General features: G+C 40.8%; 1 protein-coding gene across 4 annotated transcripts; it reads left to right on the forward strand.

The window, feature by feature from the left end:
- Positions 1–27,587: 27,587 nt before the first annotated feature.
- Positions 27,588–57,656, forward strand: Map9 (microtubule associated protein 9). 4 transcript variants are annotated; one of them, XM_016003811.3, is made up of 14 exons: positions 27,588–27,812; positions 28,544–28,693; positions 29,468–29,552; positions 32,969–33,292; positions 36,285–36,505; positions 39,481–39,574; positions 41,943–42,193; positions 43,950–44,020; positions 45,349–45,517; positions 46,233–46,322; positions 47,539–47,700; positions 47,831–47,976; positions 48,143–48,275; positions 53,533–57,656. In XM_016003811.3, the coding sequence occupies exons 2-14, from the start codon at positions 28,619–28,621 to the stop codon at positions 53,653–53,655; spliced, it is 1,944 nt and encodes a 647-aa protein (XP_015859297.1). In that variant the 5' UTR covers positions 27,588–27,812; positions 28,544–28,618; the 3' UTR covers positions 53,656–57,656. The 4 variants fall into 4 exon arrangements, with proteins under 4 accessions (XP_015859297.1, XP_076430410.1, XP_076430411.1 ...); XM_076574295.1 differs by lacking the exon at positions 53,533–57,656 and adding an exon at positions 50,475–51,035; XM_076574296.1 differs by lacking the exons at positions 27,588–27,812; positions 53,533–57,656 and adding exons at positions 27,942–28,280; positions 50,475–51,129.
- The last annotated feature ends 3,307 nt before the right edge of the window (positions 57,657–60,963 follow it).

Consider the following 60,963-nt stretch of genomic DNA (forward strand, 5'->3'; position numbering starts at 1 on the left):
AACTGTGTGCCTCAACCACACACACACACACACACACACACACACACACACACACACAAATGTCTTACAATGGAGCTGGTGGGATGGTTTTATTGGGGAGGGGATTGTCACACAAACCTGAGGACCTGTGTTTCATCACCAATGGCGACATGAAAAAAAAAGTCTGGTCACCATGGTGTGCACCATTAATCTCAGTGCTGTGGAGATAAAGAAGGGCCTGCAGCATGCTCGCCAACCAGTGTAGCTGAACTGACAAGCTCCAGGTTCTGTGAGAGACTCTGTCTCAAAAAAAAAAAAAAGTGATAGAGGTAGACATCTGACTTTGGCCAGCATGCTTGCATGCGCGCCCACACATGCACACGTGTGGGCGCGTACACACACACACACACACACACACACACACACACTCATTCATTCAAACAAATTTTTGTTACAGAATGTCACCCTAAATCTGTCTTTTCCTCTCCTTCCAGCTGCATGCCCTTTCCCTGTCTCCTGCCTTAGTAACAGACGTGGGACTGACCCAGCGGATTGTGAGGACTAATCAGGCACCCTTCCCAGGCTGGCATGCACAGCCTCTCCTAAAAGTTCCTCTTCTCCTGTGCACTGACCATAGTGCTGATGCTCCCAGGGCCATCTCAGAAGCCATACTAAGGATTTCGAGTTTTCCCAACACCCTGAGTTTTAAGACTGTGTGAAGATGAACTGCCCACCCGTCTGTTCCCCATCTTACCATGGGTACTGCATAAGTAAGAAAATATGCTCCATTCCGGCTTTCAATAGTCTTGCATATTTGCTTGTTAAAGCCAGGAAGGGATGTAGATTTTATTAATCTTAAGATTAACAAAAAAAGCTTACGCTTAGACAATTTTAGAGCCCATTTTCATGAAACATAATACAAATCACACACATCACAACAGTGTATTTATCATTAAATAAAAAATTTTTAATTCATATCTATTATAGATACTTTAGAAAGTAAACTCTTTTCCCTGAGAATTCTGAAGGAAGTTACCAGATTCTTTACATGAAAAGTGTTTCCAGTCTGCAATTTGCCTCTCCAAACACCTTAAAACCCCTAACAACTCACAGAGCCTGGACAAGGGATGGATCCTGGAGCCTAAGCTGGCTTCATTGGCTGCATTATAAATTTGTGCTTGATTTGCATCCATTCGCTTACGCTAATATGAAGATCCAAGTATTTCTTGGGTCTTATACTCAGTGCAAATGACATGCACAATAACTAGAAAGCTTAAAGCCTGATGCTTTTCCAAACCAGCAACATCCTCTTGAGATACAGGGAGACAGCAATTTGGTCATATTTGCTGTATGTTACAGACAAGTTACTTCAAATCTTTCTCAAAATTTAGCACCTGACGCTTCTCTCAGAGGGCACTGTATCTCCCGCTATCTCACTTCCTTCAAAGACTGTCATACTTCAAGCCTTTTCTTTGAAATCTGTGAAAATTCATTTGATCTGTCTCATAACTTGTACTAGAATATAACATAGAAAGTATATTTAATAAGCACATATGCAAATGTAACTGTCTACAAACCTTCTGCGTTTAATATTCTTATGGTTTTAGAAATGTTCAAGAAATGTTAGTAATAATGATGGTGATGATGATGATGGTGATGATGACAATGATAAGGACATGGCATTGGGAGGGAAGGAGTAAATAGTCAAACGTTTTGGGGAGAATTGGAGAGAGATCGTGGGCCATACGATCAAAAGATATTATGTAAAAGTAAGAAATTTTCAAAAAATAAATAACTATATAATCAAAAAGAACTCATGGCATGAAAACTCCGTTGTAAGAAACCATGTCCTCATTAAATTGTCTATACATTAAGGCTACACATTTCTAAATCCTCTTTTAAAATAACAGTTTCAAACAAAATTACGCGATCTCAGTGTCTACATGACAGCTCAGCCATGCCCCACGGGTTTGAGAATGTCTGGACTCTACTGAAGGGGTCAGAGCTCTCCATGCTGTCCGCTGTGAGACAGCCGGGACTTTGCTCTGAACCCGGAAGAGTTCTTGATCCTTAGTGGGCTCATGATGTCTGCACAGCAAATACTCCTCCTACATTTAAGGACCTTTCCGAGTCATGCAAACCTCTAAACTAGAATTTAGAGGACAAAGTCCACCATTCTCTGGGCAAATGTCAGGATCCCATGCTTCGTTCTGCTTCACCAGAGTTCTGGCAACAAAAAATGCCATCTATGCAAAGCAATCCTTGTGAATCCAGAATCCTCTGTTCTCAATCCTAAATGTGATCTCCCAAACCTCAGCAGTATGCGCTGTTTCCATTTGTGCATGGCAGAAAAAAAAAAGAAGAAGAAGAAGACGAAAAATATCATCTAAGGACAAATTCTGTTTTCCTTTAGTGACCTTTTGCCTAGAAATGGCTCATTAGCCGGAAAGAAAACCAGGCAGAAAAATGATCCCCAGGTTTGTTCCTCGCACTTCGATGCTGCAACGTTGCGCCATACTGCCCCCTTGAGGTCATTTTCAGGCATTGCGTAAGTTCTCACTGTCGCCAAAATAAAAGGCTGTGTGGCACAGAAAACGTGCTAAGACACATCGCTTTGCCCGGGGAAACTCGTTTTCAAGTCTTCTTAGAGTTGTAGGAGAACTCATAGGAATTCCTGAATCTTGCTGAGACAGTGAGAGACCTCCTCCTTTTAGAATGCAGATTGTATTTAAATTTTGGATGACAGAAAATGCAAACACCAGTATTGTTTAAACTGGGGTACATAGGCTTCTGGAAGCACATTGTCTGGCGTATTAATGTTGGAGATACATTGGAAGAAATGAAAGAAGTGGGGGAGATGGAATAGGAAAAGGAAACAGAACAGGAAGAGTGAAAGAGAGAATTTACAGTGTAAAGCATCCAGTCTTCTGTGTAAGGCTTTGATAGCATGAATTTATTTACATCAGGCAAAGTACTAGACCACAGCAGTCCAGCCTCACAGCACACTGTCCAGCCCATTTCCCCAGAGCCCCTGTCCCACTCCAGCACCTCATTGCTGATCTGCTCTTCAGGTCTGGATGCTCCCGGAAAAAGATATCCATGTTATAAAGGGCAGAGTGCTGCTTCCCTGATCCAGCGGAGGGAAAGGTGTGATTACAGGTGCAGTGGTCCCCAACAGTTAGGGCCAGCACTGAGTCAAGAGGAGACTCTGAAAAGAAATTACTAAACTGTGTAAAATCACACAGTGGCACACAGTTTCTTCATATGGGCTTCGGCTAGAACACATTTACTTGTAGGCATTTAGTTTATCTGAACATATGAAAAGAAAGTATAGGTATTTGTGGAATTCCATGGGGCTTCAACACATCTCTACATTTTGTTATGTTTAATCCAATGAAATATCAATTGGATTTTTATATTAAGACATTCAAAAATCAAGCCCAACGTGGTGATGCACACCTTTAATTCCAGCACTCGGGAAGCAGAGGCAGGCAGATCTCTGTGAGTTCGAGGCCAGCCTGGTCTGAAGAGTGAGTTCCAGGACAGCCAGGGCTGCATAGAGAGACTCTGTCCAAAACAAACAAAACCAGCAGCAACAACAACAACAAAAAAAAGACATTCAAAATCTTTTCTTCTAGTTTTGAAATTACTGGCAGTTGCCCTGTTCTGGAGGAACACATCAGAAATACTTGATAATATCAAACTATATCATATTGCCCCATCTCTGCCTCTCTCCTGGAAGGCTTTACTAGCTGAATAAATGTTTTGGTCCAACCAGAAAACAGTTGAACATATATTAGATCAGTGGTTCTCAACCTTCCTAATGCTGCATCCCTTTAATACAGCTCTTCACCTTGTGGTGATCCCCAACCATAAAATTATTTTCATTGCTACTTCATAACTGTAATTTTGCTACTGTTATGAATCATAACGTGAATATCTGATTTGCAGATGGTCTTAGGAGACCCCTGTGAAAGGGTATACTGACCCCAGGTTGAGAACCACTGTATTAGAACCATTTGTTTCCAATGATGTTCTCAATCTACAAATATCTGTGGACAAGGTATGTTTCTACTATCAATCTTGGTAGTGAGCTATATTTTCATAGGCAAATTGTAGAAAGAGAGAAAATATATCAGTAAAAATGGGGGAGAAGGTTATATAAAATGTATTCATATATTTACCAGCAAACAGAGGCAAATCTTCCTTTACACTTTTCTAAAGTGACTTTATGAAATTTAACTTGGCTAAAAAAAAATTATTAAATTGGAAAGTCACTTAGAATCCTTCTCCATGCAAAGGAAGGGACTAACACTTTTTTCTAAATTATGCTTTATGAGCCAATCAACATTTTTTATTCATAATATCTAGAAAACACATTTATCCCCCAAACATAGCTTTGTTATCAGCTCATCTGACTTGGAAAAATTGAACACCAAGATTTGAGAAAATGGAGTCCTGGGAATATATTAAATGATGCGCTAAGCATATTTCCTACATCTGCATCTGCATATTTCTCCGCACTAAGGACAAGAGAAGATGATAAGCAGCTGGACAGCCAGTGATTACTGCTGACAGCGAAGTCATTAGTTAGATGCCTAATAACAAAAAAGAAAGAACTAAACAAATAAACAGTCCAGTGCATTTACATTTGCTTAAGTTCTTCTTATAGTCTAAAGAATTGCCCTATCCTCTACAGTTGCTTTTTCGTTATTTTTTAATCTTTCCTTGTCTTTTTAAATTTTTGTTTGTTTGTTTATTTGTTTGTTTGTTACGAGACAAGGTCTCTTTATGTAGCCCTGGCTGTCCCGGAACTTGCTATGCAGACCAGGCTGGCCTCGAACTCACAGAGATCCTCCACTTGTTCTACCTCCCAAGTTCTGGGATTAAAGGCCTGTGCCACCACACCTGGCTACCTTTTTAAATTTTAATTTAAACTATTTTTATACTGAATTCTGAGCATGCTTTTCCCCTCTCCCAACTCTTCCCATATCCTCCTACCTCCCCACCTACTCAACTCCACAATATAAACAATATATATACAAGCAAAAGACTAATAAGACAGAAATTTTTAAAAAATGCCCAAACAGAGCAAATGAAGCAAAAAGTCTATGAAAATACTATTGAGTTTGTTAGGTGTTTGCCAACTACTCCTGGGCATAGGGCCTACCCTAAAGTGTGGTTAAAATAGCTAGTGAGATTCCACTGGAGAAAATAAACTTATCCTTGGTCAGTAGTATCAGTTATAGATAGTTTGTTGTTAAGTGTGGGAGCCTATGTTCACTTCCCCTATTCAACCCTGGGACCCCATCTGGCTTGAACCTGTGCAGTTAATTTTTTAACTTGAGGATTTTATGTTTCAGGCTATCCAGATGTATACAAACTATACAATTATGCCTGGGAAAAATAACTCTGAATTTACAGCTTGTTTTGAACTACAATATTGTTCAAATATGAGGTGTATATGATGTTTCTAATGGCCTCATGGGTTGGAAAATAAAATTCTTTCCACTTGAATATCTTCATCTGCCCAATGGACTACATAATAAAACTGCATTAGGAAACAGATTAATTTTTGACATAGTCCCATTATCCAAGTGCCTATGTATTCAAGAAAGCTATTGTAATATTATCTAACACCATAAAATCTTGTTCTTCTTATGAATCCCTTATCGCTTAATCTTTTCAAGAATATTGAGTAAACACTCAGAATTTGAGAAGATAAAGACAAATGGAATTGGTGATTTTTTTTAAATCATGTCTCAACTTAAGGAGACTATCACAAACTAATGAAATGTCAAACTTATTCCTTAGTTTTTCTGTGACTTCCTGTTAACTTTGAAACTTTTGCAAGGGTGAAGTGCTCTCATCTTAAAAGAGGGTGGATGAAAATTAGTCTCCATGATGAAACTTGAGTGGCAATGTTTCCACAAAGTGAGATTAAAAACTTGACTCCTAGCTGGGTGGTGGTGGCACACACCTCTAATTCCAGGGAAAGCACAAAGCTACACAGAGAAACCCTGTCTTGAAAAACAAAAAACAAAACAAAAAAAAATCTTGACTCCTTCATCCTTTGTAGTAACCTAGACAGGCTGACATTCAGCTAGAACTTATTTTTCTTTGAATATTTAATGATCTGTTTTAAATTTTAAATTGATGAATAATTAGCATGAGTTTTTATGGAAAGGAAAAAACAAAAGTGCTCAGGCCATTTCAGACTTCCCCTCTGCATTCTATAAGCAGAGGTATTTTCTTAATGGAACATGAACTCTGATCCTTACTTACACAACCCTCCCCAGACTTTTACTATAAAAGATTGCCAAACCCGTCTTTCCTAGATGGAACAAAGGTTGTCACTTGGCAACTACGAAAAGGTATTGGCCTACAAGGCAGGTATATCCCAGCTTCTTTGATAACCAAGTCAATTCTTTTCCAAGCTCACCCACACACATATTATTAATTATTGCACAATTTTTACCAAATGGTTTCTCTCCTGTCAGACTTAGGCTTATTTGGAAATGTTTTTTCTCCTATTCAATCTTTCCCATAATGAAGATGTCTGTTATCTAAAATTATTTTATATATAACAAAGAAATATGAGCTGTAGTATAAATCAAATGTGCATAAAATAGAATTTCTATGATTAAAGAAAACAGTGTGATTCTTCTGGAACCCCAAAAAGACTAGCTAGTAATCAGAATTACATTCTGTTATTTTGCCTTTTTATATCATTCTTCAGTCAATTTTCACTACTCTTTGTACTTACAAAGAAATGCGTCAACTTTATCAGGCCATCTCATTGGGTATCTGAATGAGATGAATAGGCTTGATCATAGCCTATGTGTAGAATTAGTTTAAACCCGAGCGAAGGGTATAGTTGAGGCAGGATGCCAAACTAGATAGAGTGTTAGGATCCTGCCGCCACTCCAGCTGCATGACCACACGCGCAGTTCAGGAACTAAGTAAGGGGTCTTGTGTCTTATGTCATCCTGTGCTGCGTGATTGTGCATATACATGCAGACTGGTCACGCAATCACCGCAAGCATTCTTCTCTCTCTCTCTCTCTCTCTCTCTCTCTCTCTCTCTCTCTGTCTCTGTCTCTGTCTCTCTCTCTCTCTCTCTCTCTCTCTCTCTCTCTCTCTCTCTCCCTCTCTCTCTCTCTCTTTGCTCTCTGCACATGCTTCTCCTAATAAAGCTGATACTGGGTTTTGTCATGGCTTATGCCTCATGAACTTTCCGTACAGGACCCAGCGCCACTTATCATTTTTAAAACAACAGAGAGATGTTACAATTCTGAGTACAGCCACCACATTATAGCACATAATTCAGCTCCAGGAGAGAATTAAACAAAGTGATAAAATCCATTTGCATATCTTAAAATTCCCCCTCTATATCTTCTTGCTCTATAGAAGATGCCCATCTGTCTTCTTTTCTGTCTGCACTGACTCGGAGCTGATTATGGCCCAGACAATATTCTAGGCATTGCTGTCAATCAAAGGCATGGAGAACAGTGACTTAAAAATCTATCCTTGAGTGGGAGAAAAGAGGCAATTAGCATAACTCGAGCAAAGAAACAAGGCACTATTGTAACTTTTGGGGAAATGCAGAACACCGTAAGAAAAAGAAGCAGCAGAAGCAGTGTGTATCCCCTAGGAATCTGAAATTAGAAAACAGGGTGCAATCTGCTGGGGAAGTAATGATGACTAAGGACATGGGAGATGTGATGAGCAAGCCTAGTACAAAGAGCTCAAGGAACTGAGGTCTATGTGGGAATTCCAGTAGGCCAGCATGTTGAGAGCCAGAGCTGCTGCAAGAATCTAGTGACATGATGACTGCATAGACCACATGGTGCCATGAAAAGAATAAGGAATGGTCATATTCTGAAGGTGTATTAAAAAGGAAAGTCTATAGAACATTATAACAAAAACTAACTCAACAGTCGCCATCAATCAATCACTGTTGAGACAGGAAATGAAAGCAAGTTCAGGCTTCCACTTAATGAATGCCTGCTGCAGGCCAGGAGCGGTGCTGGGCTCTGGTTTGAGTCACACGACAGCAAGCTCATAGGAAGATACAACAGCAGCTCACCGGGTTTCTGAGTCGGCAGTCTTCTCTCCAGTGTTCTGCTAGCTTATACTCTGTTTTAATAACAGGGCTGGACTGCATAAATGGCGAAGAAGAAAAGAAAGAGGATTAGGATGTAGCCAGATTTTTCACTCTGAGTCCTTAGACAATCCTAAAGTGAGTTATTAAAATCTATACACTAGAGTTTGTGGAAAAACACATTCCCCAAAGACACAGAGTGGACAGGATCCCACCCCCACCTCTAGGGAAGGAAACCCCAAAATAGAAAATTCCTAGGAAAAGTGGAGCTGCCAAGGAAAATCTTTATTTGTAACAATGAAGAAGGCGCAATGTAATAGTGTTTGTAACAAGCCTCAGCATTTTTCAGAGAATGCATCCATCTCTAGTCACGGGAAAGATCGGTTCTCATGACACACTGTAGTTTGTTCAAAGCGTAGAAAGAAAGCCCAGTATTCTCAACACTATCACCTGTATTCTTACAGCAAATCGTAAACGTCCAAAGAGTTCCTATTAAGCAAAATAAACGTTTTTCTCAAGAACAAAGGGCTGCCTTCAGAGGATTATGAAGGACTATCCAGGAATCTTATTAAAGTTCAAATAAAATACTAAATATAGTGCCTATACTGAAGATAGAGGAAACAATCCCATATTAGGAAAATAGATATAGCTACCCTTTAAGCAAGAAGCTTTGGAATAAATTAAAATTTTTTTTTACTTAGGATGTTAAATCTTTAGACACTCTACTGAGTCTATATGTGTTTAAAAGAAAAGATAATAAAATCTTCCAAATTAGGCAAATTATCTGGGAAGCATAGCAAAGAATCATCCAAAAATACACATGTCATTTTTTTATCTTTTTAAGGAAGCCAGAGAGATCAATGAAAGGAAACATAAATTGAATATGTGAAATGCAAATATGGGAATGCAAATTGGATGTATTCAAACAACTCAGTATAATAAGGAAATTTGTGTTCTCTTATGAATAGATTCAGGCAAATTGCAGATGCTGGAAAAAAGTTTCATAGCTGTAAAAATCTCATTTCAAAATTTCAAAACTACAGTGTTTTTAGAGAAATTATGAAATATTGTCAGGTAAATTTTAAAAGCCTTTATTGTACAACATTCATGAGCTTTACAGCACAAAGACTTGCTTGACTATGCAATGTACAAAATGTGCAGTAATTATTGAAATGCTATTTTTCAAAAGTTTTTCCCTGTCTGAAATCTTAGAATATTTTCTCTAATGGCAAAAAAAAAGAATGTGTTTTTTCTTTCAGCATTTACTGTGAGGATAGTTCAGTGGAGAGGTTCATTACCTAACACCACAAAACATTGTTTTGTTTTGTTTTTTCATTAAAAATAAAAAACCTCAGTGGTGAAAGAAAATATAAACACCTGGAATATTTCCTATATCTGTAAGCTATTAAGAATTCCACTATTATAAGTTATAGCAGAAGTATTCTGAATGTCATTGGAAGCTTCACTAATTGAGTAGACCATTTTTATATGTACTATATTGGCTTAAAAGTTAAAAGAATATTATGCTGACAGTTCTACTTCAAAATCCCTATTCTCAATCCTCTTGGTCATGATTAATAAAGCAAGTCTTGTGAACTAAAGAGTACACAATCTGCACGCTGATGGGCTGTCCTTGAATTTGATATCTAAATTTACTCCAACAGCAGCATGCACCTGATGAGACCAGCCTAGTCATCATCATCTCTATGGAATTGAGGTCAGCCTTCAGGACACCTGTAATTAGTATCAAGGATGGGAGCTCAACTGTCATAGGAGCTGAATCACAATGGAAAAAAAGGCATATGAAGAAGATAAATAACCTCCAGTTAAGTGAGTGCTCTTTGGTTCATTTCCTCCAAAGTAGACACTAGGATAGCATCATGTGTAAGACTTAAGTTAAAGTATTACTCTAGGGCCTAGGGTATGGTTCAATGGAGGAAAGTACTTGCTTCATAGGCATGAAGACCTCAGTTCAAATCCCCAGAACCCAGGAAAATGCAACAAATATACAATGTCAAATGTGCTGACATCCTAATAGCCAAAACAAGTCAGGTGGCAGAAACCAAAATCAAGAAGCAATGAATTGGAACTTATCTTGTAAGAAAGAGCGGAGCGTGCAGCGAAGGGCATGGATATAGGAATGTGTTAAAGTCAGGGCTATTCCCACAGTTAAATAAATAATATGGAAGAACTGGCCACGAGGCTTTGTTTTTGTCTCCCATTTTTCACTATTCTACATTGTCTCTATCCTCTGGGTTAGAAAATGTAGTAGCAAGATTGAGCCATTCTGATAACAGCTAAGAGAAGAAGATTAATTCAATGTAGCATTTTAAAAATGTAACAGGGCAGGTCAGTGCAGCCATTCCTCCATCTCATATTCTTGCTGAGGACATTTTGTGTTTAAGAAGAACTTGATCTCCTTGAAGGGAAGCCCCATGGAAAATTACCCAACTCTCTTCTAGGAACCCGAGGTCAAGATGTCCCAGCTTCTGTTAAACTGCCTGCTTGCATTAAACCTCCTTCTGCATCTGCTGAATTAGATACCAGGATGTGGTTTTCATTTTTAAAAAACCCTTACTCTAAACACTCGGTACTACACTTGGGTCCCAAATACCTGTGCATAGTATCAAGCGGATTGGAATTGGAGTGATCATTTCTGGTGGGATCCCTGTAACAAAAAATAGGTGCCTTCATATAAACAGGATGCCTAGGTAAAATATTTCTGAATAAGGATGAAAAGTAGTTTTTAAAGTGAAGAAATAGACTGAATCTGCCAGGTCCCAGCTTTGTCTAGGGGTCAGATTGTTCTCAGCAGTATAAAGAGTCTCTTGTTTAATTTGTTTCCCTATTCTCTCATATTCCTTTCATTATAAAAGAGTTCAACAAAGAAGAGGACTCGAGGGGAGAGTAGGAAAAGAGAAAGAAAAGGCAAGACTACATGGCCTGGAGAATAGGTGTAGAGGAGGAGATTCATGTACACAAGGAAGAAAAGACAGACATACTTCTTCCTGTACTCACACAATTTCAGTTTCTAGGAGAATATTCTTGCTGTCTACATGAGTAATGGGGAAACAACAGGGACAAGTCATCCATGAGGAGCAAGAACAGGCTTGCTCATTCACATTCCATTGGAGAGAGAGTTTTAGCCCCTGCTCTATACACAGGTATTTGTTATCTACAATCTACGAGGTCATTTGGGTCATCCTACTCAGGAAACATGCTTAGGGTTGGTGTTGGTGTTAACTGCAAGGTTTTTCGGAGCCTGGGAGCTCAACTTCGACCTCATACCTTCTGTGTTAGCATCTGCATTTTAACCTGCCCCCTGGTATCATTTACAATGCACTGAAGATTGAGATTCCTGGGCCTAGTGTCCAAGGATTTGCTTTTGCATATCTATTCCCAGAAGCTAAATGGTTTTATAAAGATTGACCCCTTAAAATTTAATACTTGTCACAACATCTTGCTTATTATACCTCAGTAAGCACATGCACCTTTGCCTAAGGCCTGTGGACCATGAACAGGTTGCATAGTGCTCTGGAAATCCTCAAAAAGAAACTCCATAGAATACTAGTATTACTTACTTGTAAAAATAGCTAACCCACTTACAAATGCATCCATGGTGTGCCACTCTCTACCTGTGGAAGCTGCCAAGCAGTTAAACTGGGTAGACAAAACAGTACTCTATTATCAAAGTGTTTTTTTGTGCAATGCTAGGTTCAAATAAATCCTGAAAAATGCAGAGTTACACAATTAGGTGTCTCAGATTTCCATGGCAGTCATTCCAAATGCTGTGAACTCCATCAACCTCAGCAATGACTTCACTGGACATTTCATTTAAACTGTTAAGGAAAATAAGAAAAGAAAGAAAGAAACAGGGGAAAAAGGCAGCTACCAGGCAGTTCATCTGCTTCTTCATTCCTGGTTGAATAACAGAGATGGTGATCTGTCTATCCCAACTCACCAGCTAAAGCTTTGTCCAATAGTACACCAAAATAAAAAGATGAAAGAATTGATGATGATGAGAAATTTGAATAGATTATTTGGAATAGGCATAAAGTTTGAGCATACTGGGTTATAAATGAATGTTTCATCTGAGTGCTAGAAGAATTGAGAAGATCACTTGATTTTCCATGAGGGGTAAAAAGCTTTTTTTTTTTTGTTTTGTTTTTGTTTTGTTTTTTTTTGTTTTGCGGGGCAGAGGGAGGTTATGTAACCTCAACAAATTACATTTCTTCTCACCAAGTCAGGTTTGGCTAATGTTGCTATTGTATATCTAATGTTCCCACAAGATATATTAATACAAACCATTTGCTAGAATACAATATGCAAAAAGAGGCAACCAGTCACCTTTAGACAGTGTCTGTTACTAGATGGTAGCCTCAGACAGTGTTGAGTTTCACCATCACTGGTATGTGCACACTTTGTCACCATCATCACGGAACATGTTTGCAGTATGACACTTTTACCAACAGTGTCCTCACAGGACTGTATTTAATTGCTTTTACAAATCACTTGGTTGACACCATGAGATTCGATGACTGCATCTGTACTCCCTTACCCAGAAGCAAGTGTCTAAGCATTCTGGTTGAATGACTAATTCAAAAGTCTCTTCCTGTAATCATGAAAGCTGAGTGGCTCTCCCACAAGATACAGAGTACACAATGGAGCAGCGCCAATAATTGTAGCTGGTTTTCCAGAGGGATGTCAGTTCCACAAAGGATCAAAGGAGAAAAGGCTTCTCTCACTGTTATTCTTGATGAATTACTTAACACATGTGTTTCTTGACCCTGAAATATTATATTCCCCTTTCTGTGCAGGTCTTGTTTGTTAAGGGATAATACTTTCCCATGGTGATAAAACAAGGTTTCCATCAGGCAAGAGGAAGGAATCAACTCTTCTTTCTCCTGGACAAGCACTGGAGTAATTAATCCCAATTTCATGGCAATAGTGAATTGGTTTTATCCACTAGGCACAGGATGGGTGGGTTATCTGGAACATAGGGTATGTGCAATGTTGATACAGAGGAAATGGAGTCCCCTCTTAGGGGACTTAGTCTCATTAATAAGGGAACTTAAGAATGAATTCAACCAAATGCTCAAGGAGAATTTTATCAGAATTTAAAAGAAAACATTCCCTGGGCAGGCCAGAGGGAAGACAATGGAGGACAGAAGGAAAAGAGCCATGCCATTTCATTAGACATGGAGGTGAGACATATGGTGGGCAAACAGCCATTTGACAGGACAGAAAGCTTTAGAGAAAGAGGAAGGAAGCCCAAGATTTGGGGGAAAGCCAATGCGTTCAGGAGAAGTCGCTTTTCTGAAGTGACTTTTGCACTCACAAAAGGGTTCAAACTGACAGAACTGCTTTGCTGTGGGCAAGAAACTGCTGCTGGGGACAGAGACCCTGGGAAGGCAAGTACAGTATCTCATTAAAGGAATGATTATTCCACCTAACTCTTTAGAATGGTTTACCGTGAACCCGCCTTCCTAAAGGTAGTTTCATTGCCAGTTGGTTGGACCAGCCCAACTGGAATGTCAGGTCTCTACACAGGCCAGAAATTAGATTTGATAGATCAGATGGATTTTTTTCTATTCTAACAATATAGCATGTAATATTGTTATATTGCTATAATAAAATGCAGAGCATTAAACGTAAGGTATATCACACACAACATAATGTTCCTGGCCCTCTAATGGCTACTGACTTTATGTTAAGCATTTCAGTATACGTATTTAGTGTTTACTTTCATTAACCTCCTCAATAGTTATCAGATAGTGATCTTATCATTTTTTTTTGTTTCTGTTTTATAGAGGAAGATGTGGAGACACATCAAGGTTGTGAAACTTATGCAAAGTCAATGGTTAAGTAAATGAGCAAGAATTTGCAGATAGAGATCTAATCTAAAATTGGATAAATAAGAGCAAAACAATCTATGGTATGATTAGATGCCAACACAAAACAAACATTCAGATTTTTACTTTGAAATTGAAGGAGTAAGGCCAGTAACTGACTCAGCAGGTAAAGGTGCTTATATCTGAGTCTATTCCACACTTGTCCTCTGACCTCTGTGTACGGCCTGGACCAACAAATAATAAAGGATAAGTGACAGATGCAATAACACATTTTAAATTGAAGATATAAAGCAGAAATATGAAACAAGTATTACATTAGAGAAATTTGTAAAAACAAATCACAAAGACGAGAGACACGGGTTTAAACTGATTAAAGTATTAGCATCAGTAAAGCAGTTACAGCACAAACATGGCAGTGAAACCTCAGAACCTGTTCTTTAAATGAACAGACAGCACTTGTCAGATTTTAGGTCACTTCGAGAAAAATTCTGACACCTGCCTATTAATCTAAAAATAAAACACTGAGTGAGCTGAGCCTCCTCGGGTGTGATTGAAATCTTGGTGATGCTATTGTTAATTGGTTATAATTCATCTTCTGATAATGGTTTCTAGCCTTATTCTTCCTAATATTTTCTTTCTAGCATGTTTAAAGACACTTTCCTTGCTGTAATCCGGTCCTTCGATTACCTGTGGTTTGTAACAGTCCATGCCATGTGGCCCCTCTTTCATCTGTCACTCTTCAGTGAGGATGCTCCCCACTCATCATTCAGCCATAGGGTGTATATTTTTAAAAGCATACATGTTTATTTAATTATTGACTAATTTATTTAACGTTTGAGGCAATTATGAATTTTTGTGTATTCTTTTCTTATAATCCTACTGTGAGTTTCTAGAAATTAGTAGTCTTCAAACTTTGGGTCTTGTTGTATATAATATTCATACTGAACACTTTACTAACATATATCTGTTAAATTGGAAGATAATACCAAACTGAAAAAAATATGTGTTTACAGCACTTAAAAAATTGGATGCAGATGGAAAGATTTGAAATGAATGCCCCAAATCAAATTAAAGCACAAAATCTTACATTTAATCCCAAAGGGTCTATTGAATCATATGGTAGTTGGATAATCTATAAATTTACAGCTCAAGCTATTAGCAAAACCTGTCAGACAGAAAAGGAAATGTCGTTTGAGCTCAGGGCTATGTTAGGGGCAGAGTGTATATCACAAGGAGATGACACTCTGTGCAGGGCGGACTTTCTCTGCTATGCTGTTCACCATTAGAAACAACTCTGGTGAGAAAATCTGCTTAGATTGTCCACAAAAAAAAGCATAACCAGGATGTTGACAGGTTTTAAAATGGAAGTTTGGTTAAGCAACAGGAGGCTTAACCTTATTTCCTGGGATGGTAGAAGGGAGTTAGTATCAGTATACAAAAGATGGAAAAGCATTTTAGCTGAATGTGGAGAATTCAACTATGCAGAGCTTCTCAGCAATGAGGTTCTTGTACTGTGTGATGAAGGCATGCTATGTACTCAGATTCTTTCTCATGCTACTTCCGACGGGATCCCTCTGTCAAATCACATCGCAGCCATGGTGTGCTAGTTCAACTGCATAGTGAAAGTGCAGTAAACTTAGTTGTTCAGCCCACTAAGATAACTCTACATATGGAGCCGAATGCTCTTGATTTTGACTAAAAGTTGTTTAAAACACACCAACTGTGAACCCTCAGACTGTTGCTGGACGGCGGTTGCAGAACATCATCTCATTAACTTATTGCCTAGCTTCAGGTAAAAGAGGGACATTTCCTGTTTCCAAACTGAGTCCAAACTTCCCAGAGACTTAGATATCGAAATCAAGCCCTCCAAAATTATTTTGAATTGTCTACACATTTTCAAATATAGCCACTTTGGGTTCAGTCCCTACAAATTCAAGATCCATTGTTCCAATATTCAAAACAAAACAAAATCCTCCATAGTTACAAGAAACATAAAATACTCTCTCCATTTTGTGCAGTGTGGCTGACAATTAGCAGAGGAAAGATCTTGGTTAACATAAAATGCTGACATTCATGGAGGGAACTCACTATTGCAGAAAGGTAGACCCTGCAGTGTCCAGTGGAGTGGAAAGTCTACACACAATTTTATAGGGAACATCCTTTTCACTCGTCTGTAACAGAAAAACCTAGCTAGCTGTGAAGTGCTTACATGCCATGAGATGAAAAGTGTGGTCGACATCTGGAGCAAATCCAAAGATTAAAAGCCTCACCTTAAAATATTTACTGAAGGACCAGAAAAGTTCATTCTGAGGCTAAGTAGCTCACATAATAGAAAACTTTTATCAAAGTTTACTCTACGGTTGGCTACATCGCACATGTGTATAAAATATCTAAAGTTGAATGCATGATGAGGCAGCTCACATCTTTGAAGTCACATAAACTATTTGGTGGCTCCTTCACATTCATCAAGGCTTGTTCTAAACATGAAGCACTTTAATTTATGTTATTTTCAGTTCCCATGACCTAGTGATTTCCTCAACAAAACTGCGTTCAGTGGTTCCTGTGAGTAATTGTTATAGAAGAAAGTAAATTCAAAATACTTTCTTTTTACCTACAGACGAGGCATTTCCTGTCAAATTTGAATGATTTTCCTTCCCTTCATCCTTTAATGTTTAATTTTAGAAATTGAAGGAAACAGTATTACATTTAAGTTTCTATTGGATATCTAGCTTTTAATTTATGGATATCTGTGGCATTATTTCTGAAGGAGAAAATAAACTGAGTTGCATAAAAAGTGAGAAGAAAGTTTAGGAAAGAAATTTCACCTTCTAGAGTATGATAAGGGTACCTATCTGATTGATAAATTTAGGTAAACACTACTCTCATGGTATTCATGAATCGTGGATAGGATTACAAATGTTTGGAAAGCATTTGTGCTGATAAGTAATTACTGGTAATGGATATATACTTTGCTCCACTGATTCTGTGTATAGGGTTTTAGTCTAAACTAGGTTAAAAATTTATATTTATTCAAAAATTCTCATGAAAGCTCAAAACTATCCAATGGGTAACCAATAATGATCCAAAAATGCATGTAATTATATAACTATTGAAGGAATCACAATGCTGCTTTTAATTAACATGCAAGGCTATTTGAATGGCAGAACCAGGCTAGAGAAGAGTATGCCTTATGTCAATATATTTATGCTTTAAAAAAGTTATGGAAAATAATTGTAACTATTAACAATGATTATAATTTTGTTTGGGGATAGTAAGGAGTCAACTTAGGTAAGCTGCTGATGCAAAACTTGTAAAAAGAATTTTAAATGTTTTCTTGCCACATAAGTAATAAGCAAATACAAAGAAAAAATTGATTGTGTGAAAAACATCACGAAGTTATTTAAAATACATGAGGTTTTAACTTTGTTTTTAAAAGTTTAAGTCATTTTACTCCCAAGTAACCCTAATTTTTTGCCATCTACATGGGTGCAAATCCTTTGCTGCCATCTCCTGGAGCTTGGTAAGAGTGCATGCCAACAGGTTTCTTTCCCATTGTCCATAAGGCTTCCCAGAGGAGACAAGGCAGAGATAATCACATTCACAAATCAGAGCAACATGAAATGGAGATAGGCTTCTACTAATGAACTGTGTGAGTCACTTTATCTCATGAACCTACATTTGGCCTTGGACATTCCTTGAACGTCCTGAAGATATTGATCTTTCACAAAGTTCCCATTTCACATTGTCTCGGGCTTTCTTCAAAACTGGATTTTATTTCCACAGAAACTTACACACTTTAAAATGCAGAAAAATTAAAAAAGAATAAACAGAGATACAATGAATAGGCACTACTTTTTATCTTACAACCAAATCTGACTTCAAGGGAAGGCGCACAGGGCAGAAAGGCACTAAGCAACAAGCAAACGGCCTTGGGGAGCTAGCTACACACAGGAGAAGGCTGTGTATACACACGCTATGTGCACTAGGTGATCAGCAAAGAAACAAAACACTGGATCAGCATCTTACACAACAATAATGTGTGCTTGTAAACATGAGAATTTATTAAAATGAAGATCCCTTAAAACTTCACAATGTTGACTTGCTGTGGGATGTTCTGTATGCTCGCAATGTGTTGCTCTGATTGATTGATAAATAAAGCTGATTGGCCAGTAGCCAGGCAGGAAGTATAGTATAGGTGGGATAAGGAGAGAGGAGAGTGCTGGGAAGTGGAAGACTGAGTCAGGAGACACTGCCAGCCACCGCTGCCATGAGAAGCAAGACATGAAGACAGAACTGGGAAAAGGTACCAAGCCATGTGGCTAAACATAAAATAAAAATTATGGGTTAATTTAAGTGTAAGAGCTAGTCAATAGTTAGCCTGAGCTAATGGCCAAACAGTTTTAATTAATATAAGCCTCTGTGTGTTTATTTGGTTCTGAGGGGCTGTGGGCTGGGCAGGACTGGAGAAAACTCCAGCTTCATTGACTGAAACATTTCCTGGGACAATTTGTTGAACCTGTGTCTCTAAATGTTGGGATACCTTATTCTTTCTGTCACCATTAACCCCAGGAACAAATATCAGGGATCTCTGTCCCTCCTGCCTCCTCATCCCCCATTCACCTGTAACCTCACCTTATTCCTTACCAAGTTAAGTTCATCTTCTTCCTTACCAAGTAAATGTTTGACTCTTGGATGGAAGTGAGTAGGGAAAGCCTTGATGTATAGCATTGTGGTATTTGCCAACTTAAAGATCCTTCCACCATAGCTGATTTAAAGCTGCTGCCTTGATGTCACTGAAAGCAGAACTAACTGAATGTGTCTAAGAGAATTTCCAGGGCAGGTACAGCTCCACCGTTCCTCCTTCTGAAGCAGCAGTGCTCACCTGGGCATGATGCAGACCTTCTAAAACATTCAGTTTCTCTACCGCTGACCAGTGGGCAGCATTGGCCACTCCCTTATTGGAGAGCCATTCTCCTCTTCCGGTTCTCTCTCTATTTCTGCAGCAGATACTTGTCTTTTTGTGCCACATGCCACCTGCCCAGTTGATGTTTCCCAGGGGTTCCATTTCGGGCCCCATTCTGTGTTCTGTCTTCACTATCTGGGTTTCATGCCCCTCCCTCCCCTCATAAGCTCCAGTCATCTGACTCAGCAAGTGTGCACACAGTGTACTGCTGTTTCTCTTTGGCTTAGCACACGTGCTTTTAGCAGAATTTTCAGTCCTGACGCCTTAGACTCTTTTTATTCTTTCTCATTTTCCCTGCCACTGTCTGATATTTTGATCATGTTACATCTACCTTGAGGTAATGCCACAGCTTTCCTAGATGATGTCACTCTTCCAACTTCTTTACTGGTTCTTCTCTTCTACACCAGCTTATGATAGTTAAAATTACCCTTATTTAGAACAATCCAGTCATAACTTCTCCCATTTTCACTATAGAATAAAATTTTAAGTGTGTGGTTCGTAATTTCTCTTGCCTTCCCACAATGCATAACACATAACATAGGAATCCAGACATATTAATATTAAATAATCTACCTTCTACTTAATTTTCCCATTATAAGCACAGGATCTTGACTTAAAAAATCAGGTATATGAAAGAAAAAAATACCTCGTGAATTTCATGATTCCTTATGCTCCCGTGGCATGTTAAAACACAGTTATTTACAAACAACACACATTTATGCTCTTACAGTTCACAAAATGAGAAGTTGTGCAACTCTTCCCTCTAGAGTGAAACATTCCCAACTGGAGGATGGGGGAAGGCTACAGACTCACAAGAAAATCACAACCCATGAGACCTCTCTTCAATGTCATACAAGTGGTAGACAGTTGCTGGGAGAGAAGAAACCCTCTGATGTAGCTACTTGCAAATGATGTGGGGAACCGTGTTGATGCAGCTTTTGTGTGCCACTGTTCATGCTGGGGTGGACTTTTTAATGTTATGTTTGCTGGAGTCACACATGTTCCTGCAAGAAAATCTAAGAAACCCATTGGCTCCACAGATAGGTATGGGGTGGGTAATGTCTTTGGTCTGCTATTGGTTTTGTCCAACATTGGTTGACAGGGCCACAAGTCTGGAGGATAAAAGGAGAATCCACAGAAGCTGATCAAATCCCCTGGCTAAGGCCCTGGATCACTCCAACCCCTGTCTTCACTGTCCTCACACAGGTCACCCTCCCACTGTTCTCTTAGGAAGACTCATGTGACTACATTGGTTCCTCCAGAATCATAGAGGATAGTTCCTGCTATGATTTTGAAAGCATTAAGCTAATTAATTTAAAAAATAAGGTAATGTATTTCCCAAATGCTAGGGATTCGGCTATGGACTTCTCCCCCTGCCACCTTCCCAGGAGAAGGCACACACTACCTGCTTAAACTGTTAGTTAAGAGCACCAGTTCTAGGTTAGCCTAACTGGATCCAATTTTATTTGTAGTCATTAATCACTAAAATAAATATTCTGGGAAAAATAATTAAGTTTTCTAGACCTTCATTTTCTCACCTATAAAATGTGACCATACAAAATGTTGGTATTTTATAAGGACAGATAAAGGTTAAAATAAACAACATTAGCAAAGCATAAAGAATTATACCAGACCCAGCATAGTTAGCAACAGTCCTAGTATCCACCCAGACCATGTGTCTAACTAGAACATCTGTAGTGACACATTACCCAGGACATTAACCTAACAACAAAGACAGTTTGTTCAAGATGATGAGTTCTTGTAGTGATATATTTATAATCTAAGAAATAAAACTTGCTTGAAGATTAGAGGACAGAGTCAGCCACAGAGTTAGCTGCAGAGATTAGGCAGTGGTGGCACACACCTTTAATCCTAGCACTCGGGAGGCAGAGATCTGTCTGGATCTCTGTGAGTTCGAGGCCACCCTGGAATACACTAGATTAATCCAGTTGAAAAGGGAAACAGGCAGGCAATGGTGGCTCACACCTTTAATTCTAGCACTTGGGATCACACACCTTTAATCCCAGTACTTGAGAGTCACACGCCTTTAATCCTAGCACTAGGAAGATTGAGACAGGAAGCGATATGGCTGGGCAGAGAAAGGAATGTAAGGCAGGAGGAGACAGGAATTAGGCCCTTTCGGCTGAGGACTCAGAGGCATTCAGTCTGAGAATTCGTGGAGACAGGATCTTCTCTTTTTTGGCTGAGGAGTTGGTAAGGAGAGAAGTGACTGTGGATTGCTTCCTCTGATCTTTCAGTATTTATCCCAATCTCTCACTCCAGGTTTTATTATAAGACCATTTATTTTTGCATTTCCCTGATGATTAGGGATGTTGAGCAATTCCTTAAATATTTTTCAGCCATTTGAGCTTCCTCTGTTGAGAATTCTCTGTTTAGCTCCATAGCCCATTTCTTAATTGGACTGTTGGGCATTTTGATGTCTAATTTCTTGAGTTCTTTATATATTCTGGATATCAGCCCTCTGTCAGATGTGGGGTTGGTAAAGAGACCCCATGGGAATAGGAAGAAGCAAAGTGCTAGAGAGGTCCCCAGAAATCCACAAAGATACCTCCACAATAGACTACTGACTACTGGCAATGGTTGAGAGAAAGCCCGAACTGACCTACTCTGGTGATCTTTCACGATAGAACTCTCATCCAATGACTGATGGAAGCAGATGCAGAGATCTACAGCCAGGCCCCAGGTGGAGCTCCAGGAGTCCAATTGGCAAGAAAGAGGAGGAATTGTATAAGCGAGAGATATTGAGACCATGATTGGAAAAAGCACAGGGACAAATAGCCAAACTAGTAAAAACATGAACTATGAACCAATAGCTGAGAAGCCCCCAACTAGATCAGGCCCTCTGGATAAGTGAGACAGTCGATTAGCTTGTACTGTTTGGGAGGCCCCCAGGCAGTGGGACCGGGACCTGTCCTTAGTGCATGAGCTGGCTTTTTGGAGCCTGGGGCCTATACTGGGACACTTTGCTCAGCCTGGGTGAAGGGAGGAGGAGACTGGACCTGCCTCAACTGAATGAATCTACCAGGCTGAGCTGAATCCCCAGGAGTTGGGAATGGTGGGTGGATTGGGGGCAGGTGGGGGGGGCAGGTGGAGGGAGGACAAGGGAATCCGTGGCTGATATGTAAAATTAAATTAAATTATAAAATTAAAAAATATATAAAAAAGAGTTGCCATGGTCATGGTATCTCTTCACAGCAATAAAATCCCAAGACCAAAAAAAAAAAAAAAAGACCATTTAGGATTCGTGCAATAAGTCCTGTTTTAGAATAAATGACCACGTTTCTCTTTCTGTATAGTAATTCAAAAGTCCCTAAATAAAATGCAACGGTGCATAGTTATATTTGGCAACTTGAATTTTTAAACCAGTGAGATTCTCCAAAAACAAAAATGAAATTGTTTGGCAATAGCAGAACATTGTCATGGGAACATGTACATTTTAGCAAATTATGGACATATGCAAGGACATTGGAACAAAAGATCAAAATGGGATATTTTGAAACAATAACATTAAGTCTCTGGTTAATAAAAAGAGTGGGGTCATTTCCAGTCTGAACAGGTAGGTGCTGGCTAGATGTCCTGCAGAAGTGTTCTTTGAATGAGGTAGTTTCTGTGAGACAGTTCCGGCAGTCTTTAGTGATATCAGTCAACCATGCAGAAGCCTATTTTCACACCAATAAGGTATTACTTACTTTCTTTTGATTCTGATAACGTTAACATTTTTTTCAAAGTGGTGATGTTAAGTCTTCCCACATATATGAAAAATTACACTTAAACCACTGCAGTTTACTATAGGGCGATGGCTTTACTTGAGATTCTGATGTCCCCGTTTGTGAGTCCCTTCCTTACAGCAGTGCACTCCCCCATAATTCCCCAACTGTCAGTGTGCTTGCATCTGAGCTCAGCCTTCATCCATCAACAGCCATGGTGATTCAGGTATAGCACACTATCCAGTGCCCAAGGGCAGCTGGATTTATCATCCCATGAGCACAGATCCCTGTTCCTTTTCTATTTTATTTGACCTGCACCACAAGCCACACAAATATACATAGCTTCCTGCTGTGTGAGGATAAGGAACTGTTGAAGAAAAGTCCCATCTCAATTGCTTTGTCCTGTGAAAAGGGGTCTTCCTGCTTTACACCCTGCCCCTCCCACAGACACACACATAGAGACCCCCAACACACATATACGCACAGAGGGAAAGAGAGAGAGATACAGACACATACACACAGAGACATAGACACACACACACACACACACACACACACACACACACAGAGAGAGAGAGAGAGAGAGAGAGAGAGAGAGAGAGAGACACTGACACACACAGACACACAAGACACATACACACAAAGAGACATACACACACACACACACACACACACACACACACACACACACACACACACACACCAAGCCCAACAGGTAGTACAAGCTGAATAAACACCACAAGCGTATCTTAAGCACTAGCAAAAGGTGTGGTGATATATTGTGTACCGTAATAAATTTGCCTGAAGATCAGAAAACAGAATAACTCACTAGATTAAATAGAGAAACTAGGCAGTGGTGGCACACACCTTTAATCCTAACACTTGAGAGGCAGATATCCAGCTGGGTCTCTGTGAGTTCAAAGCCACGCTGGATTACATGAAATTGACTCAGTCTAGGAGAGAAAACAGAGCCAGGCAGTGGTGGCCCACACCTTTAATCCCACCATTTGAGATGCCGTCCCTTACTTGGGAAGCACACACTTTCTTTAATACCAGGAAGTAATATGGAAGGGCAGAGAAAGGTATTTAAGGCAGGAAGAAACAGGAACTAAAGGGTCTTTTTGGCTGAGGCCTTTCAGGTGAGGACTCAGAGGCTTTCAGTCTGAGTATTCATGGAAACAGGATCGACTGAGGAGTTGGCAAGGTGAGGTTGCCTGTGGTTTGCTCTGCTTCTCTGATCTTTCAGCTTTCACCCCAATATCTGATTCAGGGTTTTTTGTTTGTTTGTTTGTTTGTTTGTTTGTTTGTTTGTTTGTTTTTTAATATGACCTTTTAAGATTCAAACAGCAAAAAGGCAGCACCTGTTCTCAACCACTCAAAACCACTGTCACACGGACTCCGTGGACTAGACTTCCGGGCCTGTCTTCTCTCCTAAGCTTGGTATTCAGCTCACACTCGCATCTGTAAAAACTGAAATACTGCCAGGAAGAATTCTTTTTAGAGCTTCTCATTTTGTGCTTGTGGGGAGCAATCATCTGAACAGATTCCCATTGTGAATTTACTCAGCCTTGCAGCCATGTCCTGTTGGTAGCCAGGAACTTGGTGTTCTCCATTGGGACTCTCAAAGTCAGACTCAGAACGTGTTGTTTATATGAGTATAACAAAGGGATAAGCCCAAAGCTTAGACATGGAGGTATTAAACTCAACAGACATATGAAATGGTAATACATAATTTAGAGAAAAATTTAAAGCTACTGAGATTTTTTTTTTGTGCCCCGCAGAGCTTCTTTTTAAAAGAAAGTTATCTGTGAGCTTTTGCAGTACTTTAATAACGTCTTTCAGTTAATGTATTATTTGGTTATTCACGAGCTTATTCACTCAACAATTATGGGTCTATAACCAAGTGTGCATCAGAAAAAAATGGCACCACAATTCTGATGTTATAAAACATTGCTGTTGACATATACGGAAGCCACTTGAAAATATCAACATAGCACCAAAATTTTAGTTGCTTAAAAAGTGAAAATAATGAAAAGACATTGTAAAAGAAGTTTTTTTGTTCTGACTGCCCAGTCCCAAATAAACACACAGACACTTATTTATTTATTTATTTATTTATTTATTTATTTAATTTATTTGTTTGTTTGTTTGTTTTGGATTTTTGAGACAGGGTTTCTCTGTGTATCTTTGATGCCTGTCCTGGATCTCACTCTGTAGACCAGGCTGGCCTCGAACTCACAGAGATCTGCCTGGCTCTGCCTCCCAAGTGCTAGGATTAAAGGCATGCGCCACTGTGATTAGGATCTATCCCTGGTGCATGAGCTGGCTTTCTGGATCCCATTACCTATGGTCAGACACCTTGTTCACCCTTGATCCAGGGGATAGGGGCTTGGTCCTGCCTCAGCTGAATGTACCAGGCTTCACTGTCCCCCCATGGGAGAACTGACCCTTTTGGAGGAGGGATGAGAGGTGGGTCAAGGGGGTTTAGGCTGGGTGTGGGGTGGGAGGAAGGACGAGAGAAGGATCTGTGGTTGGTATGGAAAATGAATAAAAACAATTTTCCTTAAATAAAAAATGTTCTTCCAATAGTTCAGGCTTATTACTAACTAGCTCTTACTTTTAAAATAACCCATTTTATTAATTTATTTTCACAGGGCTCGTGGCTTTACCTGCCCTCTAGCATCTTGCTTTCCTAGCGGCTGGCTCGAGTCTTCCTGAATTCTGCCCTTCTTCATCCCAGTCCTCAGTTTGATTGTCCTGTCTAACTTTATCCTGCCTTGCTATAGGCCAATCAGCTTTATTATTAACCAATGAGAGTAATGCATGTTCACAGAGTACAGAAGGATTATTCCACAGGAAGACATTATGCGTTAGATCCTGTGGAGAAATCAACCATTTTAGGTGAACTGTTTTTGTTTCCTGTAGCTCTCTATAGCACAGCTATGTCATCTACTAATTTTTAGTATCAATTAAGAAATTGAAACAAAATCAAATGTATCCTGTAGGAAAATAAGATCTTCATTCAAGAGCCCTCTTCACTGATAATTTTGGAGATTTTAAAGACTTTTTATTTGTGTGTGTGTGTGTGTGTGTGTGTGTGTGTGTGTGTGTGTGTGTGTGTAAATGTATGCCATTACCAATGGAGATCCAAAGAAGCGGTTGGATCTCCTGCAGCTGGAGTTAGAGGTGGTTGTGAACTGCCTGATGTGCATGCTGGGAACCAAACTAGGGTTTCCTGAAGAGCAGGACACACTCTTCACAGTTGAGCTGCTTCTCCGGCCCCTTTATTGATGGGTTTGTAATTTTATTTCCATCAGCCCTGCCTAAATTAATGTTCTAGCAGCTAAATGGATTAAAAAATGAACACCGCCTTTACTTTTTTATATCTATAATGGTCTCAACATTATCAAAAAATTAGTTCTTCCCATATGAGAAAAAATTTGGGTACCTCCTTGCTGAAGGTTACAGGGGCTTTAAGAGAATCATAGTTTGTTAATAAAACAGAGGTTAGGGAAGTTCACAGTAGCTGGTGTGAATAGAAAATCTTTTTCTTACGCAAATATCCACTTAAAATAGTTTATTTATCTATGTGGGTGCTTTTGTCTGTGTGTACATTTGCACACCACAAGGGGGCATTGGAATTCATGGGACAACTACAGGTATAGACAGTTGTGACCAGCCATGTGGATTCTGGGAGCTGCACTCTGGAAGAACAGACAGTGCTCTTAACCACTGAGCCATTTTTCTAGCTTTCATTTTTTTTTAAAGATAGGCTTTATTTTATTTATTTATTTATTTATTTAATTTATTTATTTATTTATTTATTTATTTATTTAACTTGAGACAGGGTCTCATCATGTAGCCCTGAGGGATGGAGGTGGGGGCTAGAATTTGCATTTCAGATTGGACTTGAATTCACAGAGTTCTGTCTGCATCTGACTTCCAAATGCTGGGATTATTGGTGAGTGTCCCCATGCCCGGCCCCACTTAAAAATATTTAAAGACAACATAATTAAGTAAACCAAATTTACCAAACAGGAACAAGTTGAAAAACAAACTGAGCTTTTAAAAAGGATCATTGCAAATAAAATTCAAAAATGTTTTTTCTTACTAAACTTCATATTTATCTTTATGCACATTTAAAATTTTTACATGGTGATTTATTAAATCTACTTTCAGTGTTAATTCTTTAGAAATAATTACTAAGTAAAATATTGTGGAGATATAGAAACAAACTAGTTTAGTTACTAGTCAATGAATTAATCTTTACAAACTTGTTTTCAAGTTAACAATAGCTGAAACCTGTGTAACTTACAATTTTAAATGTTTTGTGTATTAATATTATGGATAATTAAATGAAAAAGATATTGATTCCTTCAGCGGTACATTGTCCTCCAGCCTACTTGTCCATTTTCTTTATTGACTGATTTTTTTTTTTTTAGCGATTATCCGCTAAACATAGAAGAAACTTTCCATCAAAGATGTGAAACAGCCTTTATGCTGTACTGCATTCGTTGCAAGAAGCGCTCATATGTAATATTAACCAAATGCAACTCTAGACAACTTCCCAAATATTTCACTACATATAGCATTCAGTATTCACAGCAACTCTTTTAAGTCGGGCATCATTATTAGTTTCAGAAGAAACCAAAACATAGAGACCTTAATTTGCAAACGCCAAGAATCAAACATGCAGTTTGACTCCAAAGATTGTAAACGTCACTACCACGTTATTCTGTCGGGTCTGCTGACACTGCTCAGGTTCACAGATTCCACGTCCCAGCTGGCAAAAAGACGCTTTGCATCGCGGTTACGCTATGCCGGCACAACTGAGCATGAGCAATCAAGGTTCCCTGGCTTGATGGCAGAGGGCCGTTCCTGTCTCCTAGGCAACAGCCATTGCACACAGGCTGCTACGGCACGGAGCTCCCAACACCTACGCCGGTGACGTCACTTCCTTCGGTCTGAGCAGTTGTCCTAGCGACGCAGGCGGAAAGGCGGTGTTGGGTACCCGAGAGACCAGGAGAGTTGGAAGTCACTTCCTCCCGGGGACGCTGTTGCCTAGCAACCGCCTTCCGCCTCCATCTTTTGCCCCGCCTCCTGCTTATTCCAATACCTGGTTTCCCAGACTGCCAGGCCCTGGCTGGAGGCGACATCGGTGCTGGAGCCCAGCCGCTGGGTTCTCAGGTGGTCACAGGAGCCTGGGCGCAGGGGGCGCGGGGGTGGTGGCGGGACGCGCGGGCCTTGGGGCGCGGAGGAGCCGAGGGGACCGCGCCGGGCGTGCGCGGGCCTGGCGCGTGCTGGGTCGGGAGCCGCGCGGAGCTGGGGACAGGGACGCCACCTGGCCGGCCCGGGGAACTCTGGGCGGCGGCCGGCGATCCGAATGGGCCTCCGGCGTCGCGCGCCAGAAACAGCGGCTTTAATGCAGCCCGGGGTCGAGACATCCTTTGTGTGTTTTTTTTGTGAGAGAGGAAACGAATGGCTTAGGAAAATGTCGCTGCTGTTTGTGGTTAAGCGTTGTATTTGAATACGGTTATCCGCAAGGCATTTTTCCGGGGCAGGGTCATATAACCTTGACTCTGACAACCCTCTTGGTCTCGTCTTGAAATTAGTCATGCTGGCATCTACAATGCTATATTGTCTAATAATGGAAAGGTGAAAAATATTTGGCTGCAATTTATTCATCCTTAAAATTGTTTAGAGCAGTAACTTCCTTTTGTATTTTCTTTTCGTGAAAGCGAATTTGTTGTGAGAATTTCATGTCTTTACTAAAACACCGTTTATATTTTTAGGTGAACATATAGGCCAGCGTTCAGAGGGGTTTCTCTTTATTTGGCAGGGAGGGCACTAACCCCAGGAATAGAGTATCCCGATCGTGTAAAGCTTCTTATTCTTTTATATCTTTCTGTTTCTTTCAGCCAACATCAGAGTTTGAATGAATAATTCCAATTATTTATTAACAATTGTATAAAAGTAGCGAAAAAGAATACACTATGTCCGATGAAATCTTCAGCACAACTTTGGCATATACCAAGAGTCCAAAAGCTACCAAGAGAACTTCTTTTCAGGTAAAATATGTCAAAGCATTTTGGTTTTGAGTATGCTAGGACTCAGCATTTGCTGATTCTCTGGGGTTCTGGCGAGAAGTGGGAGGAGCTCTCGCTTCTCTTTTGCTGTGTTGTAGGCGATCTGTTAACTTTGGACTTGCTATTAAAATATCCACCTCTGTGGCTACCCTTTCTTCAATATTGGCTACTAAGATGAAAGTAAAAGAGCCACTTCAGAGTCCGTCGTTGTCTAGACTTCAGTTTTCTCTCGTAAGCATAGAAAGGACTCACTGTTGGCTAACTACAATTTCCAACTCTTCCTCTGCATCTGCAGTATTGATTATGCCCATCTCTGCAACGTGTGTAAAGTACCAGCGCAAGGCTGAGCGTGTGGCTCCCTGTCGGCTGTGTGCCTGCCCTGCTCGTCAGACCCAAGCCCCTACCTCCCTCACAACGTACAGATCTCTACCAAAATGTCAATTTCTAATAAATCCTATCTACATGAATGCCCCATCATTAATTAGCATTGAGCTCAGATCATAACCTGCAATTAATTTATCTGATACTAGCAGTCACTTCCTGTTCAGTTACAAATCCCGTAGGAGATGGCTCTGATTTCAATATTCTGCAGTGAGTTGGATGACTTGGGAGCATGGGACAGAGTAGACTTAGAGTGACTGTAGGTGAAACTGACATCTGAAAGCAGAATAATCAAGTATTATTTGTTTAAAAATTACTTCTAGGTAGGAGACATCCCTGCTTGGATGGGAATTGATATTACTGTTCTCATTCCAGGATGAGCTGATCAGAGCAATTACAGCCCGGTCGGCCAGGCAGAGGAGTTCTGAATACTCAGACGACTTTGACAGTGACGAGATTGGTATGTAAGGGCACAGACAAATGAACTCGTTTCCTGCATGTTGCTTCCTTAGTTCCCTTTCACCTACCCACTAACTCCTTAGGATAATACAGTGCCTATGAATTCCCTAGTTTCAGAATTCTATGTGTGCAATGAGTTAGAAAGCCATGCTTAACTTTCAAGAAGCTAATGGATTATCTTTTGCTCATTTCCGAATGTGAATTTAAAAATATATAAATACATTATTACCGGGTCTACAGTCAAATGATGCCTTAGGAGAGAGCTATATTGGAAAGTAGTTCCATCTTTAAGAATTCTCCATTTAGATAGCACCCCGAGCTCATGGGAGGCTCATGAGGAGCACTTTGGTAAATGCTTGATACAGACCAGATCTGGGGTTGGAATTGTGGGGATGTGGAGCTTTTTTCTGCTTTCTGTTGCTGGTATGAAGCATCATGACCAGAAGTGACTTGAGAGAAAGAGCTTATTTGAGTTTATCGTTTTAGAGGGATGCCAGTCCATCATGGGGGTGGGCACGGTAAAAGCTGCAGGCATGGTGGTGGGAGCAGGGAGCTGAGACAACTCCCAAAGCAAATACAAAGCAGAAAGCAAACTGGAAGGGTGTCAAGGCTGTGTGCTCTCACAGCCTGAGTTACGGACTTCTTCCACAAGCTAATACCTGCTCACCAAGCTGTGTCACCACCTGGGGACCGAGTAGTCAAGTCCCATCCGGACTACCATATTCCACTGGCTGTAGCCCAGGAGCTCATGGTCAGAGCAAAGCACATTTAGTCCAACTTTAACATTCCCCCCAGTCTTCAACATTTTCAGCGCTGTTTAAAAGTCCGATCTCTTTTGAGACTCAGGGCAATCTCTTAATTGTAACCCCTTGAAAAGTCAGAAAAGCAAATTACATGCTTCCAACAGGATATGTATTACCATTCCAAAAGAGAGAAATGGGGGGCATAGTGAGGAAATACTGGACTAAGGCAGGACTGAAAGGAACATAGCAGGGCAAATGTGACGTCTCATATGGCTCCTTATCTAGTGGCTGGGACTCTAGTTGGCTCTGCCCCTCAAGCTTTTCTCTCTGCAGCAAACATGTCTCTTTTGGGATGCTTTGAATCCTGTGTGTAACTCTCTTTGACAGAGGTCTCATGGCTCTGTGTCTCCAGCATCTTGAGGTTCCCACCACAGCCCAAGTTCCATTTTCACGATTGCACACCATGTTTTTTTGTTTGTTTGTTTGTTTGTTTGTTTGCCCTCTTAAGGCCTTCAAGCAGTGACTTCCTGGTCACAACTTTACTAGCCTAGAGGCCTCTCTGCATCGCATAGGAGGAGACTCTGTGATCCTCTCACATTTCTGAATTGCGTGCCTCCAAAGTCAGTACCAAGTAGATGGCACTGCTGTCAGCTTGGGGTGGGCTCTCACTCCCTTGAGTCACCCCCTTTTTTATCCCATTGATTTCAAGAAGCAGAATTCCATATGCTCTTTCACAACTGGAAATTTAGCTACTTAGCTGGGAGGGGTATTTTGCCGGGAGGGCATCCTTCCCTTTGTACCATTGCGGAGCTGGGAGCCTCCCATAACAGTGCTGATGTCATCAGCCTCCAGGGCTCTCCCGGGACAAGCTGTGCTGAAACAGTAAGCCTCCTAGGGCTCTTTTTCTCTCCTTGCTGTACTTCCTTCTGCCACTCGCCTTACTCATTTTTCTTATATATCTGCATAAGCAAAATCAATAAAAACCACGCCACAGATCCAATGCTGCACTGTCTTCAAGCTTCCTCTTTCAAGTGAATTAGCCCATTACTTTTTAAGGTAGTGTACTCTTTGTTTTCTATTGCCGTGGTAAAACATTAACCAAATCCAACTTGGTGTGGGAAGGGTTTATGTGGCTTGCACTTCCTATCACCATCCATCATTGAGGTCTGTCAGGCAGGAACTCTTTCAGGAGCTGGGATGGGATCGGAAGCAGAGACCATGGAGGAGCCGTGTTAAGTGGCTTGCTCCTCCTTAGCTTGCTCATCTTGCTGTCCTACACTCTCAGGACTGCCTGCCCAGGCGTAGCACCGCCCACAGTGGGCTGGACCCTCCCACATCACTCATTAATCAAGAGCATGCTTTAGATGTGCCCACAGGCCATCTGTTGGAGGCAGCTCTTCTTCCGCAGTAGCTTCCTCTTCCCAGATACTCCAGTTTGTGTCAAGTAGAGAAAAACAAAGCAGCACATTTATCCCCAGGCAAGATCTTCTGACAGGGGCAGAAGGCATCCAGATTCTTCACCAAGATATCACTGGAATGGCCTCTATGCCAGAGGCTGTTAAAGTCCTTGCATCCTCCTGAAACTTCCTGAACTGGACTCCTCCAGGCCCCATTACTCTCAGAACGTCAGTCTTCCAGGCTCCTACTAGAACGGACTTTCCAGCTCTCCTTACAAGGTTTAACCACTATTCTAATCCAGAGTTCCAGGGTATTCCACATTCCTCCCAAACCAGTATGATCAGGTTTCTGACAGCAGCAGCCCACTCTCTGGTACTGACTTCTGCATAGGTCCTCTTTTGTTGCTATGAAAAAAATACCATGGCCAAAATGTCTAACAGAAGAGTTTATTCTGGCTTCTGGTCTCAGAGAGATGTGAGTCCGTCCTGGTGGGGGCAGCATGGCAGAAAGGTGCAGGCGTAGGTGGAAGGAGCTGGGTGCTGAGGGCCACGCCAACAGCAGATGGGAAGCAGAGAGCACGCTGGAAGCGAGTCAAGACTGTGTAACCCCCAAGCCTGTCCTTAGTGACGTACTTCCTCCACAAGGCAGCAGCTCCCACCAAACAGCGCCACCAACTGGGCACCAAGTGTTCCAGTACCCGAGCCTGTGGGGGACATTCTCCTTCAAACAAGCAAAGTGGGTCATTTTGGAAAACAGTCCCTTCACATGGATATGGCCACTATTTTGGTTTAACTCGGTTTCTTTTAAGTGAGCAAAATATTCCACTTTAGATTTCTGGTATAAGGTTATAGAATTCTGAATCTGAAGTTGAATGTGCTACTTGGTAATATTCACTGAATAAATGTTCTCTGTAAAAGTATTCTGAGTAGCCGTTAAGTCACGTTAAGTTGGTGTTCTTTATTAGACTGTAGTATTTTGGGGTGGGTGATACACTGAGCAACCTCTGAGGGACACACCCCAGAATAAACACAGTGCTATAGGAACTTGGTAAATATTTTTAATATGCTAATGAAACTCAGATTTTATTTCATAAATGCCAACAAGGAGTGCCTAGATTAGGTGTTTTCAAGAGTTAAAAAATAAATTTGTACTAATTTGGGATTGTTGATTGATTTCTATCCTTTCTCTTCCTGAAGATAGTTGCTTTTCAAAGAAATGGAATATAACCTTCGGATGTTTAAAATACACTGTTGAAATCGCCTTGTTCATATTTCAGTTTCTTTAGGTGAATTTTCAGATACCTCAACAGATGAAAGTCTAGTTAGAAAAAAGATGAATGATTTTCATATATCTGACGATGAGGAAAAGAATTCTCCAAGACTGTCTTTTTTGAAAACCAAGAAAGTAAACAGTGATATATCCAAAGATGAGCAGGAATCTGTCATACAGAACAGTGAAGACATATCACCTGGTGTTCATGAAGATAGGATTGGAAATTCCTTTTCTGAATCTCAAACTGATGATCAAGAAGTTGGAAAAGAGATCGTTACAATAAAGCCTAAACCCAGAATTCTTCCCATCAAAGGAAATATATCTTCAGGTAACTTGGGAAATTATTATAATTACGTTTCTAGAACATTTGTTTTGAGATAAAGTCACAGAATGCTTTTTTTATGGTAGTTTATATATTTAACTTTTCAGTTTCCCAGCTTAACTTTGTAACCATAGCTACAAAAGCCCTTTGAATATCCAGCCTGGAATTGGTGCTGGTGCATGAGAGAAAGCCAGAGCTGCTGTGGTCACCCACAGATGTAGCTCCCAAACACCTGACTCATCAGCTTCAATTCCGTTTATGGGGATGGAGCTGCAGTCAATCTATTCTGATCCCCACATGTTCCCCAGATGAAAACAGTCATCTATAAGACTGGGGCTGTAGTGAGGAGGTGGACAGGTGGCTAGCTAGTACAGGGCCGTGGGTTCAAGCTCAGGCCTATGGAAGCATGGAAGCATTTCTTCTATACCAGTATTTTGCTTTTATTGTTAACGAAGCTTCCAGACTCTCCTTAAGAAAACAGAATCTTTCTTTGGTCTCTTGCATGGGACTATCAGCCAAAACCCAATTTCCTGAAGGTAGCTTCCTGGTGCGATTAAGAAGGACTGGGGTACTCTCCACTAGTCTGCTGAACTCTTGACTTTGGGAAGAAAGGATGGAGGACAGCCAGGTGGCACCCTGGGAGCCTGTGGGAGATTCAGTAGAACTAGCCTGTGGAAAGGCAAGGATTCTATGTCTCCTGGTCATCTTCTTTTTCTGTTTTATAAAGGAAAAACTAGTGGATGCTGAGCAGCATCAAATGTTCCCACATCATACTGTGTAGCGCTGTCAGATATTTTATAGTTAACGGGGTAGAGGGTACCAGTAACATCAAATACAACTTTATTTCAGGCATTTGTTAAGGAATGACTCTTCCCTCCCTGATAATCCTAGGAACTTCAAAAGGATAAAAGTAGAGCAGAGACCCCCAGAAAAGTGTCCAAGACACTGATTAAAAACACTGCCACATAATAGTTATGTGTGACTTGGGCAAATGGATTCAGCCACTCTAGCTTCATGAGTAGGAGGGCAAACCTGTTTTTCCTGTCCCACCATATTGTTTTGAGACTCTTTTGAAGTATCTAGAAAATGCCATCAAATGTAAGCAGTCAGTGTAAGGAAGCTGAATTAACTTCTAACCCCAGCCCTCCACGTGCAGTGGTGGAGTCATAGGTAGACAGGAATGTAGGTGAACTTAGTTATTCAGAAAATAGGAGGACTGGGAATATAGTATAACCATAAAGTTCTGGCCCAGCATACATAAAGGGTCCTAAATTTGACCCCCAGAACTGACCAGAGAAATGAGTGAAAAAGGAAGTCAGAGAAGAAATGTGAATACAGCGTATAATTATCATTTTACGGCAAGTGTCAAGCAATACTCCACCTAGGTAATATGTTTTAAAGCTATGCTAGAGCCTGATGTGTTAATGCGGACATGAAATCCTATCCCTCTAGAGGGTGAGGCAGCAGGATTGCTGTGAGTTTGAGGCTAGCCTGTGCTACATAGATGTGGACTGAAAAACAAGACCTCCTTTTAGTTCCTAGAAAAAGTGGGTGGGGAAACCACTGTAAAGGTGAACTAAAAATGAGTAAGGCAATACTATGTTCCAACCACAAGGTGGCAGCAGAATTCTGAATGCCCTCTTCGGTGTGGATGCCTGAGTGTTTCCAAGTAGACAATCTTGTTAGGGTTGAAGCAAAGCATTTCAAATGAATAGAACTTAGTTTTCTTTCTGAGAATTTGACAGTATTTCTGGAAATGGAATTGGGGCATAAAATATACTAAAGTTGTTGGGTTCTTCTATCTGAAGAATAATAATTGAGGTTGGTGGTTCTGAAAAGTACCTGGCACAGAGAATTCATGAAGGATCTAAATCATGAAGGGTCAAAATGAATAGATGAATACATAGCTGATCCCTTCATTAAAAAAAATGTACTTCCTGGCTTTAGCTGTACCTACTAAATCTTTTTTTATTCTGTATTTACGATGCTGGGGATTGAACTGTTTTCTTGAGGGCTAAGCACCTTGTGAACCACCATAACCACTGAGCGCTAAGCACCTTGTGTCCCACCATAACCACTGAGCACTAAGCACCTTGTGAACCACCATAACCACTGAGCGCTAAGCACCTTGTGTCCCACCATAACCACTGAGCACTAAGCACCTTGTGAACCACCATAACCACTGAGCACTAAGTACCTTGTGTCCCACCATAACCACTGAGCACTAAGCACCTTATGTATCACCATAACTGCTAGGGAACCTCTTTGGATGGAAGCCTTGTCTAATCTGTCACTTTGCCTCCAGCAAGAGGCCTTCCATCCCCTGAGGGCCAGCATCATTTTCTGCATTCTGTGACAACACTTACCTTGTTTTGTCATTTTCTTTATTTAGAGTCATGTGTTTTCTCTGCCTACAAAGTCCTTGCATGGAGACCTTGTTGCCAAATGGTTAAAAGGGCTGGTTTTGTATGGAGGGCGGGGCTTCAGCAGAGGTTCATTTCACAGAGGGAAGGTTGTGTGATAGTTTATGTTTTGAAAATGTTTTTTGTTTGTTTGGTTGGTTGGTTTTTATTTTTTTGTTGTTTGTTTGTTTTTTGTTTTTCGAGACAGGGTTTCTCTGTGTAGCTTTGCTCCTTTTCTGCATCTCGCTCTGTAGACCAGGCTGGCCTCGAACTCACAAAGATCCGCCTGGCTCTGCCTCCCGAGCGCTGGCATTAAAGGTGTGCGCCACCACCGCCCGGCTTGGAAATGTTTTTAATACTAAGAGAACTCACAAAAATTGAAATTAACTTTTTGTAAAACTAAATTACTAAATAGACTAGCTAACTACAGGATGGCAACACTTGTTTTAGATTTGGGTTATGAAGCCTGTGCGTTGTTAGAGTTCATGGAGAAGTGTGTGCTCGCCCGATTTTCCAAGCACTGCAGCAGCATCTCCAGGAGGGCAGCTGAAGCCGAGGTCAGTTCCACACACACCTGAAAGCATTTCCTTTTTCAGGGGAAGACAGCAGCAGTCATGAAGCAGATGGCCACATTAAGCCTTCACCTCGGCCAAGGAGCATGAAAAAGAGCAGCCCCACGGAGGAGGGAGACAGACCAGAAGATGATGAAGAACACTCCCCGAGTGAAGACTCTGCTCCCATGCCTTCCCTTCCAAGGCAGAATGGCACAGAGTTGGAAACCGAGGAAAAAGTACACTCCGAGAACCTTGATCTTGAGGTTGGCATAATGTGCAGCTGTTGAATTGTTCTTTAGTTCAGACCTAACGTGCGTGTGTGCTTGCATATGTGTGCATGTATGTTGCATTTTCTTTTGAAATTGTTAAAAGAGTTCTCATTGGTTTTTGTTTGTTTGTTCGTTCATTTTTTATTTTTAGTATACTAGATTCCATTAAGTCTAAAATTCCCTAGACTGTAAACATAACATGATTTTACATGCCACTAGAAATCTCTACCACAAAAATTATAGCAAGACTCATCCATTTCAAAAAAGATAAAATGCTAAGATAATCTTGCTTTTCTGGGTATTTTTAGTGTTGCCTATATTCAGTTATAATAACTTTTGTGATTATTTGTTTTGTCTTTGCTTGTATGATATTTGGCTAAGGACAGTTCAGTTCATGTCGTTCGTCTGGCTAGACGCACTTTCAGATTACTGTTGTATCTTCTGTGAGACTCAATACCTCCTCAGGTTTCCATGAGGAGTTAGGATCGCTGTGTCACCAGGGAGACCACCTGTCGCCTCTCTGTACTTCTCTGTGAAAAACCAACTTCCAGCTCGTGTCTCCGAAGAGTAATTGTCCCCCATAATCAGCTTGAACAGACAGGGAAGCTGAGCGGCAAGCAGCCTGGCTGGCTTCCTCCACTTTCCCCTCAGCGGCAGGGAGGGAGGGAGGGAGGACCTACTCCCAGGAGCAGGTGGAGAGAGGCTTTGGTACCTGGAGTCCGTGGATTCCTGCCACTAAGTCAGACCCCGGAGCCACATCTCCTTTAGAGCTGACGGTTTTGATCTCACTTGTGGCTCCTCTGGCTAGTGCTTAATTTGTTCTGAAAAACCAAGAGAGGAACTGGAACAGTGATTTTATGTATTTAATACAATTACCTGCTCAATTGGATATTGCATTGGTTTCCTGTAGCTGCTGGAACAAACTGCCACAAGCCGGGAGATTGACAAGAGGAGAAATTTGGTCTCCCTGTTCTGAAATCTGGATGTCAGGCCACTCTCTCTAAGGCACTAGAGAGGGCCTTTCTTCTTGTCTCTTCCCAGTATGCCGGCTGCCATCTGCCCTCCCTGGTCTAAGGAGACATCACACCACCCTGTGGTCGTCTCCAGGTCTTGTGCCTCTGTCTTCCTCCTCTTTTCCTGAAACAAATACTGTCAGAGTTAGGGCAGCATGCCTTCATCTTAACTACAGTGACTTCTGTAAATATGGTACTTACAAGTGAAGACCTCTGGGTGGACATGCTTGGGGAAGAGAGCGCCATTCATTCAGGGACAGATTCTTTTTTTATGATTTACTTATTTTTACTTTATGTGCATTGATGTTCTGATTGTATGTACGTCTGTGTGAGGGTGTCAGATCCCCTGGAACTGGAGTTACAGATAGTTGTGAGCTGCCATGTGGGTGCTGGGAATTGAACCCAGGGTCTTTGAAAGATCAGCCAGTGCTCTTCACCCCTGAGCCATCTCTCCAGTCCAAGGGACAGATTCTTAACTGTACAGGTTTCCTTGGATTTCCCCCTGACTTGAAATGAGATGTATGTGTGTGCTCCTCCCTCCCCCCACCCCCAGTAGTGTCATGCTCTTGCAGAAAGGCACGTACCCAGCCATAACCCCTCTGCCTCAGCAGTGACACTGTTCCTCCCTTCCCGGCTGCTTTCCTCGTGTCTGCCATCACGCTCGTTGTGTTTTGTGTTGGACTTCTTGTTTGTAAGGCATTGGAGTCTTTCCCTGCTGTGAGGTGGTCTTGAAGACACATTCACAAGTGTCTGACATAGCCCACAATGGAGAACTGCTATCTTGTTGGACACTCTGTTTTTGACGATTAAATGTTCCCTAGTGCTCACTGTAAGTCTCCTGGCTCTGCTCTGACTCTTCTATAAGGTCACTCTCATGGGGATTTCGCATGGAGTGTGACCAGGCCTTCTCTTCCCTGGGTGCATGATCTTTGTCTCTTCAGTGGTCAGTCCACGGGTGTTCAGTGGCGCTCAAGCCCTTTCATCTTGGTGTGAGCTCTCTGATCAACCTCACCTCCTCCTCTGCCTCAATCCCACAGATCCCACACCAGACAAGGAAGAGGTGGAAGTGAATGACTTTTGCTTCCTCTCTGCATGTTCTTCTTGCCTTTCAGTGTGCATACCTGTGTGCATGACTGATGAGCATATCAATTATACACTTCCTGCCTTAAACCCTGATTGGTCAAGACACTGTAAGCTTGGTGCTTTGATTTCTTACTCTGTTGTTAAACCTTCCATCTATACATGTCTGAAGCCCATTGCTGTATGAGGATTTTTTTCAAATGTTGTAATCAGGCTTAAATGTCAGATGGGATTACTTCTCATTTATTGTGTTTGCCTGTCTGTGTCTCCTCTCAATTTACAAGAAGTTTGTTATAAAACACAAAATTATGAAAAGTTAAATTAGAAGGTTCACCAGTTACACTATTTGGGACTGGAGACTTCTTTTGGAGAGGTCTGTGCCATTTTGTTTGTTTTTTTTTTCTTTCTTATTTCTATTTTGTTTTACATTTTATATACTTACTAACTTTGTTTGTTTGTTGTCTCTGTGAATCTGTGTATGCTGTGGTTTGCCTGGGGAAGAAAGAGGACATCTCTGTGGAATTTCAAATCTTCCGGCCTTACATGGGTTGTGGGGATTGAACTTAGGTGGTCAGGCTTGTACAGCAAGTGCTTTATCTCCTGAGCCATCTTGCTGGCCCTTGGTTTTTTCTTCCTGATAGTTTGGCATGTGTTGTTGAAGGCAGAAGAGAGTGTCCCATTCCCAGGAGCTGGGGTTACAGGCCATTGTGAGATGCCCACATTGGTTCTAGGAACTGAGCTGGGGTCCTGTGGAAGAACAGGAAACACTGTTAATCCTTGAGTCAACTTTCCAGCACACACAGACAACGTTAATGATCTCTGTTGCCTCTGGGAGTCCTTAGGGCTAACCTTATATGGTAAATACTTTCTTAACAGGACTCGCTCTTACAAAGTCTGACCTCATCATCCCTCAAAGAAAGCCCTGGAAAATGCACCTCACCAGGATCTCAGGAAAAAGCATCCATAAAAGGTAGTCACACCTATTACTATACCTTGTTTGGAAACTCTGTATGACTCAGTGTCCTGTCTGCAAGGGAAACTGCATTTTGCATATTTACGGAAAAGATACATTTGCTTTTGTGTGAGTTTTAACCCTGATTATGCAATGACTGGGTGACATTACAATATAGAAGTTAATTTCCCAGTGCCTCTGATTCCCCGCTGTACTGTAGAACTGTCTCAAAAGGCTATTGTGAAAAGTAAGTATTAAAGTCTTTTTTGCCCCCAGCAAAGTCTCAAGGACAGCTAGAATGATCATTAAGGGAAACCTGTATTACGTGTTTGATGCTATAATCATGCAGATAACACAGCGTAATGGCTACCTGGACTTTCTATCCAGACATAGACAGATGGACACAGTAGCAAGGTTCTCCGGGCCTGTGAATTATCCTTAGAGTCATCTACCTCATGTGGTTGGGAGAATTTTAAAAATTAGTAATGCATAGAAGGCCATGAGACCACTACCAGAGTAAGTGCATATTAAATGTGAGGAGTGTGTTGGGAATGTCATTTCCTTGGTTAATGTTGGAGCATGTGTAGCTTGATGCAGCCTAAAAGAGCTGGTTGCAGGGACTGTAGTGTGGGACTAGCATTCAGTAAGTACTATACAGGTTAATTTTAGTCAACTTGGTATACACCTAGACATGTCTCAGAAGAGGGAATCTCAGCTGAGGGCATGCTTGCTTCATCTTGGTCTTGTGGCAAGATGATGGATCATTTTCTTGATTAATGATTTATGTGGTTAGAACCAGCCTGTTGTAGGTGATGTCACCCTTGGGCAGGTGGTCCTGTGTAGTACAAGAAAGCAAGCTGAACAAACCATGGGATATAAGGCAGTGAATAGTGTTCCTCCGCGGGCTTCACTTCAGTTCCTGCCTTGAGCCTCTGCCCTGGCTTCCCACAATAATGGACTTTGAACAGGTCATGCAAGCCAAACAAACCCTTTCCTTCCCAAGGTGGTTTTGTTCAGTGTTTTATCATAGCAACAAAGAAGTAGACAAGGATATGTACTTATGATGTAGTGTAATTTTTGTCATTTCACAGATAAAAAAAAAAACAAAAAAACAACAACAAAGTGCAGAGTTATTGAGACACATACCTAAGGTCCGTGATGGAGACATGGTTTGAGCACCTCCTAAATCCTTGTTCTTTCCACAGCTCCAAAGAGTCCAATAATGAGTTGAGTCATGGATGCTCTTCAAATTCAAACCTAACAGCTGTAATGACTAAGTGATTTTGAAACTTAGTGACTCCCCAAAATCTGCCCCCCAAATAGCCATAATGAAAACCTCAGAGTTAAGACCTTTCAGTGACTGGAAGTTAGATCTTGGTGGAAATCAAAACTGCTCATCCACAGGGACGGCTGCTGGCTCTTCTGTTGAACATCACTCAGTGATCACTGGCTTCCTTCTGTTGGCTGTCCCGAAGTGTCATAGAGTCAGTATAAATAGAAGCAGTTCTTCTTCTGGGCAGCTTAGGCTTGTGCCGAGGAGTCCTGAGTGTTCAACAGGCCAGTCCTTGGTCCCCTCTTCGTGTGAGATGATAAAGGGGTGAAGCGGGCCCGAGCCCGGCTAGAACCCTGCGTAAGATGAGTTACAGGGGACGATGCTTCTCTCCCCATCTCTGCAGTTCACCTGAGCTGCTGCCACCTGCGGTGCTGTGGAGCTGTTTGCCTCCTGCTTTCCCAGCATGCTCTCTTAGCTTTAATTGGATGGATATTTCGGTTTCAGTTACTTGATTTGTACATCCACAAGTTCTCCTTTCCTTGGGGGTAATTATTCCATTCTAATTACACATAGGCTGTTATTTTCTAAGTATGAGGCTTGTCAAATGTTAGGTTGAATAAGTATTTTTGCACTCATAGATTAAGTGTGTTCAAATTTAACTGGATAGTTTTCATTGTGTTTTATTTTGTAAGAAAAAAAGAGATTATAGTCAGGCATCATAGCACATGCCTATAATTCCAGCACTTGGGAGGTAAAGGAAGATGGTTCAGGGGTTCAAGGCCAGCCTCACCTATAGGACACCCTGCTTCCAAAAGAGGGAATCAGCAATTAAGAGCACATATTACTGCTATTATAGAGGACACCAGTTCGGTTCCCAGCACCCACATCAGGCAGCTCACAACTGCCTGACTCCAGCTGCTGGGGATTTTGACTCCTCTGACCTCTGAGAAGGACACCTGCATTCCTATTCACACACACACACACACACACACACACACACACACACACATTTAAAAAAGTTATGACAACACTCATTTGAAGGATGGTAAATGAATCTGTCATACACCATGTAGAATCAGAAGGATTTAGTGCTCTCACTCCGCCTCTAAACAGATCATGATGGAGAACCGACTGAAATCTGGGATTCCTTGATATCAAATGAAAATGAAGAAAATTCGGTTTTGGTAAACTGTGTTACTCCTGAACTTGAGCAGCCCAAGGCAGGTCTCCCTAAGGCGGCTACAGATGACACTGAAGAAGAAAAAGAGAAGGCTGCATTTACTGATGATGACTTCACCACTGACCCACTGCTCTCCACGTCCCCGAGTGTCATAACACCCACTGAGACAGCAGAGCCAACCAAGGTACATCTGTAATGGATAGCACTGGCCCTGCACCTCACACAGGAAATAGAACCTGCAAGTATCTCATTTCCGTCTTCACACTCCTATAGCAGTGTGGAGAACATCTTTTGATAGTGGTATTTTCAAGTAGATGTTACTTAATTCAACTGAATTTCAATTTCACAGCAAGTTTGCACTTGGCAGAATGAAGCCAAGTGTTCACTGGAAAGTGTCAGGCATAGTATTATAATTTAAAATATTTCATAATCACATAGTATATGTGTCTCTTCATAGGTTTCTATAGATTAGGTCATAAAAATACGACTGTCTAGAACAGCTATGAAGATGTTACATTAGTGAAATTTTAATATCTCTTCAAACATAGACAACTTTCATGAAAGGTTTGAAGAGCACCTTGGCTACATAGTGAGTTCCAGGCCAGTGTAAGCTATATGAGACCCTATTGAGAGAGACAGAGACAGAGAAACAAATGAGGAAGAGTATAAGGAAGGAGGGAGGGAGGGAAAGGAAAAGAGAAGGGAAGGTTTTTAAAGTGCTTTTCAATGTCTGTCCCTTTTCAAGTGGGTAAACAGGGACCGGTGGTCAGGAAGATGATGGTAATGTTTGGAGTGGATTTGTGTTTTCTAGGATGATTTTGCCCTATGATAAGACTTGTCAGAGTCCAGGGCTTTTACAGTGGACAGTGCGGCACTTGTGATCTTTATTTCTCTCAAACTGCAATCCCTATGGCTGTCCATTTCCAGTGGCTGAGAACTGGCTTACATAATACAAAATCCAACGTGAATGCATCCAAATTAAAATACATAGTTTACACACTATGATAAGGCCAGGATCTTCTTCCGAGGTGAACTTTGGCTTTATTCTCATGCTCTACTGAATGATCCTTCCTACTTGGAACCCAGTAATCCCCCTGTTGAGGTTTATTTGTTGTTTCTGAGTGTCTTAGTTAGGGTTTCTATTGCTGCAAGGAGACACCATGACCACAGCAACTCTTGTAAGGAAAACATTTAATTGAGGGAGCTTGCTTACATTATCATCATGGCAGGAGCATGGCACTGTGCAGACAGACATGGTGCTGGCAAAGTTGTTGAGAGTCCTATATCTTGTAGGTAACAAGAAATGGTCTCAGTGTCACACTGAGAGAGGGAAGCTTGAGCAGAAGAGACCTCAAAGCCTATCCCCACAGTGACACACTTCCCCCAACAAGGTCACACCTACTCCAGCAAAGCCACACGTCCTAACAGTGCCACTCCCTTTGAGGACCACTTTCTTTCAAACCGCCACACTGGGCATGAGTGGCATCTGTGCTTCTTACCACCATCTGATGAGCTCCCCAACGCTCCTCTGAATGCGTACTCCTCTCCTGTCTCACTGAGCGTCAGCACCGTGTTTGTGCTCGTGTTAACCGTGGCTGGGCACCTGGGCTTTCTTTGTTTCTGTAGACCCTCACATTGTCCTCCACTCCCCCTTGTGGCTCCCACCGTGCTCCCAGGGCCCTCCCCGGGTCAGCTTCACCTGAGAAGCCCCTCTCTAGCCACTCACTGTCCCCAGTGTTGGCTGTTTCATGAGCCACAGTACTTCTGCGATGGTGCCATTCATGCTTAGGATGCTTCAGACCTGGAGGGTAACCAGGGCACTGACCCAGTGCCTAGAGTGCTTGACACTAGATATAGAACAGTGCTGACTTCTTCAGTTTTGCTTCCCAGCCTGACATAATCATGGTGAGTGATCCAGTTATGTGTTTTCCTTCTACTAGAAATCAAATGAAGATCGAAACATGAAGAATAAAAAGTCAACGACTAATAGAATATCCAGTGCCTCTGGCAGGTAAAAGTTACCAACATCATCATGTATGGGCTCACATTCTAGCAAAAACGCTCCTTAGTCTAGAATCCACGAGACAAATTTCACTTGCTCTCAGGGATTTCTCTAGTAATTTCCATTGTCAGATGGGATAGATATCTCATGATGAAACTCTCAGTCGATTTCATTCTTCTGTAGAAAGATCTCCATTTATTCAGTATTCTTGGGTTTTTCTCTCCAGCTGCGTTTTTAGTTTTTTCCTAATCCCACTGCAGAACTCCTTGGCTAACGCTCCGGTTTTGATGAGACTCTGTATAGACGGTTGTAAAGCTGAAATCCAGCACCGTTTTTCTATTAAGTGTTTTTGTCAAACACAGGAAAAAAATGGACAGTCTCCAGGGGCTAAATGGGTGTATTAAAATGATAAGATCTGAAGCTAAGCATGTTGGCACATACCTGTCATGCAGCACTCAGGAGGCTGGAGCAGGAGGATTGCTGTGCATTCAGGGCCAACTTGAACAACATAGTCATGCCCTGTCTCAAATCAAACCACGTGATAAATAATAATAACACTAAATGCTGAGAATCCATAGAGCTTCCTCTCTACTCTCTGACTGATGTTGCCACCTCATCAGTGTTCTGGAGATGTTCTGACTCCTTTACATTACTAGACAAATGAAGCCAGACAGCCAACTCTGGCCAGTACATCGGTATTTTACATTTTATGAGCCCTTCTATTCCTGCCTCAACCACTCAGCTCTGCCATTGCAATCCAAAGGAGGGGTGGGGCATGTGCAAATGAATAACTAGAGTTGCCATGCAGTAAGCTTCATTCATCAAAAGAGAAGATAGGCCAGGTTTTCCCATAACTATCTGAAATACAGGGTCCTATTCTTCTAAATTCATAGTTAGAGTATATCAAGTAACAGAATAATACAATAACATATTCAAAGAGTGATTAAAACCTACTTTTACTGGTAGTTTTTAATGTATTTTAAGATGTGGCTTCTGTTTCAAACTATAGTTCCAAGTTATAAAGATTAAATTAGGATAGCAAAACTAAAAAAACATGAGTTTTCACTGGATTATTTTCAAAGTAATTGTAATTCATTGCATTCAGTCATAATTTTGTTTCATTTTGATTGTTTGAGACAGGGTCCCACACTTAACCCAGGGTAGCTTGGAACCTACTGTGTTTATCAGGCTGGCCTTGAACTCAGGTCACAGCCTCCTGAGTGTGGGATTATATGTGTGAGGTATCACACCTGGTTTTAGAATGTAGTTTTAGAGATAATAACTGTATATCTGGCAGCTCTATCTCACTTGCTCTTGGTCCATTTGGAACTTTCCAGGCTTATGACCTCAGAGTTTTTAAAGAAATCCGGCCCCACAAGGAGAAGTCCATCTGCAGCTACCCCTTCTCACTATTTAGGGTCTTTGAAAGTCTTGGACAAGAAACCATCACGGAAGCAGAGCCTAGAGCCAGATAAAGCTGATCACATAAGGGCAGCTGTTTATCAGGTAAAATGGAAACTGTTTCTTAAAAAAGAGTTGATCATTTCCACAGGCCTGCTCATTAATAACTCGGCCGTCTACAATGGTAACTCGTTACTCACAGTCACTGAGAATTTTTTTTTTTTTTTTGAAGTGTGTGCTCAGTCCTAAGGGTTTTTCTGAATTATTTGCTGCCGTGTTTTGTTTAAAATATAAAAATAATGTTTTTAAGGAAAGAGAAGATACTGTTATAGTTTATAGAAATTTAGCAAAAGCCACTTTGTTGTAAATCTACATGTATTTTATCGTGTTTCTTCTGAAAGTTTATGCTGTTCATGATCAAATTTTTTAAACTTTTTCTTGAAACAGACTAAGATTTTCCTACTTTTTCCCCCCACAATTTCAAGAAAGATCCTTTTTGTTATGTTACGTAGAACATAATCTCCTTTGGAAATTTTTACACTTGAATTTCAGTATAAAATGTTGACATATTTAGCCATTATATGAAATCATTGAGGTCTTACAATACAAGAAAGATAATACACAGAAGATTTTTTTAGGCAGCAATATTTATCTCTAAGTTTTACAGTATCACTGGAAGAAGAATACTATTTTAGACAAAATACATAAATTTCTTGGTTTCTTTTTTAAACTTTGAACAAATATTTCAAAAGTAGATAAAAATTCTGTGTCATTTGGACACCTTATAGTATCATATAACCTTTTTTTTTTAATTTCACAGGAGTGGTTAGAAAAGAAAAATGTGTATTTACATGAAATGCACAGAATAAAAAGAATTGAAAGTGAAAACTTAAGGATCCAAAATGAACAGGTATCATAAAAGAAAGAATTCTATGTCAGTAAAAGATCTCTGGATATTTGATGTTACCAAATGAACTGCTTTGAAGTGGTAAAAGTGTACATAAAAGAACTGATTTCTGATTTCATTTTTGGGTTCAATTTAACTTTTACATAAAAACACATACACTTTAAGTTTCATATGAAGGGATGAGGCACAGCAGGGCTGACTATTATTAACTTAGTGTTTGTGTGACCCCCAAATTCAGTCTCAGAAATTGATTAGAATTAATCTTGACATTGATTAGAGTCCGGCAGGGACTTAGTCAGTCTACACCAGCTTCCGTTTTCCTCCTGTTTTTCTTGCCAACCGCTGCTATGGCTCTTGACCCACATTCCCCTTCGCCGCATGAGACTTGTCCAGCCCTTCCTGTGATTTCACTCTGCCCCTCTCACCTGCCTGAGAGCCCACAGTGCGCTCAGATCTTTCTTTTCTTCCCACTTCATTGGATCGATCCACACTAAAGTAGGTCGACAGGGAAATAGTCTGGAAAAGAGCAGCCCAGGGCCAGTCAGTTTTTGGGTGGCTCCAAGAGCTGTGCCTCTGAGCTCCTTTGTGCCCTTGTACTGCTGTGTGGGACCTGGGGTACTTTGGCTTCTGAATTATGTCACCTCCATGGTGCAATCTATGTCTTCTAAATATTGGCCTTAACGGGCTTAGAGGATAAGTTTGTAACATAGCTGTAGTTAGTACTGCCCCTACACGTTTTACAGTGTGGTTCCTTTATTTGACATTTGGTATATGATCATGTCATAGGAATGTCATGCTTTCCTATCAAAATGGGGTTCAATCCAGACACCTCTACCTACTGTGTGCCTTAGGAAATTTACCTTGCTTTAAAATCTTTTAACTTTCATCATTTTTTTACTAAACATTTTACAGTACCAGTTCGCCTGTTGTCGTTCATTTTGAAAACATTTATTTAGCATACTTCCAAAGTCAATAGATGCTTCTTTCTCATGAATACAAAATAGGTCAACACCTGATAAGTGCTTTGACATTCTAAAAGGCAGTCAATTTTTGTGCATCAACTTGTCCAAGTAATTCTTAAATAAATTACCTGCTTTGTAACTTCTTTGTATGGCAACTGTTGAAAGATTAAAGACAAATACATATTTATCTATCTGTGTCTAGGCCGGGACTCGGGTCTAGACATATTTACGTATGCCATTTTTTTTAATCAAAATAGAAAAGAGCTGCTAAGAGAGAGGAAGCATTAGCATCATTTGAGGCCTGGAAGGCTATGAAAGAAAAGGAAGCAAAGAAAATAGCTGCAAAAAAGAGGTTGGAGGAAAAGAACAAGAAGAAAACGGAAGAAGAGAATGCCGTGAGGAAAGGCGAGGCCCTGCAGGTGAGTACCCCCGGCGCTGACTCTGACTGGAGTTGTGCGCCACACTTGTGCTTGAGTGAAGCATCCATTGTACTTTTACTAACCCCAGAAAAGTCGTGGCAAGTAAGAAAACCACTCTGAACTCTTTTAGGCATTTGAAAAATGGAAAGAGAAGAAGCTGGAATACCTGAAAGAGAAGACCAGGAAGGAGAAAGAATATGAGAGAGCAAAGAAACAGAAAGAAGAAGAAACAGTTGCTGAGAAAAAGAAAGACAGTTTAACTGCTTTTGAGAAATGGTAATCCTGCATGATGCGCAGTCGGGTGGTTTCAAGCTAATACTTGAGGCTTTCCTAGGACCTCCTGCTTACAGGTCTACTCAAACTCACCGCTTCCAAAGCTACATTAGGACATCTCTAGTGTATAGTCTCCTTTAACTTCCAGTGTTTCATTTCTCCTACACAGGAGTGAAAAAAAGGAAGCCCTTCTCAAGCAAAAGGAAAAGGAGAAAATAAACGAGAGAAGAAAGGAAGAGCTGAAGAGAGCAGAGAAGAAAGACAAAGACAAGCAAGCCATCAGTGAATACGAAAAGTGGCTGGTAGGTGTTGCGTGTGATGAACTTCCTTTTTAACTGGCTCTTTATTCCTCTTCTGCCTCTCATTCCCACTCTGTTCTGCCTGGAGACTGCCTTGCTGAGCTCAGCCTTCTGCAGATCAGATGCCCCCGGGCCTCTCTTCTGTCCATGCTTCTGAGGTTGACACAAGCATCTGAGCTTACACCAGTTGTCATGTTCTAGGCCTGCATCCCCACCTCAGTCCCTCCCCGTCGTCATGCCCATTCTTCCTTCTGTGCTTCTTGCCTCTGACGTCCTAGAAGGCAGACAGGTGCACTGAGGGTGCCGAGGTTTCTAGGCGGAATCAGTCATTGCGTGCTGTAGCACTGACACTGAAGGTGAGGAACTTACTCCATTTCTTAGACTCTTTTGCTGTTGCTCATGATCCGGGGAAAAGGGTCTTATTTAGATATTGTCCAATGAAAGGATCAACACTGAAGTTGGAAGGTACAATATCTAGCTGCCCTTTACTAGATGGTTGAGTAATAAATATTTGGTTTTAATTTACATATGTTGACAGGTTACTTCTGGTACTGTCAAGCAAAATACAATCTTCCATTTTAAAACAAATACTCATTTTGTTAATTTTGAATAAATAACACCCATAAATATTGTACTTCGTGCAAGAAGACGACATCTTATGAATAGTTCATATAAAATTTCTCCACAATCCCTTTAGTAGTTTTTTTTTTTTTTAATCTGACTTAACTGGATTCATCTCAATCTGCTAAAAACATCATTGTGAGTATTTTTTGACTTGCATACCTCAGCCTGAACTTGGGCATGTTTTCATTTATAAATATGTGTTAATAGTGGATATTCTGTAAATTCTCCCTTCATCGATGCACACATTTTTCTGTTGGATTGTCTCTGTCCTACTGATTTCTAAAAGCCTCTTCAGTAGGGAATTCCTCTATAATTTCTAATGAAGATGCAATGTTTGCACCCGCTCTGTTCTTGCTTTCCCAACTTGGTTACTAGTGTCTCAGGCCGTGCCAATTCCACTTCATTTTGGATTTCTGTCTTTTCTCTTGGTCTCTGAGTCTCAACCCTAGGTGAAAAGCCCTTCCCCATATTTGGAGCTACTGGGTCTCCTTCATTCATTTACGACTCCAATATCTCACTATCTTAGCATTTTCTCTGCCTTCAAGTTATTTTCTTACATAATGTGAAATTTGATTCAACTTCACTTTCCCAGGATGTATGTTTTACAAACCAGCACATCTTTTCCTGGTGGTTTAGAGCTCATCTTCATGATAGATCCCTGCATTTGAGGTTCCGTTTCTTGACCTTGTGCCCCATTGCTCAGTCTCATTATACATGTAATTTCTCTAGTACCGGTCAGTTTCCTTACGAGGCCTCACGTGTCATGTGTGGATCTGCATGCTTCCCCGTCACAGTTCCTCTTTCACAGTGCTTCTCGTTGTGCTTCCCTGTTTTTCATATACATTTTAGAATTAGCACTTCCTAGAGCACAAAAGACCACGTTAAACTCCTTAAAAGTGGTCCGTTATACAACATTGAAGTGTAAAGTAAATAATCATGTAGGACCAACCTAAGGGACTCGGTAGAACTCTCCTGCAGGCCAAGACTTGAGGAAATGCAGCACAAAGCTCTTGGGTAGGAATGACCTTAAAATGGTGATATAAAGACGTCCATTCTGTCTGAGTCAGCAGAGTCCTGATTGTGAAAAACCAGTACCGTTGTCGTTCTGTGTGGAACAGTGTGTTGGCGTGATCCCGTTCTCATCAGTCTATTCCTCAAAGTCTTCATAGCTAGCGCTGTCTCGTGCAGTAGGACTTCACTCTGGAGGGCTTCCCAGAGCAGGATCAGATCCCACACTGCTGACCCACTCTCCATCTTCCCCATTTGTTACTTTACACTCGCTGCTGGCGGAACAAAGTGTGGTGAAGGGGGGAGAGTGGGGAGGAAGGAGCTCGGCTGCCCACGACTGACAGAATACCTCTCTAAATTCTTGTAGTTGTTTTAACGGTGACATTGTTGATTCCTCGTGAGGGTGATGGCTGTCTACTTCCTGGCTTTTCAGCATCCTCCTAGTAAGGTCACACTTGTCTCAGGTTTTCTCTTAGAAAGTAGGTTGGAGAAAAAGAAGCATGGCTGGATCAAGTGAACTAAAGACAGCTTTTCCTTTGGAAGGTTCTAAATTGTTCCCCTTTGCTTCAGTAGGAGCGTCAAGCATTCAGACCCTCTCATGGAACAAGGCTTTGAACGTTAAGACCTCTCCTCACTTCTCTTGCCTTATGAATATTGTTTGCGAATGGAAATCTTACATTGTCATACTGTTTGCATGACACTTCTCAATCTTCATATATACTGTTGAATGATGCCCACTCTGGCGTCTTCCCCAAGCCATCAGCCTACAGCGACAGGCTTGTCTAAGGGTCTCATGGAAACTGCTGCTTTTCTGAACAATGTGAGGAAACCACATACAGGAGAAACTTCAAAACTTTTGTTCTTAGCAGAGAAACAGAAACAGAGAGACAATCCAAGTTTCAGGATGGAAAAGCAAGTGCTGTTCAGACACTAAGTAAAATGTGTCTAGATGAGTGTGTAGACTTTGTATTAACCCCTAAGTGGACATTAACTCAAAAGAAGTGTAAATGAGAAGAGGCTCAAATTCACCTGCTGTAATAATGTAGAAACATGAAAGATACCACTTCAACAGTAATAGGAAATGCCACTAATCCTCTATCCGAGCAATAAAATAGAAATATATCATGCCTCCCCTCTGTGAAGCTGCGTTCTTTCTATCTCCTTGAATTATCTGCCTCATGTGTCATAGAAATTAATCAGAAATAAAAATGAAGTAATGAAATCTACTCAGCATCCCCTTCCAGCCCTGGTCCCTCATATTCTGCTTTTCTTAATTTCAGGGATTCTTCACTTTTTCCAGTGCTCTCCACCCTTACCCTGTCCCTGTCTCCAGCACAACCAAAGCCAAGCTAGAAAAGTTCTGGCTTTTACCAAGCCACCTGATACCACAACGCTTAGTTCACTGTCCCTGTATGATGATAGAGCATACACACACACACACACACACACACACACACACACACACACACACACACACACGTCCTTTGCTAATTATGTCCCTAGTTGCAGTGTTCTGAATTCTGGATGTTACCATGGCCTACTGTTATTGGTGTCCTTTTCTCATCTGGGGCCACTGTTCCTTCCCCCAAACTTTGGTCACAGTGGCATCACCAGCTCCCAGCTCCTTCTGAGCTGTGACACTTCAAACCTCTCTGCTTGAAACCTCTTTTCCCACAGAATCTGCAAATGTGTTCTCTTTCCACTGTGTGTCCCTTTCGATTGATGTTCCTTTAATCCAGTCTTCAGTGGGAGCACGTGACCCTTTGATTCTTTGTTTCAGAGAAACTCACCCAATTTTGAATCTTATGCTATTAATTTACTTGTTTCTCACCTGTCCATTTTGAAAGTTTTCTGGGCAACAGAAGCCATGTGTATGTGAGTGTGAGTGTGTGTGTTTGGATTTGATAAGCACTTTGTGTTTGACCCCAAGTAGAAGCTGCGTGCTTGACATTTGAATGAAGAAACAAAAATCAAGGCTGCCTGGTGCCAGAAGAATGCAAGCTCCATCCACACCTCAGAACCTTTTTATGTAGGATCGTGGTGTGTGAGGAGCGGCACGAATTAGGGGTGGCAGCAGAGTGGCTATGGGGTAATTCCTTTGATATTTAGACTCCAAAGCTTAGCTTCGAAGCAGGAAAAAAAATGCCAAAGGGATTAATGTAATAAATAGGAAGTTCCAAGCAATTGGACAAACCAAAAGAGAACGTAACACTGTGTTCTTCCAGTCTCCCGGATCTGACGCGCTTTCTAAACCATTAAATGCTCAGTCACCAGGGAATACAGTGGTGCTATCAAACTGAAAAGCGTTAACATAGTAATCTAAAGCTCAGTGTAGGTGCTGGTGGGCAAGTCAGTTCCTCCAGCTGCTATGGGAATAAATGATTGTTTGGTGAAACTGAACGTATGTAAACACTGCCAAAAAGGTTGGGAGAGGGGAGCTATGATGAGGGGGCTAACACAGAGCCTGAGAGTTGGGGTTGTGCTCACTGGGTCATCACCTATTGTTAATATTACAGTTTTCTGTAGTTGAATTATTTCTTAATACATTGTGAAAAAGTTAACACTAAGAAGAGCGTAAACAAAATCACACAAAACAATATTTATATTTGAAAATACTCAAACTAATAAAAATTAAAAGTACTGTTATCCATTCAGTTAGATAAATCAAATAATTAAACAAAAAAAATCACAGAAAGGGCAACATATTGTTTTAAAATGTGCTCAAGCACAATAAAAAATAAAAGGTGAGACTAGATTTTCAAGAATCTGGATATCCTGTGTTGCCAGTCAGACGTCACTCTTGCAGGTCTCCTGGAAATTCGTCCTCTGAAGGTTATCACTATCTTTTTATAATCATGATGTTTGTTATAAAACTGCACACTCAACGATTTTTGGGTTTAGTTTTTGAAGCAGAGTCTTGCTGTGTGGACAAAGCCGCCTCCAGCTTATGATCCTCCTCTGTCTTAGCTCCCAAGTGCTGGCTTATGCATGCATCACCGTGCCTCCAATTCACCGCGCCTCCGACTTCACCTCCTGTCACGTTGGGCAGCCTCCCCTCTTCTCCTATTCTTCCTCTTCTCCATTTCCTATCATCGTCCTCAATGTCTACTCCAGACAAGGTCTCACTCTATAGCCCAGGCTGTCTGGAATTCACTCTGTAGCCCAGGCTGGCCTCTGGTTCATGGCAATCCTCCTGCCTGAGCCTCCTGAGTATTGTAAGCTTCCATAGCTATTGGACATTTTTACTGTAACTTTCAACCTTTAAAAAAGTGAAGTCAGCTAAGGCGGTTCACGCCTTTAATCCCATCAGTCGGGAGGAGGAGGCTAGAGGATTAGAGTTCAAGGTCCTCGTTGATGAGGCTTTTGAGTGTCTATCTCAAAAACCAAGGAAACAAACAAAATGTGACATTAATACCTATTAATAGTAAATTTGTGTATGCTCAAACAAATCAGCAATATTCCCTAGCTACTTTTTCTTCATAACTAATCAAGAAATTGTATACAAAGATGTTATAATGAATTATTTTCTTCCAGCAATCCAATTCAATAACAAGTTTGCATAGTGTATATAAACTTAGAGCTTTCTGTTTTGTTTTTTTGTTTTTTCTTTTATTTTTTTTTCCTTTAGGAAAAGAAAGAAAGGCAGGAAAGAATTGAACGTAAACAAAAGAAGCGCCATTCCTTCCTTGAAAGCGAGACACACCCTCCATGGAGCCCTCCAAGCAGAACTCTGCCCTCGAAAGTATTTTGACAGTTCTGGTTCTTGATTTATCAGTTCACCAACTTTATCCATGGATTTAAAACCATTCATCTTATTATTTCTGGTTAGAAGAATCTATTTTAATTACCTGCAGGAACTTCTGTGGAGCATGAAAGAGATACTTCACAGTTTAATCAGTGGAAGCAATTATCTGAAGTGTAGATCAACTGCCTCAGACAAGAAGCCAGTCAGATTGCTGGGACAATCCAGATGCATGAAGCTTTATCATGTCCTAATCATTCCTGAAGTGGGGTGGTCTGTGGTCACTGTCACTGAGTTCTGTGTCCTTTTATAGCGTGTTTAATCCCACTGATGGAAGGATGCCATCTAGGTACCACAGTCATAGGAATGATTCAGTCCCTGGAAGCTTGTGCTTCTCCATTGGAGTTTGGGAATTAAGGGTCCCTGGGGAGTATGGACATATTATGTCGTCTAATGTGAGTTTTCAGCTCAGAACAGCCTCTTCGCTATGCAAGTTAGAATTGCGATCAGTTGAGGCCTCAGAGTTTTAGTCAGTAAAGTCACTTTAGTTAAGAACTTGCCCTTATGGGTTAGTCTCAGTGTGTGTTGCCTGTGTGGGGCTTACCTGACAATCGCAGCCACTTCGATAATGGACTCACTTCTGAATTTTTTCTTTCTAAATTCTATTTCAATTTGCTTATTATTTGCTTAACACCAAAAGCCATCAATTTGATGGTAGTGTTGTCTTATGTAGTAGTTGTGAAAATTTCATAGGGGTTCAGGGTCACTATCAAAATTCTTTCTAGACTAAAGGTATAAAGATAAATGAAGGCAACTCCCACCTTCTAGAGTGTTTCAACTTGCATTTAGAAGCAGCTGAATAAGAAAGTAAATTTGGAAAAATATTCAAGAACTTGTATTTCTTGATTTATTTGACTTCTTTTTCTCCCAGTATCAACTAGTCTCATACTGGCCTGGTCATTTCTTAAAACAGACCAGTTGTTGGAATGCTGCTGTAGGCAATAATGCAATGCAGAGACAATCGATGGGAAATGTAGTTGTTACTGTTCACTAAGCTCTTACGTCATCTCTGCTGTTACAAGTGGAATTTGTCAACTTTGTCACAACGATTCAGGCTAGGTGTTATTAGCTTTATTGTGCAGATAAAAATACTGAGGCTTAGAAAGTCCAAAGTAACTTGCCATACAGCTAACATATGAGTCATGGGACCAAAACTCATTGTCTCCCTTGAGACCTTAGTGACCTCAGAGACTGTGGCTGACTTCTGACTTTAACCTTGCAAATGCTTGAGACTCCAAGGGTATAAATCATGCACTGTTGGTGAGACATGCTCCTTTCTTAGTGCCTCTAGATGCTGGACCTCCTTACTTATTTAAAATGAGGTGAGGATTCATGGGATTTTGGATGTTCATCTTAGTGTCAACAAAGCCAGCAAATTGTGTAAAACCAAACTATAGGATGTGCACAAAACAGAAGTCATGCACTGCTTTGTAGCATTACAGAGCAGATAAGATCACATGACAGACATCCATAGATGAAGCTAGAAGCCTCTGATACTGCCAGAAGTCATCACTGAAAGGTTATCAGCAGTGTCGGGTATGGGATTTAGGACTGGAATTTGTGTGTTTTCCCGTGAACAACCAAGCCTGCCAGAATAGATTCATATAGGCTTCTTGTATTGAAATAAATAGGTAGAGATAAAAAGGGGTTTGTACATTGTAAGGAATGAAAAGGAAGATCAGACAATGGTGTGGCTCTCCCATGGCCACTTTCTACAGTGTTGTATTTGTTATTGCTGTTAGCGCCTAAATCATGTGAAATGGATGATATAAGTTAACTCATGTGAAGTATTTGGAACATAAGGACTCAGCGAATATTCATTATCATATTTATTTACCACAGTCCCCACTTCATGGACTTGAGATCAGTGTGGGATGAGCAGGACAGTAGTTATTTGGCATACATTTTTAGCATACAGAAGAACTCAGTCTTCTGGTCCTTCTTTGATGTACCAATCACAGTCAAGTGCAGCCAGGGAATGAACCCTCTGAGAAGACACCTGAATACTGTTTTTTTGTTTGTTTGTTTGTTTGTTTTTAAGATTGTTTCTGAAGAGAATTAAGTGATAAGTGAAGATGTACCCAATGGCCCAAGATGTCATTCCCTCAAATATGATTAAGGATGAGTATGTTTATAGAGTAAATAAAAAGTTTTTTACCAACTTAGAACAACCTATATTCAGTCTGTACAGAATTTATCTAGTTCAATAAAATTACCCCTTCTGTATCAAAAATACAACAGAGCATTGGACAGTGAGTGAACATCCAGTTCTGTAATGTAGCAGTCTGAGTTCCAGAGGGAAGAATCGAACCTGGTAAGATTATCTTAATGTATTTGCCTGTTTAATAAATAAGACTTTCTCATATTTCCTTAAAAAGTACCAAATATTGATATAGATTCACTTATAATAATGAAAAATAAAACTCTTACATGAAAGTAAGTTTCATAATAACAGCACAATATATCACGCATATCAAAAGGAATGAAACGGCACTTTAGGTGTGGAAGAGTTAATGTTTTCTTAAGGAAATAAGCTAAGAACAACTCAGAGTAATAGTATTGCAGTAGCCTGTGTGTGTGTTACTCTAGAAGGTTCACTGGTTTAGACTGTAAAGATAGCTGATGTTTTTACTGTTGCCAAAGTGGTACCTCGTAGGAGCGTGGTAGCCACAGTTGGATGCTCCTCGGAGTGATGTAGCTGTTAATCAACCCGGACCAGACTGTTTCTATGCTGAATAATGTGATGTCCAACACTTTTGCCAACCTCAGATACCTGGTGTTATCTTATCATTCAGGTCGACAGCAGGCCCTTTGCCTATCATTCCACAGCTGTGGTAGTCTGCTAAAATGCTCACACAAAGTTTAGTTAGTGATAGCTGGCTGTGGCTCTCTCCTGTTTCCCTTTTCTCCCCAGCCTTCCAGGAGAACAGCTGTCTGGGTGTTCACACTGCTATTTAAAGTATAAGGAAATAGTGGCACTTCTTAAATCCTAAGTCATAGCCTAAGATACAATAGAGACAGGAGGTTCCAAAAAATAGGGAAAAGTGCATGCTAGTCAAAATCATTCTCAAAAATAAGATAGTACAGGAAACAAATTTGCCTAATTTAATCCTGATTCTTAGTTCAATTGTACTGTTCTAAAAGGCATTTGAAAACCCGTATGTGTCCATTCTACACAAAGCAAATATGTTATTGATTTTCCTCATTCTTAATTACACTGACTGATAGAATAACGGAATGCTATGTAGGTGATGAACTGGAGACACAAGCCCTTTTATTTTAAAATGTTATGTGATACTGGTAGTTTGAAATGTTGTGCTACATAGAGTGGTAACTGTATAAGAGTAACCAGAGTATGTGAAATTCTTGGTGCTGAACTTAGGGTGTCTTGGGGGTTATTGGGGGAGATATAGTTAATGCCTGCTCCATAGTAATACATTTTTGTTTCATACTTAATTTATTAAAGCTAGCCATTCGTGGTTTATTTTATTGAGTGTTATAATTTATTGGCTATATGCCAAGTGTTAATAAATGTGATGTTTATTTCTGAGCTAAAGATAAAATATGTCATGTTGATACATCTTTTATTGGAAATGAATAGTGGACAGGAAGTGATTTTCAATGTAAGATTTGGATATGAAACTGATTTTACTGTACAGATTGCAAATGTGACAGAGTTATTACGTGATTAGAAAATGCAGATTAGTGAAGTCAACGTATTTCCATTCCTCCATGATAACTGCAGTTAACCCGGTATTTCCACTCACCTATCTTTATTTTCTAGTGAGTACACTACTGTTGCTGAATGTAAGGGATGAGGAGGGAGCGCCTGCTCTGCTCCTGGGTCTCTGTCTCTCTCCTCTCTCTGTATTATCTAAGTGTATATACATATATGTATGTGTTTATAATCTGTATTTGATCATTGGAATAAAAATGAGATCAAGCCACCATTTGTTAACTGGAATCTTTATTAAACAATTCCTCAAGAAAGTATTTCCACAGGAACATACCTCTAATGATTTTTATTCTGTACCTACAATTTATTTCTAGGTAATTTGTCCTTAAAGTGTCATAGTGTGTAGCCAGTATCATTGTAGTAAATATCTATAATAATGATGGTGAACTTCACTGAATCCATATAGTTAAGTGAAAGGTGACAATACTTATGTATTAGAATGTCAGAAAGCCCCTTGGGCTGTGAAATAGAGGTGTTATACAAAGGCCTTCTCTGGCTGCAGTCCTCATGTGAGGCCCAAGTCATCACAGATCATCTAGGTCATTTGAAACAAGGTCATCAGTACTGCAGATTTAGCATGTCACCTCTCCCTGTATATTATGTCACCAAGGTTTTTCCTCATCAAGTCACGTGTGTCATACCTTCAATACACACACACACACACACACACACACACACACACACACACACACACACACGGCCTCATTAAAGTTGGCAAATGTTCTACAATTGAGTCACAGTTCCAGTCCTCTATACTTCACTGGTAACCCACCTAAGTGTTTTCACTCCCATTATCTAGTTTTCTGAAAATGCAACTTTATTTTAGTTTTGACTTTCTTTCCTCCTCTACATGCCAAATGACTACAGTGTAGAGAGCTTCGCCAGTAAAGACCACAGGCCCGAGGAGGCAGTCAGGGGCACTGGAAGGATGGACGGGAAGGGAGCTTGGCAACAGCCAGTAGTAGCCTAGGTGAATTTTCTATTTTTAAACATCTCTGTCCACATCTACTAAACAAACAGCTCATAGCACTGACCCTGGAAGTTCCAAATGAAACAGATCTACAAAGCTTCCTGGTCCAATTTTCTTTCTCAGAAATCCCCAATTGCTGTGCCAAAGGTGCACACGTGAACGAGAGCTCTCTGACAGACACAGATTCTACAGGCTTGATTCTGTCAGGGCAGCCAGGGGAACATGATCAGAGTTCCTGTGGAGTCAGTCACCTCTGGCCATGAACTGCCTCATATGAGCTTCTGGGAGAATGTCACGTTGGGGACTTGGGCTTGTTGGTATGTCTCTCTATGCCTACTAATTGCTACAAAATGAGGAACACACAACAGTCATCTTAGAGTCATTTGTGACATGGAGACCACTTTGCATGCCTGTGAACTCTAGGAGAGCTGAATTCTACAACACCCAAGAATTACAGCTATAGGGCATTGTCCAGTTAGAAACAATGGAGGTAGGTGTTACCTGAAGACTAAAAGGAATCTCCCAACAGGTGCAACTCTCTGCCTTAAGGCATATCTAGCTGCCAAAACTATGTGATTTTTTTTTTTTTTGAGGAATATACACCAGCTTCTGGAAGAGTGAAGGGGTCCCTTCATACTGCAAAGGTAACAGGCTGCAAACAGCATCCTGATTATTTTGGCAAACTGAGAAAATATTCAAAGTAACATCCATTTACTTTGTCAGAAGAAATTTTAGCATTTCAATTGCTAATAAAATGTAATTCCAACAGTAAGGATTTGATGATGCAAAATATGTTTTCAAAAATCTCCTTGGACTACATCAAAATAAAATACTGCCGTTCAGCAAAGGAGACAGTCACCAGAAGATCCCACCTACACAGTGCCAAGAATTACTCAAACTACAATCAGGTTCAGAAGCAAGGATCAATGGGCTCTTTCATTTCCTATCATTTCATTTTACATATTTGAGTGTTTTGCCTGTATGTGTGTCTGCACACTATGTATATGTCTGGTGTCCGTGAAGGTCAGAAGAGGACACCAACCATAACTGGAGTTGGAGATGGTGGTGAGCTTCTATGTGGATTCTGAGAATGAAACCCAGGACTTCTAGAAGAGCAGTCACTATTCTTAACTTCTAAGCCATCTCTCCAGGCCCCATGAACAGCCTTACTTAAAGTGAGCAATAGAACTAAGTCGACTTTTCTAAAAGTCAAATGGCCAACAGGGGCAAGAAAATGGGCAGTTTCACCAATCATCACAGCAAGGCAAACCCAAACCCCAACTAGTCCTCGCCTGTGCCAGGAAGAAGGACTGCTGTGTAAAGACTAGAGACAGAAAGTAATGACAAGGATGTGGCTAAAACAATTCTCTCCCACTGCTAATGTGTAAGCAAATTAGCATGGACATAGTACAGAGAGTCCTCAAAACATTCAGAAGTCCTACTCCCGACACGTCACCTTACATAGGAGACACCTGTCTTCACAGCAGCACAATAAACGTTGGCCTAGATGAAAATCAAGTACCACATGGGTCATGTAGTCTCAGTCAATGTGGCATCTACAAGAAAGTTGATCTCATTAAATTGTCAGTAAAATGAGGGTTGTGAGAAAATGAGAAGAGGTGGGAACTGAGTTACAGCTAGACCATAGTAAGGAGTCCTGGCCCTCCAATGGACAGTAAGGCCACCAATGCTATGATGTTCTGTGCCTTTCAGGACCTGGTAGAGAGGATTTTGAATGTTTTACCATAAAGGAATTATAAGCGCTTGAGGAGGTATATGCCACTACCCTAATTCAAGCGTACAGTGTACAACATGTGGTAGTCCATTAATGTATAGAGGTTTTATGATTTTACAAGTTTAAATTAAAAAATATCTTAGCATGTGAAACATACATGACTATGCTGTGGGTTGTTTTTCTGTACTCTGCATATGTGTTGTTCCCATTGGTTAATAAATAAAGCTGCATTGGCCTATGGCAAGGCAGAATAGATCCAGGTGGGAGATCCAAGAGCAGGGAGAAGAAGAGCCAAGTCGAGGAGATGCCATCAAGCTGCCCAAGAAGCAAGATGTGAAAGTACTGGTAAGCCACTGGCCATGTGGCAATACATAAATAAATAGAAATAGGTTAATTTAAGATGTAAGAACTCGGTAGTAATAAGCCTGAGCAATAGGCCAAATAGTTTGTAATTAATATTAAGCCTCTGACTGATTATTCAGGAATAGGCCTCTGACTGATTATTCAGGAATAGGTGGGAGAGATTCGTCCATCTATAAGACTATAATGAGTATAGCTTAAAACAACATCGTAAACCAGTGAGAAAATAAGATTTTAAGTCTGAGAAAGTAAAATTTATCCTATAAGCTTTTCTATTACTTCCAATATTCATGTTTTTCATCAGAGACATAAAATGGACTACACGATATCAAAACACTTTTATTTCTTATTCAGACATACAAGCTGTCTTGTCTGTGGGGATGAATATTCAAGAGGTTTTATAATATTAAATGTGTTGGTCAGGATTCTATGCAGACACCTCAGGTAATCAAATCA

Source organism: Peromyscus maniculatus, chromosome 6 (assembly GCF_049852395.1).
Source record: "Peromyscus maniculatus bairdii isolate BWxNUB_F1_BW_parent chromosome 6, HU_Pman_BW_mat_3.1, whole genome shotgun sequence".
Classification (NCBI taxonomy): domain Eukaryota; kingdom Metazoa; phylum Chordata; class Mammalia; order Rodentia; family Cricetidae; genus Peromyscus; species Peromyscus maniculatus.

What these genes read in the sequence shown, in the direction of transcription:
- Map9 (XM_016003811.3), top strand. Translation starts at nt 28,619, where the DNA reads ATGTCCGATGAAATCTTCAGCACAACTTTGGCATATACCAAGAGTCCA. An exon ending in GGAAAAAGCATCCATAAAAG is followed by an intron (nt 39,575 to 41,942) that starts GTAGTCACACCT and finishes GCCTCTAAACAG; the next exon opens with ATCATGATGGAGAACCGACT. An exon ending in TAAGGATCCAAAATGAACAG is followed by an intron (nt 46,323 to 47,538) that starts GTATCATAAAAG and finishes TAATCAAAATAG; the next exon opens with AAAAGAGCTGCTAAGAGAGA.